The sequence below is a fragment of the Gobio gobio genome (assembly GCF_949357685.1).
Source record: "Gobio gobio genome assembly, chromosome: 3".
NCBI lineage: Eukaryota > Metazoa > Chordata > Actinopteri > Cypriniformes > Gobionidae > Gobio > Gobio gobio.
This window is the reverse complement of record NC_137099.1, coordinates 65,173,031-65,244,331: the sequence shown is the minus strand read 5'-3', so window position 1 is coordinate 65,244,331 and position 71,301 is coordinate 65,173,031. Positions and strand designations below refer to the sequence as shown.

At 40.3% G+C, this 71,301-nt stretch overlaps 5 protein-coding genes across 7 annotated transcripts; all 5 read right to left on the bottom strand.

Annotated features, from left to right (window-relative positions):
• Positions 1–2,018: 2,018 nt before the first annotated feature.
• Positions 2,019–11,608, bottom strand: LOC307124278 (uncharacterized protein). Its single transcript, XM_079813334.1, has 9 exons — positions 10,139–11,608; positions 9,717–10,046; positions 8,773–9,081; positions 6,982–7,176; positions 6,805–6,900; positions 6,610–6,665; positions 5,679–6,479; positions 3,510–4,060; positions 2,019–2,178 (listed from the first exon to the last, which is right to left on the bottom strand). The coding sequence occupies exons 1-7, from the start codon at positions 10,191–10,193 to the stop codon at positions 6,285–6,287; spliced, it is 1,236 nt and encodes a 411-aa protein (XP_079669460.1). The 5' UTR covers positions 10,194–11,608; the 3' UTR covers positions 2,019–2,178; positions 3,510–4,060; positions 5,679–6,284.
• A 347-nt stretch (positions 11,609–11,955) lies between these two features.
• On the bottom strand, positions 11,956–15,555 carry LOC307123371 (polymeric immunoglobulin receptor). The gene is made up of 7 exons (XM_079811896.1): positions 15,395–15,555; positions 14,243–14,542; positions 13,786–14,109; positions 13,654–13,671; positions 13,128–13,223; positions 12,991–13,034; positions 11,956–12,181 (listed from the first exon to the last, which is right to left on the bottom strand). The coding sequence occupies exons 1-7, from the start codon at positions 15,432–15,434 to the stop codon at positions 12,047–12,049; spliced, it is 957 nt and encodes a 318-aa protein (XP_079668022.1). The 5' UTR covers positions 15,435–15,555; the 3' UTR covers positions 11,956–12,046.
• A 10,559-nt stretch (positions 15,556–26,114) lies between these two features.
• On the bottom strand, positions 26,115–30,598 carry LOC307123027 (polymeric immunoglobulin receptor-like). 2 transcript variants are annotated; one of them, XR_013816120.1, is made up of 7 exons: positions 30,399–30,598; positions 29,925–30,224; positions 29,468–29,791; positions 29,336–29,359; positions 27,770–28,646; positions 26,938–26,987; positions 26,115–26,710 (listed from the first exon to the last, which is right to left on the bottom strand). XR_013816120.1 is itself a non-coding variant. In XM_079811398.1 (5 exons), exons 1-5 carry the CDS (start codon positions 30,436–30,438, stop codon positions 28,597–28,599), a joined length of 738 nt encoding a protein of 245 aa, XP_079667524.1. In that variant the 5' UTR covers positions 30,439–30,540; the 3' UTR covers positions 26,938–28,596. The 2 variants fall into 2 exon arrangements, 1 of the variants encoding a protein (XP_079667524.1); XM_079811398.1 differs by lacking the exon at positions 26,115–26,710 and having other exon boundaries at positions 26,938–28,646; positions 30,399–30,540.
• Positions 30,599–30,868: 270 nt separating this feature from the next.
• On the bottom strand, positions 30,869–43,002 carry LOC307124329 (polymeric immunoglobulin receptor). The gene is made up of 10 exons (XM_079813424.1): positions 42,581–43,002; positions 42,160–42,474; positions 41,771–42,082; positions 41,347–41,661; positions 40,967–41,269; positions 37,611–37,928; positions 37,258–37,533; positions 36,619–36,720; positions 35,935–35,978; positions 30,869–35,447 (listed from the first exon to the last, which is right to left on the bottom strand). The coding sequence occupies exons 1-10, from the start codon at positions 42,915–42,917 to the stop codon at positions 35,151–35,153; spliced, it is 2,619 nt and encodes an 872-aa protein (XP_079669550.1). The 5' UTR covers positions 42,918–43,002; the 3' UTR covers positions 30,869–35,150.
• Positions 43,003–43,932: 930 nt separating this feature from the next.
• LOC307123232 (uncharacterized protein) lies at positions 43,933–57,252 on the bottom strand. 2 transcript variants are annotated; one of them, XM_079811690.1, is made up of 5 exons: positions 56,739–56,920; positions 56,334–56,648; positions 53,414–53,534; positions 45,691–45,821; positions 43,933–44,304 (listed from the first exon to the last, which is right to left on the bottom strand). In XM_079811690.1, coding segments are annotated over exons 1-5 (669 nt in total). In that variant the 5' UTR covers positions 56,839–56,920; the 3' UTR covers positions 43,933–44,302. The 2 variants fall into 2 exon arrangements, with proteins under 2 accessions (XP_079667816.1, XP_079667815.1); XM_079811689.1 differs by lacking the exons at positions 43,933–44,304; positions 45,691–45,821 and adding an exon at positions 57,123–57,252 and having other exon boundaries at positions 52,086–53,534; positions 56,739–57,035.
• Between the last annotated feature and the right edge of the window lie 14,049 nt (positions 57,253–71,301).

The following is a 71,301-nucleotide window of genomic DNA, read 5'->3' as shown; positions in this document are numbered from 1 at the left end:
TCTATTTATTTTTGGTTTTAGTTACAGTCAGAAAAGGAGAGCGAAATGTCAATTGTTTAACTTTGTACTTGGTCAAGCAAAAATGGCTATCTACATTAGTAGAAGGAATAAGATCGAAGAATCTGTGGACTTTGACGCAAACACTGTTTTTGTTAGAATGGTGAAAGCTAGATTGAAAGTTGATTTTGTTTTTTACAGTACTACAAATAATGTAGAGGGGTTCATAAACATTTGGTGTCTTAAAAATGTTTTATGTTCTGTTGTGGAGAATGTCTTGTGTTTTGGGAGCGCTCTGACTTGAATCATGCTTTGTTTTTGTTTTTTCACTTTGGGAATTGATTTCCTTGTGTTGTAGAGAACTCTGTTTTGAAAAATAAAGATTAATCTCTCTCTCTCTCTCTCTCTCTCTCTCTCTCTCTCTCTCTCTCTCTCTCTCTCTCTCTCTCTCTCTCTCTCTCTCTCTCTCTCTCTCTCTCTCTCTCTCTGACTCTCTCTCACACAGATTCTCTCACACAGATTCTCTCTCTCTCTCTCTCTCTCTCTCTCTCTCTCTCTCTCTCTCTTCTCCTTTTTATGAAATGCAGATGGAGCTCCCTCTATTGGCATCTTCATTGAATACATTTAATCTTACATTAACAATTATTAATTTAGCAGACAAATAAATTCAGTCTCGACCTTTGAAAAGATTTAGGACTTTTAAGTACACATAAGTACTGTTTAAAACAGTAATTTTCCTTCACAGACAAATTAAATTAGTAGAACACACTCTGTGCAAAAGAGATGTGTGTGAACAAGCAATAACGGGTCACAGTGTGCAGAAGCCGCCAACTTTCTGCAGAGTCAAGAGCTCCAGACCTCCAAACTTCTGTGTCCTTCAGATGAGCTCAAGAACAGTGTGTAGAGCTTCATGGAATGGGTTTCCATGGCCGAGCCGCTCATCCAAGCCTTACATCACCAAGAGCAATGCAAAGTGTGGGATGCAGTGGGGTAAAGCGCGCCACCACTGGACTCTAGAGCAGTGGAGACGTGTTCTCTGAGTGACCAATCACGCTTCTCTGTCTGACAATCCCATGGACGAGTCTGGGTTTGGCGGTTGCCAGAAGAACAGGACTTGCCTGACTGCATTGTGCCAAGTGTAAAGTTTGGTGGAGGAGGGATTATGGGGTGGGGTTTGGCTTGGCCCCTTAGTTCCAGTGAAAGGAACTTTTAATGCCTCACCAAGACATTTTGGACAATTTCATGCTCCTATATTTGTGGGAACAGTTTGGGGATGGCCCCTTCCTGTCCCAGCATGCACCAGTGCACAAAGTGCCGCTGCATAAAGACATGGATGAGCGAGTTTGGTGTGGAGGAACTGGACTGGCCTGCACAGAATCCTGACCTCAACCCGATTGAACACCTTTGGGATGAATTAGAGCGGAGACTGAGAGCCAGGCCTTCTCGTCCAACATCAGTGCCTGACCTCACAAATGCACTTCTAGAAGAATCTCCACAAACACACTCCTAAACCTTGAGGAAAGCTGAAGGTGTTATAGCTGCAAAGGGTGGGCCGACTCTATATTAAAACCTATGGATTAAGAATGGGTAGGCATTAAAGCTCATGTGCATGTAAAGTCAGGCATCCCAAAACTTTTGGTAATATAGTGCATGTTGACCAACAGGAACATGCAATGTTTGGATGAACATGTTTTGGACCTGAGACTTATACAGAAGATATGCAGGTATGTAATTTTTTAAAAATATTTAGACCACTTCTATTATTGATTGCTATCCGGATGTGAATAGAGTTTCAACCAGAATAACAAAAATAATGTATGAAAAAAATAGCCTATCCTACCTTTAAACAAAAATGTATTGGTTGATTATCCACAGCTGGACGGTCAGGTCTTCAGGTAGAGGAATGAATTATTGATTAAATGATTCATGAAATGTGATTACTTCATGTCACAACAAAGGAAATTAAAAATCTGTATCTCTCACAGTTTAAGGAGTCCAAAGACAAAGATGAGCCAAAAGGTCCAACCCAAAGGTATTTAATAAAAGAGTAAACTCAGACAATCAGTGTAACAGCGTGTCCACACACAAACAATGAACAGAGGAAAGACAGGAACTTAAGGATACAATGGTAATGAATTAAAAGACTAACAGGTGTGATGATCAAATTAAATGCCATGGTAACTAGGGGTGTAACGATTCGTTTTAACAACGATACGATTCGTATCACGATTTGAGGTTGTCGATACGATTCAAGGACGATATTGGTTAATTTAGAACGATACGATCCGAAACGATTCAGTGACTTGAAATCGATTCAGTAACTTTTTAGCCAAAAATTGAAAAATTTACTGAAATAAATATCTGGATACTGGTCAGTGCAGGTGAAATTTCCAAGATTCCTGTTGTTTCTTGTAAGGGAATCCGGTATATCAATTAATTATGGATATAAACAAACAAGTAAACAACAATTAATGGCAAATGCATTCAAATTTTATTTGAATAAAGTGCAACCAACAGTTAGGTTGAATTAACAGGAAGTTAACCTTTTCTGCTCTCATTTTCAATTTTCAATCCATATTCAATAAAAGCACAGTAAGTGCAACCAACATTTCAACAGTAGGTTAACCTGCTACTTCTGCTTTTGTTTTCCAACATAAAAATATTACAATATTAATATCAAAAATAAAGTGCAACTAACTTCTCTTCAGGTTTAATTAATAGTAGGTTTACCTGCTACTTTTGCTGTTGTGTTTCAACATTAAAATAATACAAATACAATATTAATATGAAAAATAAAGTGCAACCAACATTTCTTCAGGTTGAATAAACTGGCTGAACCTGCTACTACTCTCAGTTTAATAAACAAACAATATTTAACAAAAGATAAAATGTAACCAACTACTCTTCAATGAATACAGATTTCTTTTTCAAAAATATCAACATGATCTGACCGCAGAACACTTCTCTGTGCATTCACTATGTCGCCAGCAGTACTAAAAACTCGCTCTGCTGGCACACTGGTGTCAGGAATGCACAGGTAACAAGCAAGGGTTGAAAGTACAGGTAGCTCTTTCTCCTGGTGGCTTGATAATTTCTCGCTCGTTGGCTTCTCCTCTGCCATGCGCCATGCTATGTTTTGTTTTCTCAAGCCCCGTTCACACCGCCAGCGACACGCAGCGACAAAGTGACACGATCCCATTCATTTCAATGAGCGCTGCTGCTGGTGCGAGGCGATGATGTCACAGATTGGCAGACTGAATCGAGTAACGTTTAACGCCTTTATCATTAAAAGTGCTAAGAAAAAACATCCATATAAAGTCTGACGTGCTTAAATCCAATGCGTTATTTCCTATGATCGATACAATCGATTGATTACCTTTTAAAACGATGTTAGATCGATATATGTCGTCTGGAAGGCCAACTTGCCGAGCACAGATCGATGTAGTTAGATCATAGGAAAATAAATCGATACATCGATGTAGTAGATGAATCGTTACACCCCTAATGGTAACTGATTAGAGCAGGATAAGTGAACAAAGACAATGGGAAATAATGAAAAGCAAACTAAAAGTCCATGAAAGTTAAACTATACAAACAAATGATTCAATATTTGTGACAGTATCAGTAATGTTTTAATTTAAATAACATGACAAGACACTTATATTCACCATGTCGGGTGCAGCTGTATGATAACTAAAAGACATAGCAATAGGCTAATGTGTCTGCCTTCTTCATTTGATTTTTAAGAAACAGGTTTCTTGTCATGTATGCCTATGGAAGTCGTCCGAGCCAATCAGAATAAGTATAGGGTGGAGCATCAGGTGAAACCCCGCCCCATTCTGCAGGCTGCAGCAGGTCCTTCTCGCTACTTTAGATCTGATGGATGAGTGGTTAGAGCTGATCGAACACAGGATATGACTTTGGGTGCGTCTCAATCAGCTCCGTGGTTCAGTATCAGGGCATTGATCAGGGAGTCGGCCATTTTAAAGGCTGTCTCAATCACAGAACACTTCCAATGCACTGAAACGTTCGCTCCCTAAAATTCCCACAATTCACCGCAAAACTGCACAGTAAAATCCCCAGAGTTAAATGAACACTGCTCAGAGAACATTTGGTCCCACTCTACAGAGTGTTAAAGTAACACTGAATCAGTGTTAAAGTTAATGAGATAATTAAGAGATTAATTAAGTGATAATTGACCATTAGTGGTGAACACCTGATGATAATGAGTAGAATCACTGAAGGAAAGAGAAAAAGAAAAACACAAGAACTACGACTGACTATTAAAAAGACATTCAATCTCTGAAGATCTCAGCAGAGGAGGATTAAACAACTCCACAAACAGCATTACCAGCTTCACACATTACTAACCAGACTGACTTTATTTCTATCAGATGACTACAGAAGCTCTTATTGAGGTTTAGATGTTGATGTTTTATTGAAAATTAAAGTTGTTTGAAGTTACCATTATTGTGATTAGTGTTTGCTTTAATTGGGCTCTTGACCCTTGAGTTGCTAACATAAGTTTTTCTCTGGCTGCTGTTTGTTATGGTGAAAATGGCAAGAAAATCTTGACGCTTGTTGTTTATGATACAGTTGTTATCATCATATAGTGCCTTATTTGCTGATCCCCTGAAAGTCATTGATTATAGGAGCATTGTGATTCTAGGGCAGAAGATCCAGCAATGTTATCATCAGAGAAACTAAACAATTATCAAAAATTTTTTACGTAAGATTTGTACTGCGGTTTAATAACACATCACACAATAAGCACTTCTAACTCCTGCGAGTTTTACTCACACACAGAGATCAAGAATCTGCCTATGAATCTCAACAATGGTGACATGCTTCATGCCACAATGCATTCTGGGTGCATCACGCAAAACTCATCTATGGCTCCCAGAATGCATTGTGGCATGAAGCATGTCACCATTGTTGAGATTCATAGGCAGATTCTTGATGTCTGTGTGTGAGTTACTCTCGCAGGAGTTAGAAACGATTAGTGTACAATCGGTTGCAAAACTTATTCAGCTTTTCTGATTAAAACAGTGTTGGATCTTTTCTAAAATCACAATAAAAAAAGTGAATAGTATATTGCTCATACTCAGTCATAAAATCAATGAATTAAATTATTATACAATGATCATATTCTCATCATCGAGCAGCCGACAGCATCTGATTGTGTTTACTCTTGCTATAGCAAACTCAGTTACAGCAGCCAGAGAAACACTAATGTTAAAAAGTCATCAAACTGCCCAACTAAAGAAAACACTGATCACCATGATGGTCACATTAAAAACTAACAATTTTCACAACAAAATCAAACAAAACATTTGTTAATTCTCAATAAGAGACGTCTGACAGAAATAAAGTCAGTCTGGTTAGTAATGTGTGAAGCTGGTAATGCTGTTTGTGGAGTTGTTTAATCCTCCTCTGCTGAGATCTTCAGAGATTTAATGTCTTTTTTATAGTCAGTCGTAGTTCTTGTGTTTTTCTTTTTCTCTTTCCTTCAGTGATTCTACTCATTATCATCAGGTTTTCATCACTAATGGCCAATCATCACTTAATTAATCTCTCAATTATCTCATTAACTTTAACACTGATTCAGTGTTACTTTAACACTCTGTAGAGTGGGACCAAATGTTCTCTGAGCAGTGTTAATTTAACTCTGGGGATTTTACTGTGTGAAGGTGCATCGATGCTCACTATGTTCATTTAACGGAAGTTCTGAACCATTACTGTATTTCAGCATAAACACACATCGCTAGACAGGTAATGAACACAATCTAGCTAACATTTATCATTTATTTACGGCTGAAATGTTGCACGTATATGTAACAAGCGAAGTATTTATCATAATGCTCTTTAAGTAACATTACAAGTGATGTCAGGAAGATATCAGCTCTGCTGTTGTTCATACCAGTGATGATGTTGTACAGTGAGGACGTTGTCCCGTCACCGGAAATGGAGTCATCAGTGTCCCAATGTGAAGTGAGCCAGTGTGCTTTACCAGTGCCTGAATTCATGTACACGATATACTGATTCATGAGCTCGGGAGCTAGAACTGATTGAGACGCACCCTTAGGTTTCTTGTTCATACACACAGTATTAGGGGCTGTTCCCTCAGAACCCGTTTCTCCATTCCACGGTGCTGTATTTTCCATTGTTTTTCAATGTAAACACGCTCTAGACGTCTTTAATCGATGTGCTCATGTCTCGCCATGGCACGGTATTCCAAAAATGCAGCGCTCATGTTAAAAGATGAAAAATGTGTCTCTAGACTCTGGTCATGGACTAACAATTGCCCATAGTTCCTGCCCTAATAAAGTCCTGTCTGGATGATCTGTAGTTTGATATATGACCGTTGAATAGGTGAGAGTATCAGAGGCGTCGTGTTCACCAAACACTGGAAGCCCCAAACTGTAGCCAGCAGGATTATTTGTACCAATGATCTCTTCATAATGACAGACAGTATGAGTGGCCTGAAATAAGAGAAGAAAGAGTCACCCGAGCAATGACATGGTCAACAGTGGTAAAGATGATTAGAATCCACAAATCAGTGGTTACAGAGAGATTGAGATCAAACTCAGACAGACACATAATGAAACTCACTTCTTCAGTAAGCAGGTTTTCAGCCGAGACATGAACGACACCTTTCATCTGCACTCCTGGGTCATGACACCAGACAAAAAAAAGAATTAAAGGCTTTCATTTGACAAGATGTGAAAGTCCAGTTATGTAAATGAGGGTTACAAATATTCTATAGCATGTAAAATGATGTTTTGACAGAGAGAAAGACAGTTTTACCTTCTCTCGTTTGTCTCAATCTGAAAGAAATGAACGTTGAGAATCCAAACACCATCAGCATCACCATAGCCGACGGCATGACGACTGTTGTAAAAGCTTGAAAAACAGACAAAAAAACATCAGAAAACAATCACAAATCTGGAAAATCAGATATTAGTAAGTAAACAGAAAATGTACCTAGTTGTAATTTTGGTGATGGTGAAGAAACATCAGAGGATGAGGATGATGAAGCCCTTAAAGATGAAGGTGGAAGTGGTAGTGATGAGGTTGAAGATGTGACGGGTCTGATGGATGCACCATCTTCAGACGCTGGTTTAGTCGAGTGTTTTGAAGCTGTTGTGGTTAGTTTAGGTGACGTTCTCTTTGGTGTGACTGAAGCACAGATAATCATTGGGTTTAATGCGTGATGTCACATCTACATTATCTATAGATGAGGCATTAAAGCTGTAGTCCATAAGTTTTGCTTCTTTGTCGCCATCTCTGTTTGAAACCTGCAATTGCAGTTATTTGTTGAATTATCATCTTTACGTGGCTCCTCAGCGCAGATGAATCTGATATTTTGAGGAGTGTGTGTGTGGCTGTCATTCATTCACCGCACCGGTGTGATACTGTACTTCAATCACAGATTCTACGTCTTGGAAATATGACCAAAATAAGAATTGTCTGCTACTTTTGTTCTGGCCAACTGAGAAAAAAGCATTACAATAAATTGCGCTACCAACGGTGATTAAATCTAACAATAGCTTAGCTCATATCACATCAAACCGTGCAAATGATTATTATTGTTATACTGTGTTCTCCAATTGTTAATGTTAACATCATCAGCATAACGTGACTACATGAGAACAGGCTATAAATGATCCACCACCTGCAGCATCCTCACATTCGATACTATCACTAGCCGGACTCCTTCTTTATGTATACAGACGTGACGTAATGACACTAATGGTGCTTTTCCAATACACAGTACCAGCTCGCCTCGACTCAACTCGCCTTTGTTTTGTTTTCCACTGTGTAAAAGCTGTACCTGTACCTGCTTCCAGGTACTTTTTTTCGTATCACCTCCGGCGAGGTTCTGAGCGAGCTGAGGCGGTACTAAAATGTGACGTTAAACACGGCAGACTGCTGATTGGTCAGAGAGAATCGTCACTATTCACTGCGTCATCATTGCACGCACCAGACGAAGTATCCTGAATATTTTTTTATGGTCTATGGAATAACCCCGCCATTTTTAAATAGTTTGGCCAGAGATTGCGTGATATACCCATTACTATTATGGCAACTCTGAAGAATACGGCGTGGTCAAACGAGGAGGTTTGCCTTGATGGGGCAATGAGGAACGAAAAAGTTTCCTGTGGCGTCGCTATGACGACAAGGTACTATTGTGGAGGTACTATCTGCAATGGAAAACGGAGCGAAAAGGGAGCCGAGACGAGTCGAGCTGGTACTGGAAAAGTGCCATAAGAGATGCTCGAATTTCCCATGGTAAGCAACCAGTACCACTCAAATTATAACAATATTATATATTTATTATATATTATATATTACAAGCTTACTGTTGTGAATCGGGCTGAGGTAAGGAGATCGTTTTGAACAGAATGGACTTGCTCAAAAATGGATTTTGGATCATTTTTTTAACAAAAAAATGTGTGGACTGCAGCTTTATCATAATCTAAATGACAGTCTGTAGCTTATTCAGATATTGCAGAATAAAAGCAATTTAAGATTGTTTGCTTGTATATATTGAGCATGCATTTCAGAAGAAGTGGCACAAAGTCATGTGACCACTTTCCGGTGACAAAGCTGTTTAACGCTTCACTGAAGTCAGAGGTGTGGTGGAAACATAGCGCTGTATGTGTGACCAGCGACATCTGTTAAATACAGTCTTCTAGTTTAAACAAAGGACAAATCATTATCTAGCTAACTCAGATTATGTTCTTAAAAATAATATCAAATGGGTGATCTTACCATCATTAATGTTCAGATCTGTCACTGAAATCCACTTCTTTTGTCCTCTCTCTACAGCTCCACACCAGTATCTCCCAGAATCCTCTAGTGTCAGATCAGTGATGGTCACAGTAAAGACTCCTGCAGATTTATCATCCCTCAGAGAGAATCGACCGTTAATGTTTGACTCTGATGAAACTTTGATACCCGATGTCTCACAGAGCGACGGGTCGCTTCCTTTGCAGATGAATTTGACATCGTTCTTCATATCTCTTTCATAACGGCAGGTGATGTCCAGCTGCTGTCCAGTCTCAGCAGACACGACAGACTCTAAATCAGAGCATAAACGAGAGATTTAGTGTCTCAGAGTCTTTATTGCACAGCAGTACTGACGTCCATCCTTGAGGGAGAGTGTGTGTTTTATCAGATCCTCGTGTCAATAATGTCAGCGATTGCTGCTTTACATTCATTCACAGTTTATCACTGACAATGGAAAGAACATCTTTCACTACAGAAAGACCGGAGTTGACAACACCTACATTTTGAGGTGCAAGTTATGATTTTTTTTTTTTTTTAAGTAAAAATACGTTTTAACTACACAACTCAAACATTTAAAAAAGGCTGATGAAGGTCTAAGAATTTGAGTTGCTCAGTTATATTTTCTGTTTTTCTAATTAAGCATTTCTTGTCAAATGAAAGAGTGTGTCATGTGATGCGTCAGGAAGTGATGCGGGTCAGTGTGTGTGTTGGTGTGGTGTGAACACACTCATCATCTGCAGAGGATACTGTGGTTTCTGTTATCTCGCCTCTACATCTTTACAACACACAATACTGAACTCTCACAGAGAAACTTCTGTAATGTTACTTCTCCAGAATATTAGTCATATATTAATTATGCTTATGTTTTTTACAGAATATCTATGTGCACCGTCCACTTCACTCATATACAGTATAATCTGACTCACCAGGTTTAACTTCCAGAAGAATCTCTGTAAAGTCATCAACATATCCCAGTCCTGTCTTCACAGCACACCAGTATTTGCCTTCATCCTCTGTTCTCAGATCAGTGATGGTGACGGTGAAGATGTGCTTCGATCTGTCATCGGTAAGAGAGAATCTCTCGTCTTTAGCTGCAGATCTAGAATCAACAGGAATGTCTTTCTCTTTCAGTAGCCTACATTCTCCTCTGCAGAGATATTTAATATTTGTTTCATATCCAGACTCATAAGGACACCGTATTTCAACTTTTCCTCCTTCATGTGCGGTGAAAGTCTTCTTCATCTCACATGGCACCACTGAAAACATAAAGAGAGAGAAATGCAGCTCAGAGCAAACATGGACCTGATTGAGAACAGGTGGTCAGAATAAACACAGAATAAACTCTTACCTGACATGAGCAGCAGGTTCAGTATGAGGAGTTTATGATCACAGATCTGCATCATTCTGCTTTATCTGTGTGTCGCTGGTCTAAATGAAGAGTTGCTCTCTCTCTCTCTCTCTCTCTCTCTCTCTCTCTCTCTCTCTCTCTCTCTCTCTCTCTCTCTGTGTGTATGTAATTTCCTCCTCCTCTCTAAGAAATAGTGTTTTGCAGTAAGAGCGCCCTCTATTGACATATTGAAAAAGTTCAGTTTAACACATACATTTAATGTCAATAATGTGAGGATGGGCATTTTCAATAAAATATCACATTGTACTACCAAAAATGTTTATTCATTCAGTTGTTCTGGCAAATAGGACTCTAGTTCCAAATATTGCCTTTTTGTCCCCTGTTTTGAGTTTTGGTTTTACTGCTACGACAAAAGCTGAAATCCAACACCCTGCAATAAAAGAATAAAACTCACTAATCTGGTGAAAAGATATCACAGAAAGAGTATAGGACATCGCCCTGCCCAAACTTCTCCTCTTGCAAAAGAGTACAAAACTGTACCTTTTAAGGTACAAGTGGCTGTCACAAGTTCAGTCCTAGAGAGCTGATGTCCTGCAGAGTTTAGCTCCAACCCTACTAAGCCACCACAGTATAAAACTCATGGCTCCCAGCATGCATTGCAGCATTAAGTATGTCACCATTGTTGTTCATATGCTGATTCTTGATATCTGTGTGCGGCTAATCTTCCCCCCCTAGAATGTATTTAAATTAAATAAATTAAGTGAACTTCACAGAAACGCTGAAAAGGCATACACACATTATACCTTCGCCCACGCCATTGGATTCCATCATTGGGCTGACTTTAGTTTCACGTGGGGATCGTCAAAAACAATCAGGGAACAAAAGCAACTTTATGACTTTAGGTTTCAAAATTAGTCATTACTTCTAAATTATCTTCTTGTTGTGCTCTTTAAAGGCAATTAAAACCCCAAATTTGCACAAATTGGTCTTAAATCAAAGCTAAAGTGAATGATATTCATATATAGACTTTTATAGTTTATATGAGCTGTTTGCCATAAACAGAGTGTCTATTCACACTAAGTGCAAATAGCGTGCCTTGTTGGCAAGTGCTATTCGCACTAGCTCCGCCTAACAATGCCTGGTTGGGCCAAACAAGATTTAAAACAGCGCTGAGATTTCAACATCTTTAGTAGTGCAATCAGTAAATTGTATCTCTTAAGCGTCTTGATTTTGACACGATTGACTGGGTTCGAATCCGCCTTGTGCAGAGTTTGTTCTTATCTCTTTTTTCATCACAAATCACACCAGAAATGCATTTACTTTCAATAAAAATTAAGAAAATGTTATAAATGTGCAAATAATGTTCCTAAAGAAATGTTTAATAATAATAAAAGCCTTTACTGGTTAGGGTTAGGGGTAGGTGTAGGGAGGGCTTTTATTGTCCCATTAAAGGCCGAATCCATTTAATAATTTTAATAAATATAATCTTTACACTCTGTGTTATTACTGCATCCTGTTATTGTACAACAATACTGAGGTGCAAATAGTATGTATCTGTCAAAATAAAGTATAAATTACATGTAGTTACTATTTACACATATTGCAAAGAACTGCTACTTTTATATGGTGAATATTGAATATAACAACTTATATCGAATATATCAACTTAGTATGCTATTTAACTTAGTAAATAGCATCTACAGCTATTTGCACTTAGTGTAAATATCATCTATTGTTAAGAAAATAGCTAGTGCAAATAGCCGCTGCCTAAAATAAAACAAAAAGAATGGTCAAAAAAAGTCACAATGGTCACAAATAATCAGCAAAAACTTTATTTATGCAACATATTGAACTGCATACATGTGTCAAATCAACGAGGAGAGAACGGACAGGTCACATTGTGTGTTTTCAGGATTCAGCCAGTGTGTAGAAATCACTGTCAGAGGGGCTTGTGGGTAAATGTGCTGTGGCGTAAACTGTGTTTAAACTAATGGAGTCCTGCGCAGAGTCTTGAATCACATCATAATAAGCAGACATGACTACCTGGAAGGGAAATATTTATTATATTTAATATTAGAATGTATAATTATAATCGACTTAATCCCTTAGCTAGCTAGCGGAACACTTGCCGCTCTTTTTTATTGCCTATTTTTCATATCACATATTTTAGTAATCATAAATTAGGTATTTTTCGAAAGCTTACAAACTCAAAATTCCTCCTGTGCAAACCGTTTTGAAATTGGACGTTGTGTTACCATGGAAACAGCACTCTAAATTCTTCTAGCAGGCTCCTCCCCCCAGTGGACGGTGTCAGGTTTCATATTACAAAAAAATATTTTAACTACTTTATAATCAAAACCTTTTCTAATCTTGACAAAACACATATCATCAGAAAGGTCTGAGTCTCAATGTTCAATATGTTGTGATATAAGTTATATTTGGACAGAAATGTATTAATTTGTTACCGGAGAACGCATAAAACAATTCACTGGAATGTGTGTATCACCCGGTGGCTGTTTTCGGTACAACGCCTAAACAAACTCTCATGGGAACTTCAATGTTTGTGATATGAACTCAAATTTTTTTGGTTTACAGTAAATTTAAACTTCCATAACTTTTTCAGAATTACATTTTTTGAACTGCTGAGTGTCGTCTTTAAAACAAAACCAAAGCTTTCTTGGATTACACCCATTTAAGTTTGGATTTTCACGTCTATTCTCAGAAAGATGGGTGACAGGGAAGGGGTTTTGCATTTGTACACAAACATGTTTCTACATTGCTTTGACACTAGTGTTGCAGTATCAGGCAAACAGAGAAAGACTGTAGATGAAGACTGAAACCTGCGGTTTTACCTCATCATCGTCTCTTGTGTTCCTCTGATCCGCTGAGCCTGAACCTGTGGATGGACAGAATGATGAATCCATTACAGTGCACATTTCAGCATCACGTTTGGTTTCAGTTCATAAAACCAGAACATTTGTGTTTGTACCTTCAGTCTTTTTACATCTGCGCTTGATCAATAACAAACTCAGTCCTACAGCTAACAACAGAATCAAACACGCCGTGATGATGATGATGTAGAGATCTGGAAAACACACACACACACACACACACACACACACACACACACGCAAACACAACAGTAAAACATGAGATTTGATGCTGCCTTCATATGCTATCAGAAAATGTCCTACTTCTGAAGTTGTGATTATGAGCTTGTGTGTTTCTGGAAAGAATAGGGATGTAATACATGCTATTTTCGCTGTGTATATGCACTACTTTAACATCAACACAAGGCAATGAAGCTGTTTTGGGAGAAACGACTAAAGAATAGCAGTCACAGCAGCAATCGTTCTCCTCTCCGCCATGTTTAAAGTCTATTTCGCGCACAACTCAGGAACTTGGGTATCAACATTTTCTCTGAGTTTCCCAGGGGTTGTTCATGTCATTTCATGTTTACGATAATTCAGATAAAATGCTGAATTATTCAGTGATATTTATGTTAAAGAACTCACCAAACGGGACTGAAGCATCTGTTCTTGATGTTCCATTGCCGTCCACATACAGACGAGAGATCAGGCATCAAAATGACATCGTTTAATTGACATTAAAACACATTTAATGTGTAATTTGTAACTGTTCCTCACCTGAAACATGAAGTCGGATCTCTGTGAAAAGGGGAGTGTAGATCTGTTTAACGGGGGCTATTCCACAGAAATACACCCCGGCATCATGTCTACTCACATCAGTAATAGTCACAGTGAAGAAATGTTCCTGTTCGTTTACATTCAGAGAAAATCTCCCTTTGGTGTTCGAACTTCCAAATGCACCAATAATAACCTCTAATGATCCATTCTGCACTTTGAACAGTTGCTTGGGTTGATCTTTGTATCCCTCTGGATATTTGCAGCGGATGACAGCTGTAGTTAATACATGAGCAGTCAGTTCCTCTGATCTACCGCAACACGGCTCTGAAAACAAGAGGATCTCAATTTAAAAAGTGTAACAAATGCTGTAAAATTACATCTCAGGAATAAACATAAGGGGATAAAAACAAAAGGCCTGACAGAGCAAACGAGTAATGTGGTAAATATTCATTCTCACCTTGTTTCACTTTGAAATTCACCTCCTGAATCCCTTCACACTTATATTTTCCGCTGTCATTTACGGTCAGGTTTCTAATGAGCACATTAATAAAGCCCAGAGATTTATCCTCAGTCATAGAGAATCTCTCTTCTGGGATCCATAGAGCATTCTTTACTTCTGTCATGGTTGTACATTTACTGCCAGACAATTTGCAAAAGCTTTTTGCACTTTCTCTAGTTTGCACATTTTTAGGATCATATATACAGCTGATGATGACACTTCCTCCAATCACGACATCAGCAGCATCACCCATGTGACCTGTCATTCAAAATTCAGTTCCTCTTTTAAGAGCCTTACATTCAAAACAATCTCAGAAAGAAATGCACAAATAAAAACAGATCAAACACATAATGGCACAAAACAATAGGGTTGCCAACTTTTAAGATCAGGTTGGAGTGAGATGGGGGGGGGGGGGGGGGGGGGGGGGTGATGGTATACGACAGTATATCGATTTTGATTTCAGGACATCTAAGGAAATAAGGATATGCACGTTATTAACATTTTAAAATTTCACATTTAAAGAAATCTAGTGTTTGATCATATCTAAATATTTATTAAAATGCAAAACTGCAATACTTTTTTGAGCAACTACATTAGATACATGTATATTGATTAAAGAGCCATAAAGGCACCAGTGGGTAATGGCATTACAAATGGAAATTATTATTATTCGAGCCACAAAAGGACTCTAATTTGCCTCTTTGAATAAGAATTCTCTAATTTAACCTTAATTACTATACTAATTGTAATATAAATAAGAAAAATATTAGAAGAAAAATATTTAAAGTGGTCATTAATGGACCATAATTATTGCACAAATAGTATTTAGTACCAAAATATCTCAAAATATTCAATAAATATTATTGAACTAAAATACAGAACATTTATTCAATTGAAAAATAGTTAAGGTGTGGTCACATTTGACCATCAATGAGTGTGACCAATTAGTGAGGAATACCGGAGGGCTAAATTATACAATGAAAGCGTGAGGATCACGCCCAATGCGTGAGAGTTGGCAACCCTGCAAAACAATGCTTGTGATTCAGTATCAGTTGAGTAAATAGATCGTCACATACAGGCTGTGATATTGTAATTAAAACAACCACTGACCTTTAATCAGGAAGAGAGTGAAGAAGAGGAAGGTCTTCATAATCACGATTGATAAAACTGTGAACTTGCCCCCGTGAATCCTCTTGTATTGTGTTCAGCAGTCAGAGACACTGTCAGTTCTAAGGTTGCGTCTTTTTTTTGTGTTTTTATCTTGAGCTCCTATAGAGTTTTTAATAGCTCCACCTCTTCCTTTTCCTCCTTGCTAAACTCTTCTGACTCAATGTGATGAAATAGTCCTGCTGTCACTGACGCACAGAAAGTTAAACCAAAGACAGTGGCCATGACCAACTTTCTGTTCTTTTGTCTTATGTGCAGGTTTGAAGCTTCTGCCACACACATTAGCACACATTTACAGATATATTAGGACTGCAACTAAAGATTATTTTGATAACCAATTGGATGACAGATTATTTCTTTCATTAATCAGATAGCCCAATTTTCTTTTCTTTTATTGGCAAAAAACACTATTCCACATCCTGCCCAATGCTATCCTTCAAACAAACGTGTCAACTGAATGTTATGAAAACGTACATAGTGAATATAGCTATATCTGTTCAATATGCAATCCGGCGCTCATTCAGTAAAGTCTGCAGTTTAACGCAGACTGCCAGGATGAGCCTTCGTGAAAAATGGAAATACTCGCATGAATTTGTAACACTTACAGATACGGATATAATTGTAAAATGAACGTTTTGCGCTGAGGAAACATTTCACACATTAAACAACACATGCATCTGACAAAGGCCATCTGTCAGGCCAAGCCATGTTAAACATTACGCTAATGCTTTAGCTTGAAGCTTTAAATAAAGATTTAAAGATGTTTTGGGCAGCTTGGATCATGCAGTTTCATTCACTAATTTTAGATGCATTTTGTTAATAGAAATGTGTTATTCAGTGCTATAAATTGGTCCATGATTTTCATGACAGATTATTATCAATTAGTTGTTGCAGCTCTAAACATTTTTTTTTCTTTTTTAGTGTGGACCATTGGGTCTACACTCACCTAAAGGATTATTAGGAACACCTGTTCAATTTCTCATTAATGCAATTATCTAATCAACCAATCACATGGCAGTTGCTTCAATGCATTTAGGGGTGTGGTCCTGGTCAAGACAATCTCCTGAACTCCAAACTGAATGTAAGAATGGGAAAGAAAGGTGATTTAAGCAATTTTGAGCGTGGCATGGTTGTTGGTGCCAGACGGGCCGCTCTGAGTATTTCACAATCTGCTCAATTACTGGGATTTTCACGCACAACCATTTCTAGGGTTTACAAAGAATGGTGTGAAAAGGGAAAATCATCCAGTATGCGACAGTCCTGTGGGCGAAAATGCCTTGTTGATGCTAGAGGTCAGAGGAGAATGAGCCGACTGATTCAAGCTGATAGAAGAGCAACTTTGACTGAAATAACCACTCGTTACAACCGAGGTATGCAGCAAAGCATTTGTGAAGCCACAACACGCACAACCTTGAGGCGGATGGGCTTCAACAGCAGAAGACCCCACCGGGTACCACTCATCTCCACTACAAATAGGAAAAAGAGGCTACAATTTGCATGAGCTCACCAAAATTGGACAGTTGAAGACTGGAAAAATGTTGCCTGGTCTGATGAGTCTCGATTTCTGTTGAGACATTCAGATGGTAGAGTCAGAAATTGGGCGTAAACATAATGAGAACATGGACCCATTATGCCTTGTTACCACTGTGTAGGCTGCTGGTGGTGGTGTAATGGTGTGGGGGATGTTTTCTTGGCACACTTTAGGCCCCTTAGTGCCATTTGGGCATTGTTTAAATGCCACGGCCTACCTGAGCATTGTTTTTGACCATGTCAATCCCTTTATGACTACCATGTACCCATACTCTGATGGCTACTTCCAGCAGGATAATGCACCATGTCACAAAGCCAACATTTCTAAAGAATGCTTTCAGCACCTTGTTGAATCAATGCCATGTAGAATTAAGGCAGTTCTGAAGGCGAAAGGGGGTCAAACACAGTATTAGTATGGTGTTCCTAATAATCCTTTAGGTGAGTGTAGTCGGACGCTGTGTTTTTTTTTTGGCCAATTCATGTAGAATCGTCATCGGTGGGAGAGAGAACTCTGATTGGCTGTTCAGTTTAGCAAATGAATCAGTGCACAAGAATAAGAGCAAAGGTGATGAAAGCAAACAAATTAGTAATGGTGGCACAGACAGAAGGCTGTTCTAATTTTATGTCATCTTACCTGAGCATTTGAATGCCCAAATATTTTCATAAGAACATAAGCAAGTTTGCTTTGTGTATGGTTTGCATACCTGCAGTCTTAGTTTCGCTTTCTCACTGCGAGAGCACGAGTCTTGCCTCGCTGCGCTCACGGGCCGCTTTCTCTAAAGAAAGCATCTCCAACCCCTCGTTCTCCACTGTTCTCTCCCTGTCAGGAGCATAAGAGGAAGAAACAATGGAGTCGCATGGACGAGCGAATGGGACTAAGTGAGCTCATGCCAGTCCATATTCCATTTGATTGGCTCTTGGTGGACTAACACAAACAAAGTGTCCAACGCCATCGATAAAGATGCTAGGACAACAGCCAGACACCTCTTAGAGGGCAAGAAGAAGACAACACACCACGTCAGCTGTGATGTGAGTACCAAGCACTACATTACTTAGCATTCCTTGAATGGATGAAAGTAAAATCACTACAACAGACTGGCACGTCGCCTCCTCCTGTGGGCACAGGAGAGTCTCCGCTCAGTAAGAGCTTTACTTGTGCTGGGCTCTTTGAACACGGGAGCGGATATGCTGTCCCGGAACAGATCCCCCCCAGGGGAATGGGGACTCCACCACCAGACAGTCTGCATGATTTGGAACATTTTTGGCCAGGCGGTAGTAGATCTCTTTGCATCAAAAGAGAACACCCATTATAATATAAGAGAAAACCCATATTATTTTAGAAGGAAAAGTACACATTGGCGAACAGGTGGCCCCCTCTGCCCCTTGATGGCTTCCCTCCGGTAATACTGCTCCTCAGCCGAATCAGGCAGGACAGATGCTCAGTTCTGCTTTTAGCAACACTCTGGCAGAACCACGGCCGTGGTTCCCGGGAACGGTCTAGCTGCTGTCTGCAGCACCCTGGCCAATCCCACTGAGAATCCCTTTCCCAAGTGGAGGGGTCAATCTGGCATCCTCAAGCCAAGTTGTGAAGCCTCCACCCATGGCCTCTCGACGGGAGCCTTTAAGCCTCTTCCGGATGGTCATGAACACAATCTCTGAGGCCACATGAAAGACAGGATGAATACGGCACAAATTAGGGGGTGTCAGAGCCTGACAGAGACAGGACTAAGGACCTTAATAACCCGAAAGGGTCAGATAAATTTAGGGGCTAATTTGCGTGAGATGGACTGGAGAGGAAGGTTAAGGGTGGAAAGCCACACTCTTTGACCACAGATGTAACGAGGGCTCTTAATACGACGCCTATTCGCGGCTCGGCGAACGCGAGAATGGGACTTTAGAAGGGCAGATCTCACCCCTCTCCAGGGGCATTTACAGCGTTGGATAAAGGATTCGGCTGACGTAACGTTGGACTCGGAGTCCTGAGCAGAAAAGAGGGGAGGCTGGTTACCTAAGCAGCAGTGAAACAGGGAAAGACCGGTGGCGGACGACGGAGCCGAATTGTGGGCGTATTCAGCCCAAGGAAGCTGCTCGGCCCAAGAAGTAGGATTACGGAAGGCAAGACTGCGAAGGATGCGGCCGATATTCTGGTTAGCCCGCTCTGCCTGGCCATTAGTCTGGGGATGAAAACCAGAGGAAAGGATAGCGGACGCACCAATGAGTCGACAAAACTCCTTCCAAAATTGCGACATGAACTGGGGACCCCGGTCGGAGACAATGTCAGAAGGGAGACCGTGAATACGAAAAAGGATGGGACAAACAAAAGTCCCTGAGGACACCCGCGCGGCGCGACACAGTGAGAAAGAGCGCTTTTGACAAGACGCTCGATTCCCCAGACCGCGGCTCCAACCACACAGCTCTGAGGAAGGACCACCTCTTGGGTTGGCACCACCTCTGGGGAAACGAACTGACGTGAGAGAGCGCCGGGTTTGATGTTCTTGGCACCCGGTCGGAACGAGATGGTAAAATCAAACCGAGCTAAAAAAAAGTGCCCAACAGGCCTGACGACATTAAGCCTCTTAACCGAATGGATATACTCTAGATTACGGTGATCCGTCCAGACTATGAATGGAACCGAGGCTTCCTCCAACCAATGATGCCACTCACCCAAAGCCAGGCGGACCGCCAGCAGCTTGCTGGTTTTTTTGGATGAAAGATAAATCACTTGTTCATATCAGTAAGCAAGAGTTGTTGTGTGCTTTTTGTTATCATTCTTTGTCAGTTGAGTGGTTAATATATTTTCCATTAAATAAAGTAGGCTATAAAAGGGTTTCAGCACTTTACCCCATTGAAAGGTTGCAGTTACAGTACAAAGCATGAATGATCATACCCCCCTTTTTTATTAATAATAATAAGAAAAATTATTTAAAAAAATAAGAATCATATTTACAGCTATTTAATAACTTTTCACATTTCTGAAGTTCTCAGAACTAGTAAATAACGGACCCCGATGCAGCCACAGATATCATAACTATCTATAATAGGCCTACTGTAATTAAGACAGTAGAAAAAAATATATATATATATATATATATTAATATATTCAACAAATCCTATTAAAAACAGAAAGACGCTGTAGTTTCAGCCTTATGGCTACTCAAAGGCCGCGGAAACATGGCCAGTGGGTTCGTTACGCACGTCAGTTCCCGGCATTCCTGGTTTGCTTCTTATTTATTAAATAAACAGGCAATTAGTTGATGAAACCGATCGAAATCACGAAATTCACTTTAAAGTGAATGAAAAAAATTCATAAAGTTTTTTTTTTTTTTTACCACTTCGTTATTTTGGCTTGGAATTTCGTTTGTTGGAAATATGAACTGAATTTAGAAATGCTTTTGAAAAAATAAAAACTTTGCATTTAATAAACAAAATAATTTTTAAAATATAGACAGCGTTTGGAGTGGAGCGCATGTAAAGTGGAGTGCATGCAAATGAATCTGTTCCCTGAATACAGAGCCTTTGTTGTTATTGTGTTATATATTTTTTACACAAATAAAAGTAGACCGTTTATAGTTTATAATTGTCTTGAACTTATCTGTATGGCTAAAAATGACGGAGTATATTGTCAATTGTTTCCTGTCATAGAGGAAAAATGCACGGGCGCTTTCGTCGGACAGAGGGTTAAAGCACACGTAGCCTATTTAGTTTCATAGTTAGGCTATATGTGAAAATATTAGCCTATTATATTATTATTTTTTAAATTTCATATGTTGATTATTGAAAGTGAGCAGCATGAGTAAGACGCGCAATATGTCTGGAGACATGGAGTGGGGTCAAACATGATTTTGACATGAATTTGAATTTGAATTTCGTGATTTCGATCAGTTTCATCAACTAATTGCCTGTTTATTTAATAAATAGGAAGCAAACCAGGAACGCCGGGAATGAATTGACGTGTGTAACGAACCCACTGGCCATGTTTCCGCATATTTTTTTAATATATGTCTTAATTACAGTAGGCCTATTATAGATAGTTATGATATTTGTGGCTGCACCGGGGTCCATTATTTACTAGTTCTGAGAACTTCAGAAATGTGAAAAGTTATTAAATAGCTGTAAATATGATTATTTTTTTAGATCATTTTTCTTATCATTATTAATAAAAAAGGGGGTATGATCATTCATGCTTTGTACTGTAACTGCAACCTTTCAATGGGGTAAAGTGCTGAAACCCTTTTATAGCCTACTTTATTTAATGGAAAATATATTAACCACTCAACTGACAAAGAATGATAACAAAAAGCACACAACAACTCTTGCTTACTTGCTTACTTAAGTGATTTATTTTTCATCCAAAGCCACATGAAGCAATTTTGAATTTAGAATCATAGTTACAACTATTTAATGGACACTTTTCACATTTCTGAAGTGATATAATTGTGACTGGGTAAACAACATAGATTTAGTGGAAGTATAGTGGTAATGTAGCGGTGAACTACAGCAATATGTATTCTCATTTTCCCCAGTAGCTACAGCTCCATAAAAATAATAAATAAAGTTAATATAGTATCTAAGGACATATTATATTAATAATGCAATCAGTCAGTAAATAAAGTTTAACTCTCTTGCATCTGGTCCGTCAATGAAGCATGTCTTTTGCATGTTTTACAAAAGGCGTCCATTCACAACTGACTTCCGGAAAAACGGGATTGACCAATGACATTTCCGGTTACAATGAAATAAGTAAAGTCCCGCCCCACGACTGACAAAAATAAAAAGTTTTTGCGCGAGCAAAATAAAAGCTCAAGCGTGAGTGTGGGGAATGATGACGCGCGTGCTGCGAGTTCTGTCCAAGTTCGCAAGGGCTTGATTTGCGCGCAAAGGAGATGTCATGCGCACGCTTGGGTTTAAAAGGAGCTCGTGGGCTGGTGTTACCTCGCATGTAGATCTGTTATTCTCTCGCTGGAGTGATTTCCTGCACGAGCAAGCATCAGTTGTGCGCTCGGTTATTAATGTCATTTAAATGCCGTCATAAAAACGGGTCTTGATAGACGTGAGCACAGTTAGTGGGGCCGCAAACCTGACTGAAGTTATGTATAAAGTGCTGATAAAAGTTTGCGAATCCTAGATAACGTTGGAGCGCGACGCGGGTCTCTGTAATGGGCCACTCTGTGACAGCACGGACCTTGGAAGAATCCATGCTGATCCCCTCCGCCGAAATGACCGAGCCCAAGAACGTAACCGACTGAGCATGGAAAGTGCACTTCTCAGCCTTTACAAACAAACGATTCTCCAACAGGCGTTGTAGAACGCGCCGAACGTGCTGGATATGCACCTGGAGAGAGGGAGAGAAAATCAAAATGTCATCGAGGTACACGAAAACGAAAATGTTTTCCATGTCTCGTAAAACGTCATTGACCAAAGCCTGAAAAACAGCAGGTGCGTTGACCAATCCGAAAGGAAGCACGCGATATTCAAAGTGCCCTAAGGGCGTGTTAAACGCCGTCTTCCACTCATCCCCCTCCCTGATACGAATTAAATGATAGGCGTTGCGAAGATCCAACTTTGTGAAGACCTTAGCTCCTTGCAAGATTTCAAAAGCCGACGACATAAGTGGAAGGGGATAGCGATTCTTCACAGTTATTTCGTTCAACCCTCTATAATCTATGCAAGGACCCATCCTTCTTCTTCACAAAGAAGAACTCCGCACCAGCAGGAGAGGAGGACGGAACTATGGTACCCGCGTTCAATGACTCGGAAAGGTAATTCTCAAGCGCCTTGCGCTCCGACAGGGAATAAAGCCTCCCGTGAGGGGGAGTGATCTCGGGAAGGAGATCGATACAGCAGTCATAAGGTCAATGAGGAGGGAGAGAAGATGCCCAAGAAACGACGGAAAACCGCCCGCAAATCGTGATACTCCTCTGGCACCCCCGACAAATCACCCGGCTCCTCCTGAAACACAGCAACAGAAGACACAGGGGGAACAGCAGGCACTAAAAATTTAACATGACACGACAAATTCCAAGAGAGGATAGTTCCTCTGCACCAGTCTATCTGAGGGCTGTGGTCAACGAGCCAGGGATGGCCCAAAACCACGGGGGTAAAGGGAGAATGAAAAATAAAAAAATAAATAGTCTCTCAATGATTGCCAGAGACGGTGAAACTCACCAGAATGGTAGCACGGCAAACATTGGCAAGAACGCTACCATCTAGGGCAAAAACAGGAGTAGCCTCCTTAAGGTCTGTGAGAGGGATGCCCTGGTCAAGAGCCCAGGCCTCGTCAATGAAACTTCCCTCCGCTCCTGAGTCGATCAAGACTTGACATGAGACAGCGAACCAGTCCAGCGGAGGTTGACAGGGAAAGTAGTGCGTGAACGCATAGGAGGGGCTTGAACCGAAGCGCTCACCAGTATCCCTCTCTCTACTGGTGAGCTCTGGCTTTTACTTGACATGATGAGACGAAGTGATCCGCCGCTCCGCAGTACAAGCACAGGCGACTCGTGATACACCGCTAACGCTCAGCGGAGGCGATGCAAATACCCCCCAGCTGCATGGGCTCAGAGTGGGAACAAGTTGGAAAGAGAGGTTGTGGGTGACAGAGCGGAGAGGAGGGATCTCTCCAGGTTATGAGCACGGCGGCGCGAGTCAAAACGCCTCTCCACGCGGATAGCCAGGTTGATCAAAGTGTCAAGGCGGGTCGGAGTCTCCCGGGAAAGTACCTCGACCTTGATGTCCGCACCTAACCCCTCCAGAAAACGAGCGACTAGTGCAGGTTCGTTCCAGTCACAAGAGGTAGCCAGCGTGCGAAACTCAATTGAGAAATACGTGACTGACCTCTTCCCCTGGTGGAGGGTAGAAAGAAGGCGCGAGGCTTCAGCACCATAGGCAGAGCGGTCAAACACTCGAAGCATCTCCTCCTTGAAGAGAGTGTACTGACCCAGACACGCAGCCTCAGAATTCCACTCAGCCGTTCCCCACTCCCGTGCACGTCCCGTCAGGAGCGAGACCACGAAAGCGATCTGGGAGCGATCCTTGGCATAAGTCAGGGGCTGTAGCGAGAACACAACTTTACATTGAGTCAGGAAAGGACGGCACTCGGTGGGCTCACCAGCATAGCAGGGCGGATTATTAACTCTGGGTTTGTGTGCGTCGAGAGGTCTTGAAGAAGCCGCTTCAGCACGGGAACGATTCAGCTGGATGGAAAGATCAGTCACCTGGACGGCCAATGTCTCAACGGCGTGACGGGCGGCATTCAACTCCACCTCGTACTTGACCAGCATGACACCCTGCATCTTGAGGGCAGTCAGAAAAGGGTTCTCCTTCGCTGGGTCCATTATGGCCAGATTATTCTGTTATGGATGAGAGAGAGGACCCAAAGGCGAAAGCAGGTAAATAAGTCTTTTAATTTGAAAATAAGGAAACGGCCGCTGAAGCCGATGAAAAAAGAAGAAAGTCTTTCATCAAATAACAAACTCAAGATGCTGTAGACCCGGATAGGCAGACTGGTCCGTAGATGCAAAGCGGCGGTGATGAGCAGGCGGCTGTTGTGAGGAGTACTCAAAAGTTCCGATGGTAGTAATCAGCGGCAGGCGATCTGGGCAGAGCACAAACTAAGCAAAAACAAATGAACAGGTCTCGTAGATTTAAAGGTCTAGTAGACCAGACGGGACAAGACAGGGGAAGGTGAAAAAAGGCTCTGACACATCTGTAAACAGAGTTAATAATCTGGCAGAGAACAAAGGATCAACAAGGACTAGAAGTAGAGAAACCAATCAGGAGAAAAAGGGGAACAGGTGTGGAAAGAATGAGCGTGATGGCAACAGGTAATGAGGGGCAGGTGAATCCAAGTGAGTGTATGCGTGTGTGTGCCTGGAGGAAGGGCGTGAGTCTAAGAATGACCAGCAGAGGGAGAAAGCGAGAAGAGCCAGGATCATGACAGAGGGAGCATCCCTCCCTCCAAATTCTCTTTGAGAAGACCATAGTAAAACAGGCTAGGAAAAAATTATAGTGGACCCTTCACCATGTCCTGCACTCAGAGTACGAACTGCTCCCATCAGGCAGACGCTAGGGTTCCAATCAAATACAGGAAATGATACCTCAATAGGTATAAAAACTCTTTCATCCATTTATCAGTGAATCTCCAAAATTCAGGTGGGTGTAAAATGAGGGGCTGTGTTGTAGGTACTGCATGCACTTATGCCTGCACTTGTTTCTGTGTTTGTTAATGCACTATAATTGTATGTATTTTTATGTGGCAGCCTGTATGTCCAAGGCAAATTTGCCTAGGGACAAAAGTGTAATCTTCAATCTTTATAGCCCCCGTTTCTTGTGAGATCGCTTCCATTCTCTCTTTTTCTACAGGAGTTTTTGGATGGTGGACGCACTCCGTGCTCAAATTTTACACAGCAGCTATTGTGGTGTACCACACCCCTATAGCTGGCCAGTCAATTGGGAAACATGACCTGATGGTCAGATTTCTCATGGAGGCCAAGAGGTTAAATCTGCCCCAACACAGTCCGTCTCTGGGACCTGTCCATTGTCCCGAGGGCACTCAGGAGCCCTCCGTTTCAGCCGCTCACGACAGCCAACCTGCTCTCCTGCTGGCTCCAGCATCGGTCAAGCAAATTTTACTTTAAAGTATGCTGAACACACTGTATTTCTTGGCTGCTTAATGAAAGTTGTTTGATGACTCCTCTGTGTTTATCAGTCCTGGTGGGAACACTCGTTTTACACGTATTTGGTGCTCCCTATTATTGTGGGTGTATTATTGACATGTAAAAGTTTAGACCACAAATATAAGGCAACTTAATTTTTTCAGATGTATTTCCAAGAAAAAACTATTGTCTTATATTTGTGTAGACCCTCTGGTTCGCACCTCTAAGCGGGACGTGAACTCAGGCCCGTCTGCATGGGAGACGGGCGCTCTAACAAGGATGCTAAAGATCACAGTCTCTAGCGTCAGTCACTAGAGCGCCTCTTGAGATCAGGGGAGTGAGGTTTACACCCACAGCTCTTACTGGCCTATGTCCGTTTCACTCACCCCCCTAAACCTCACTCCCATCCGGGTCACGGCACCAAGTGTAACTGGTCTGTTGTCTGTGTTGTGTTTTGTGTAGTTATACACGGGACAGCAGGCAGCAGTTTCACTGATCTTTTATTCCTCCCTGATATAAACACAAATAATCAGCCTCTTAGAGAGTGAATTGCCCTTGTTTTCACTCTTCAATGCATTAAGAATGCTAAAAAGGGAAGCGGAGGAGACAGAACAGGAAATTATGTTGACACAACAAATAAAGGGGAAAGCACTCACTTCGATCACACAGCCACATCAGGTACATGAGAATGAACTATTTTGTGTGAATTCTCACAAGTAATACATGTATTTAACAGTATACTTTGTATACATGTTACATTCAGAACAATACGGTATAACACTGCTACAGTACTGAAAATAACAATAAAAAAGACTAAATAATCAAGCTAGATCAACCTGGTATTTCTAAACTGTGAGTAGAAAAGACAAAACGAGCTTGAAAATGATACAATGTAAATTATGAGAAGGACGAAGAGGATTTCTTTTGGTTCTTAATATGCTTGTGAATGTATATTATATTATATTATTTAAAAGGAACTCATTTGTGTTGTGGTGTTGGTTGTGGAAACACAGCTGTAAACCACAGTTGTTTCTGTGTCCTTGTCCTCTAGATTACAGTGACGTCCAGTGTCTTTGATCTATAAACACAGGAAACAAGAGTTAGTTAGTTAATTAGTTAGTTAACAGACCCCGATTTCAATGAGGGGAGACATCTATTTTTGAGAATCTAGCTGCTGGAGATTCAAATATCAAAGTATTGAAAATACTGTTTCAACATCATCAGTGTCAAGCAAGAAATAAAACTCAGGTTGTGTTTCAGGGAATCTGTTTATGCAAGAAACAGAAAAATACAAAACAGACTCACCCGTTCATAAATCACTGGATTAAACACTATAATGGTGGACGACAGCAGACCTGAGCAACAGATCAACAGTACAGTCTTACTCAGATTATTGCTTTACTCATTATAATTTAATTCAGATTCTCAAACGTGTCATCCCAAACCCAATGTAAGGGATAGTTCACGCAAAAATGAGAATTAGGCCATGGCTTACTCCCCCTCAAGTTTTCTTTCAGATGAACACAATCAGAGTTATATGAAAAAATCCTGGCTTTTTCGAGCTTTATAATGGCAGTGAATGGCAGCCCAAAATTTTAAGCCCATAAAAGTGCATGTATTGATTAAAAAACTATTCCTCATGGCTCCGGGGTGTTAATAAAGGCCTTCCGAATTGAACCGTTGGGGATTTGAAAGAAAAAGTTTAACTGGCGGGACGATGTCATCAGACGTAGCGTAAGCGTTTTGAACTTCGAGAGGCGTTACACTTTCTTCATAAATTGAATACCGAAGGCAGTCCCCAAGAAGCTAGATATTTTACTTCATAACGTGAAAAATATGGATATTTTTCTTACAAAACTCGCTCAATTTGCTTCAGAAGGCCTTTATTAACCCCCCCAGTGGAGTACTTTTTTAATGGATGGCCATTACAAAGCTTGGAAGAGCCAGGATATTTTTAATATATCTCTGATTGTATTCGTCTGAAAGAAGAATGTCATACACACCGAGGATGACTTGAGGGAGAGTAAATCATGGGCTAATTTTCATTTTTGGGTGAACTATTCCTTTAATCTTCAGTGTATTGTTGTATGCTCAAAATGCTGAAACATTAGAGAAAAGGAATGTGAAAAAATATTACCATCAGTCTTGTTTTTCTTCCTCAAAGCCACTATAACCAGTGGAACTGCTATCAGGAGTAAAACCAAAGCCTCCACAGTGACCATGATCACAAATGAAACACAAGAGCGAAACACTGTCTGACATACAGTAAAAATAAAGAAAATATAAAAAAACAACATCCAGAATAGAAACTGAATAATAAGAGGCATATGAAGATTACTGAAATTCATGTTACTATGAAAACTGCTTGGCAGAATTCTTACTTCCTGTTCAAATTGACAGTAGCTGTTTTTTTTTGTTTTTTTTTCCATTTCTATTTTTATGCACATTTTGGGATATTACGTATAAAAAAAACACTGGATGGAAATGGCAAGATGAACATACATACATTTTAGCATAAAAAACATGCACTCAATTGAGAGGGTTACATTTCTCATCCCACAAGAAGACATGCACATAAACTCTGATGGAATCACTTTTACCAAATATTGCTAACATTCATATGTGTGTATATGCACTACTTTAACATCAAGACGAGGCAATGAAGTTGTTGTGGGAGAAACTAATCAAGAATAGCAGTCTCATGCAGCAGCAATCGTTCTCCTCTCCGCCATGTTTAAAGTTTATCTCACGCACAACTCAAACACTTGGGTATCAAAATTATCTCAGAGTTTCCCAGTGGTAAATACGACTTGGTAGGGCATTCATATCCAATTTCTGACTAGGAAACTCATGTTTACGATAATTCAGATTAAGCACATCGATAATAGCACATTAAGGCAGCATGAGATACAAGAGTAGCGCTGGTTCCGGCTCGAGATGGGCGGTGTGGTCCGATATACAGTGTTATGGAGGACGGCGAATGTTAGGAAAACATCCTCGACCAGAGGAGACACCTACAAAAAATCACAAAAAAATGGTAAAGAAATAAAATGAATATGTATTTTAGTCATTATTCATTCCATCATGATGATGACCAGCCGCCACTAATCAGACTTAAGCCGTACAAAGAGCCATTTACAGTATATGATATGTGACCCTGGAGCACAAAATCAGTCATGAATCTCACGGGTATATTTGTGGCAATAGCCAACAATACATTGTTTGGGTCAAAATGATCTTTTCTTTTATGCCAAAAATCTTTAGGATATTAGATCATGTTCCATGAAGATATTTTGTAAATTTCCTACCGTAAATATATATGAAATGTATTATTAGTAGTAATATGCATAGCTAAGGACTTCATTTGGACAACTTTAAAGGAGATTTTCTCAATATTTATATATTTTTGCACCCTCAGATTCCAGATTTTCAAATAGTTGCATCTCGGCCAAATATTATCATATCCTAACAAACCATACATCAACGGAATGTATAATGTATAAATCAAGATGATGTATAAATCTCTATTTCAAAAAAATGTACCCTTATGACTGGTTTTGTGGTCCAGGTTCACATATGCAATGCATTTCCATCCAGGATGTTGCGTCTGGTCAACCAGCATTATCACTTCAATTTTGATGTTCTACATTGTCATTAATCCAAATGCAGAATTATTCAGTGATATTTATGTTAAAGAACTCACCAGACTGGACTGAAGCATCTTTTCCTGATGTTCCATTGCCGCCCATATACAGAAGAGAGATCAGGCATCACAATGACATTGTTTAATTGACATTAAAACACATTTAATGTCTAATTTGTAACTGTTCCTCACCTGAAACATGAAGTCGGATCTCTGTGAAAAGGGGAGTGTAGATCTGGTTAATGGGGGCTATTCCACAGAAATACACCCCGGCATCATGTCTACTCACATCAGTAATAGTCACAGTGAAGAAATGTTCCTGTTCGTTTACATTCAGAGAAAATCTCCCTTCGGTGATCGAACTTCCAAATACACCAATAATAACCTCTAATGATCCATTCTGCACTTTGAACAGTTGCTTGGGTTGATCTTTGTATCCCTCTGGATATTTGCAGTGGATGACAGCAGTAGTTAATACATGAGCAGTCAGTTCCTCTGATCTACCGCAACACAGCTCTGAAAACAAGAGGATCTCAATTTAAAAAGTGTAACAAATGCTGTAAAATTACATCTCAGGAATAAACATAAGGGGATAAACACAAAAGGCCTGACAGAGCAAGCGAGTAATGTGGTAAATATTCATTCTCACCTTGTTTCACATTCAAATTCACCTCCTGAATCCCTTTACACTTATATTTTCCGCTGTCGTTTATGGTCAGGTTTCTAATGAGCACATTAATAAAGCCCAGAGATTTATCCTCAGTCATAGAGAATCTCTCTTCTGGGATCCATAAATCATCCTTTACTTCTGTCATGGTTGTACATTCACTGCCAGACACTTTGCAGAAGCTTTTTGCACTTTCTCTAGTTTGCACATTTTTAGGATGATATATACATTTGATGATGACACTTCCTCCAGTCACGACATCAGCAGCATCACCCATGGGACCTGTCATTCAAAATTCAGTTCCTCTTTTAAGAGCCTTACATTCAAAACAATCTCAGAAAGAAATGCACAAATTAAAACAGATCAAACACATAATAGCACACACAACAATGCTTGTGATTCAGCATCAGTTGAGCAAATACAGGTTGTGATATTGTAATTAAAACAACGTCTGACCTTTAATCAGGAAGAGAGTGAAGAAGAGGAAGGTCTTCATAATCACGATTGATAAAACTGTGAACTTGACCCCGTGGATCCGCTTGTATTGTGTTCAGCAGTCAGAGACACTGTCAGTTCTTCTGTTGAGTCTGATTTTATCTTGAGCTCCTAAAGAGTTTGTTTTATAAAACAAACAGCTCCACCTCTTCCTTTTCCTCCTTGCTAAATTCTTCTGACTCAATGTGATGAAATATTCCTGCTGTCACTGACGCACAGAAAGTTAAACCCATGGCCAACTTTCTGTTCTTTTGTCTTATGTGCAGGTTTGAAGCTTCTGCCACACACATTAGCACACATTTACAGATATAGTCTAAAAAACACTTGCATCCAAATGTGGCTTGATATCAGTATTTGAAGCTTTTTTTCTTAATTCAGGATGTACTCACTGACTATTACCCAATAAATAATTGTCAAACCAGAAAACTGGAGATTGTTCAAAATGTTCAAAATGGCACGTTTAATGTTTAAACAGAAGAGAACAAGTGCAGTATATAAACCAAATAAGTCAAACGATGACCAGTTAAAGGTGATTCTGCGGGTTAGTGTCCCTGTGATCACTTTGAATATAAAACACCTGATAAACTGAGAGCTTTATAAAACAAACACACATGCAGACGATGAACTTTATAACACAGACATGATATGAACACGGAGCATGATTCATTCAGCATGCATTAATATCCCAGTCTCATAACTGATATGGCATCTAAGGCCCTTCTGCTCCAGATGAGGCATGTCTAAACATGCACAGTGCAGTTAGAAAATATAAATAAACAGTTGCAGTAAGTAAAATTCACAATGAAAACATATCTGTAAGTGGTTCCTTTTTCTCCGTTTCTAAATGATTTTGTATGTGAAAACCACCTAACAACCCTGCTGTGGTGTAAACAAGTGTCCTGTCGGGTTGTTTTCTAGCAGGTGTTATGCTTTTGTTTTTATTTCATTTGTCTACAGTTTCTATTATCTGTCATTTATAATGAAGTCATTTTGTCACACCGATAAATGTCAGACAGCAAACACAGAGTGCATATCAAGTGTGTTACATGCAAACAAATGCTACCCCAGATAGCAAACCACCATCAAAATAATGTTAAATCAATGTTAATGTGTCAGTGTTAACCGCATTGAATCAACATCACTTTTAAACCCGCAATTAATGTTGAAAAAATGTAATCCAAAAATCAATGGTAATGGAATTGAATCAATGTTTCAATGTGATGTTGCTTCAACAACTACAACTGACTTAAAGCCACACAGCCTGAACTCAACTGGAGATAAGTCAATAAATCTCTCAAGATCTCAGCAGAAGCCCTTATTGAGAATTAACAGAGGTTTAGATGTTGATGTTTTATTGAAAATATGTGGTCGTCATTATGGTGATCAGTGTTTCCTTTAGTTTGACACTTGGCTTTTTATGTGACTTTGTGGTTATGCCACAAAGCATGCTGGGAGCCATGAGTTTTATACTATTAAGTATCTCGATCGGTCGATAATCGCTTTGGGATGATTGATCGGCGGTCTCCAAAAAGGCCGATCTCATGAACCGATCGCATGCTGACGACACATAAAACCCGCACCTGCCGTGAGAGCTAGGGCATGATATGCAGCGACACCGTCTCATTCTCTTTCCAGCGCGGGTAAAATAATTATAATGCTGAAGGTGAGGTACAATTCATATTTCTATATTAAATAACTTACGCAGTCATTTGAAAACGTTCTGTGGGACGTAAGTTCACAAACTGCGCGCGCTCTCTCTCTCCCTTTCAAAATGCTCAAATGGCTTCACATCAGCGCATCGCTTCTGCACTAAAATCGAGCTGCTCAGTTGACACAGGATTTGCCACTTTGCACAATCGAGGCAGTGTCGCATCGTCACTAAAGTTTATCATTTGCATTTATTTTTAAGTCTTGCCAGTGTTCAAACCGCACTCGCACGCACGGTCTGGACACACACACACACACACACACAATCTCACAAAAAGCTTGCGAGTACAAATTGCGCTGAAATGGTCAGATACACACAAATGATTGTACTAAATTACCGTCTTGACGAGTATGCACGTAAACCCCGTCGTGACTCGCGAGTGAACATTTTATGCAACTGCATGTAACTGTAACCATGTTCACTCTTAAAGGGACAGCTGTCGAATAAACTGCTGCTGTCTCTGAGTTTCTCTTTGTCTAGTGTTGTTTGATGAACCTTTATGACACTCACTGCTCTTGAATGACTAACTTTGTCAATCTTAAGTGTAAGGATTAATCTAATTTAATTTATTCAGGGAAGACCAATATTAATTTACATTTGATTTCTTATTAAATGTCTTTTGTATTTCTTACCTCAATACTAATGTTAGACCTACCTGAAAAATTGTTTTTAAAAACAAAAATGCACTGCATGATCAAATATTTAGGTGACATAATTATATACATTTATTATATACATTTATTTGGGAAATATGGCCTACAGTAGCCTTAAGTTATCTCATTTTCTAAAATAAACACTTGGTGGTTCTTCAAGATCTTGACTCAGTTAATTTAGAGTTAGTTTCATTTCTACAAATGGTGCAAACTCTGCAAGATTATAGATAAAAGATTGCCATTCCTCTGCCATTCTGTGATCGGCAGTGATCGGCAATCGGCAGATCATGATCTTGGTGATCGGTAATCGGTGATCGGCCCCAAAAATGCTGATCGGAGCATCTCTACTATTAAGTGGCAGCCTCCCCTAGTTTCTCTTGAAGCCGATACGGAAGTGACTTAAACTGCAGTTCATGGACTGGCCACTAGAGACAGACTCTACAGCAGAAGAATACATGTTCACAGTCTGGGACAAACTGTGGTTTTGGTCTATACGGCTAATTTTGCCCTTCATGACGACTGTGAGGGGGATACATTTTTTTATAACTAATTTTTTTACATTATATAAAGCCTTAAAGTTCTGCACAATTAAGGGCGTGGCCCCTTTGACATCTGGGTGTTCCCGTAGTAATCAAAATTCAGATTGTCTGATTTGTTTCAAGAGTAGTTGGTGAATATCATCTATTAATGACAAATGTCCACTTTTGTGAATTGAGTGAATTATTCTACTTTATGACGCTGAAAACCTGACCATCTTTGTTTCCATTTTTTTGCAACAAATGATGTGTTTTGGTAAACACTATTACAAAGACCACAAGCGCACATAAAATGCCAAGAGTCAAACTACCCAACTAAAGCAAACATTGATCACCATAATGGTAACCACACATTTGCAATAAATCATCAACATCTAAACCTCTGTTAATTCTCAATAAGAGCTTCTGTAGACGTCTGACAGAAATAAAGTCAGTCTGGTTAGTAATGTGTGAAGCTGATAATGCTGTTTGTGGAGTTGTTTAATCCTCCTCTGCTGAGATCTTCAGAGATTTAATGTCTTCTTTTATCTTCAGTTGATTTCAGGCTGTGTGGCTTTGAGTCAGTTGTAATTGTTGTGTTTCATTTTCTGAACCAAAATCACATTGTAACATTGATTCAGTGCCATTACAATTGATGTTTGGATTCAATTTCAAAAATTTGTAAACATTAATTGCGGGTGCAAACATGTTGATTCAATGCAGATTTGATTTAACATTATTTCAATGGTTGCTTGCAATCTGGGACTAGAGTTATTCCTCACAATTAACTTCACATTTATGAGCTGTTTTTGAGTAACCGCAAGCGTAGCTCATTAATTTTACTGTGAACATGTTCCACTAACCACAAATTAGCATAAAGTCACAGAATACTTCTTGTTTTGATTGTAATTTGTACCTGTGCTGTCTTTCTTTACAATAAAAGGCTCTTGATTTGAAATATTGTATCTAATGAAATGGCATTCATACAGTTTGACTTAAGCACACTGTACACCAGAGATGTTCACAAGTCTTTCATCTGGATTCTGGGTCAAGTCTGGAGTCTTTTGTCAAGAGTCGGAGTCGAGTCTCAAGTCATTTTATGTCTTACAAAAAAAAAAATTCATATTCAAATATCCTTTTTTTTTTTGGACAAAATATATGACCTTTCTATCATCGGTTTTGTTTGTAATAAATGTCCTAAGATGTAAGGGATACATCCAGCCTGTTACGTTATAATTCATTATAAATGTAAAATGAAAAGACAATTGTCCTGGCAACAAGACGAGTAGTCATTTTCAATACAGTCGCAGAATGGACACAAGATGGCGTCAGTCACGTTTGCTATACGGCGTTGTTATTGGCGACAGACATTATCAGAAAATGTCAAACCTCCGAACGTTTCTATAGTTGTTGCTTGTCAATAGAAAACTGTACGCATGCTGATTGTGATATGCGCTTTAAGAAATAAACGGATTAACATCTTTCTATCTCTCTCTCGTAGACACACATTAGAGAAAAGCTGCGAAAAGATTGATAAAAGTAAAACGTAGGTTTAAAGGTTAGATTTTATTAATGTTTTTACCTTTCACTCTTTGCATTACTCTGCATGCAATATCAGTTACTTTATAACATCTAACTTCTCAAGTCGAGTCAAGTCTGAAGTCATTTCAGGTCGAGTCCCTAGTCAAGTCTGAAGTCTCATAAAATGCGACTTGAGTGCGACTCGAGTCCGAGTCACTAACTCGAGTGCCCATCTCTGCTGTACACATTAACATTTCCCTGTAATCATGACCAGATTCCATAAAGAGCAATGCAATACAGTAATAATCTCTCAGGACTAGTTGAGTGACGTGCGGTGACTGACCGTGGTGTAATCAGAGTAAATCTCCTCGTTATTGAAAGTGACTTTAGCATCACTGAGAGACTCTTTGTGCTTCTGGAAACGGACAGACGCATACAGAAGCTCATCAGAGGGGTTTGTGGGTAACTTTACTGTTGAATACAACATGTCATGTGGATCAGAAGAGTCTGCAGGAAGCTTAGCATTGGAATATAACACATTGTCCTCAGTTCCCGAGACGGAGCGCTGTCTGACGTCTCTGATATTCTCATAGTCGCATGCAGCCTGAGGGGCCTGAAAACAGACAAGAGATTTACACTAGATTCAGTTCAGGAAATAACAGGCAGATTCACAGAGAGAGGATTTTACAAATTCACAAATATAATAAAATAAATATTCACCCTATCTATTTTTTAAAGGCATGCTATTGTTATTAATTTTCTTTCTTGAAGTGCATTCAGTTCCGCCTCCATTTTTGAGTGCCACGCCCACATCTCAGCATCCAAGTCTCCACTCGCCATCCTTTTTTGATAATTAATTTCACTCGGATGTACATCACGATACGGAAGAATAGATCTGTCACTACTCTTGTTTTCATTGCAACTTTCGTCTTTTGTTTACATTGCAAGTTATCACAATTTATCATTAATTTCCAGCCCTGAACTGTGGGGTCGCTGCTGGTCCGTCACATGTTCTGTATTTCCTATAGTTCTAGTTCTGCTAAATATGCAAAACACAGTCAACAAACTGTTGAATAAACAAGAAACTAAATGCCCCTCACCTCTCTGCCTCTCATCTCTGTCCCATCTGTGGAAGGGTGCTGATCTGTAGAATAACATGAGTAAAGTCAAGTTAAGTCATTTCTAAAGCACTTTAAACAATGCAGACTTTTTCAAGGCAGTTTCACAGTACAAGACAGGGAAATAACAGTGTTAATGTTGCAAAGTTCTTCAAGTAATGAAAAAAACTATTATATATGTAGCAGCTCTAAACAGATGTAACATAGTGATCCACTGAAGGCAAGCTTTCCGAACCCAAGTGCAGTTTATTTATAAATCAAAACAAACGATGACTTGACTTGAACCGACTTGAACCGAACCGACTTGACCCGAACCGACTTGACTTGAACCGAACCGACTTGACTTGAACAAAGAACTCACCAATAGTGGGTTACAGGAAACAATACTCGACAAGGGAACAAGGCAAACGTAAGCAAAATATGAGTCGTCTTTGTCAATTTGGACATGGGTGTCTCAAAACATGCAGTATTGGAGTGTCTTCAAGAATAAGGCCAGGAAAAAAAGTCATCTAAAAAGTTACAGATACATTTTCCATGAAATCAGATGACAACTGGCTTAGACTGCGAATGTTATCTGAATTTAGAATCGTACAGTGAAACAGTAGCACGTCACACAAGACCAGCAGACCATTAAATCATGTGTGTTTGCGTGTGTTTGATCCTCACCTCGTGTCTTGATGTATCTTAATTTGTATAATAACAGGACTGACACTGCCATCAGCAGTAGAGACACACAAACGCAAGAGATGATGATTCTGTCAGAAAAATCTAGAGAACAATCAGACGGTAATGAGTTTAATCTCTAAACCAAATTTTCATAAACAGTATAATATATTGTTTAGCTTTAGTTTTGATGTAATGTAATATCATTTGCATCTGTGAATTTCCTCAAATCTATTTGTGGCTGTTCAGTTCTCTCACTTCTGCTTTCATAACATGATAGGAAATCACAAACCACCAACCTTTTGCTCAACCCTTTAATCTCTAAATGTATTCTCAAAATATGTATCATTACTGATGCTAATCACCTTAAAATAGACCCAGTCTAGTTCAGGTTGCACCACATTTGCAGTTTTAATGTTCACCAGAATTTGTGGCATAATGCTGATTATCACAAAAAATTATTTTGATTATTTTCACGACAAGACTATAAAAGGGGGGCGATTTTTGGAGGGTTTAAATACAATATAGATATTGCTTTTAAATTTGTCGTTTATGGCGTTTAGTTTAAAATAGTTTAAAAAACTAAAATCAATTATAATTAGAAGCATAAAAATTGACATTGAAAATTAAGGAAATACTTACTCTTCTTGACTCCGAGATTGACTTTAGTGAGGATGTGAGATCCACACCAGTATATCCCAGAATCCTCTTCTCTCAGATCAGTGATGTTTACAGTAAAGACTCCAGTAGATGCTTCACCACTGAAAGACAATCGATCATCTCTGATCGTCTCCAGTGAAACTCCATCCTTCACACACATGGAGGGTTCATGTGCTTTGCAGAAGCATTTCTGATGTCCATCCTGATGTTTGCACTGGATTGACATGTCGTCTCCTTCATACTTAGTCAAGTTCAGCTCTGGAAATGATGAGAAATATAAGAACATCAATTCACAGCCATAGTTTGGCATATTCAGATGAATAAACCTTCCTCACCCTCGTTCATGATGATGATCAGATGAGTGTAAAGATAATTCACGTCTCTCTCTAATGTCACTGCACACCAGTATTTCCCAGCATCCTCTGCTGTCAGTCCAGTGATGGTCCCAGTGAAGACACTTACAGCGAAGTCATTATTCAGAGTCAATCTGCCAGTCTTGGTCTCTTTCTCTTCTCTCACAGTCTCCTTGAGAGTATTTCTATCTCTAGTGGAGCACTTCCCCTTACAGAGAGACTTTGACTTTGATTTATAGATTGAATCATAAGGGCAGATGATCTCAGCAGATTCTCCTTCACGTCTCACTACTGGAGACACTGCAAACACACAAACAAAGACATTTAACACATGATTCTGAATCGACGGAATTACAATAGAAAACAGTTCATATAAGCTGAAAATGCCTGGAGGCCGAGGTGATGAACAGTACGGTAAGAACAACAGTCCAAGGTGACGCCAAAAGGAGCGAGGAGCCAAGGTGGAGCCGAGTGGTCCACAGGCCTAGGTGGCGTAATAGGCTGGGTGGCCCAAGGCGTAGCCAGGGCATCCACGCACCAAGATTGAGCTGGAAATATTAGGCCAGAGGCAGATTGGAGCCTCAGAGGGGAGTCAACAAACGATGAGCAGAGGGACAGAAGATAGCCAGGGAAGGGGTAGAGTAACTGGATGCTTTAGGCAGAGGAGCTGGGAGATGGAGGCTGGGCTCCATCAATGACGATGGGGCCTTGGAGCTTAGCGGGACTAGTGTATATGGGAGACTTTTGGGAATAAGTTCCAGTTCCTTAAATAAGTGTATGGCAAGGCTCAACCCACCCTCAGTGGTGGGAGTATGAGGGGGGCTCCACTTCATGCCATCGTACTCCACAAGAACACCCACAGGAACGGACGCAACTGGTCAGACTCCCTGCAGGGCTCCTTTGTGGAACTTTGAGGCTGAGACTTGCAGTTCCCATGAGGGTGCCGACGGAGGCTCCCTTCGGAACCCTATGGAAGAAGTTCCTGAGAAGTTTCTCTCACTAAAAACTATCTTTCTGTGTGCAATTCGTTTCTCAAAGAATTAGAGTCTCTTGGTTTCACCCTCGTGCTTGGAATTTGCGCATAGCATAGTTAAGGTCTTCCTTCACCCTAGGTTAGGCTATATTCTCAAGGTTCATACTAATATTGTAAGACCAATTATACTGCAGGCCTTCTGTCTTCCTTTTTCCGGACATCAGACCAGAAGATACTGAATCTGCACTGCCCTGTAATGGCCTTAGATGCTTATGTCCACAGAGCTCTGTGGAGAAAGTCTGAACAACTGTTCATTTGCTTTGGATCACCTAGGAAAGGGTACCCTGCATCTAAGCAGAGGATGAGCAAGAAGGTGGTTGAGGCCATCTCACTTGCTTATGAGTCGGCCGGTCAGCCTTCACCCTTGGCTGTATGAGCCACTCTTTTAAATAAATACTCAGGTGCAGACTCCATTGTCTCTAGAGACAGAAGGATGCCATGAAAAAAAAAAAAAAAAAAAAAAAAAAAAAAACTAGGAGTATTGCTCCTTCCAAAGCATTACTGTCAGGAGTTTCCCTCCAGGATGTTTGTGATGCGGCAGGCCGGTCCTCGCCACACACATCCGTGAATTTCTATGAACTTGACCTTGGCTCCACTCCAGGGGCACCAGGATTTCACACAGATGGGCACTTTCTCATATGGAGATGTGGGTATTGCGTTCCCACGGCGATGAGGCAGCGGGAGTTCCCTTGAAAGGGAACATCTAGGTATGTATGTAACCTTAGTTCCCTGAAGAGGCAACGAGACGCTGCGTCGCCCTGCCATACTCCCTGCATTTCCGTGATCAACTTGCTTCAGGCTTTATCAGAAGCTCTGTTTTCTACCAGATGGTTACATCATGGCGTGCCACTGTTAGTTAGGGGTGTGCATTGGCACTGCCCTCACAATTCGATTCGATTACGATTCACCAGGTAACGATTCGATTCAATTCGATTCTACGATGCATTGCGATGCATCAAAATTCTACTGCACACAACAAGGCAAATTTTTAATCAGTCATGAGGCAATACAAGCAGTCAGATATTGAACAACAGATTGTATTGGCTGCTATGTGTGTATTATCATTCTCCTATATCTTTGACATAAATGTCATTAAATAAAATAAAATTGAATGGTACAGGGTTTTGGATATGGCATTTTCAAACCTGAAAAAGAAAACATAAATCACTGCTTTCAGTGCTTTGAATGAGAAATGTTTCTCTTCTCTCTGCTTTAGAACCATTTGAAATGATATAGAGCAATAATAACCAACTAAGCCAACTTTTTCCAGCAGTGAACATAAGTGTTTTTTTTTACACTCAGTAAAAAGCTCTAAGACAGGGCACTTCATGAACTCCAGTGCAAATATTAATCCGTAATTACAGTCACACTATTGTAACAACAACCACCACCCAGGCACCCAGCAATAAAAATATTCAGTGCAACACACACAGTAACGTTGACACTAGCGACTCGTCAATTCTCGTGCTTGATTTTAGTCTGGCAGGCGCGTTAGCAGGGCGTAAGCAGCGCATATTTTTTCCGGCGCCCATGTTAACAGATTAGAGCATTCACATCGCACGCAGAGGCGGCACGGCAGCTCAGCGCATCGCAGGAGCAGGAGCAGGAGCAGCAGTGCCGCGATCGTTTCGGCGCCGAGTCTATTTTTGCCGCGCTGCTCACGCTGATTTAAAGCCACAGTGGATTGTTCTTGATCAAAACTGACCAGATTAACATGGAAAATAACAAATTTCACCATGAAATCATGTAGTGAAGTGCCCCGTGTGTTTCACAATCACAGCATATGCTGCCCATCATAAATCAAAGCACGAGACAGACGGGGCTCGGAGGAGAAGACCGGAAAATGTGACATAATGTTCAATATTTGTCTGTATTTGCGATATCTGCGCGAGACAAATGCTGCCAGTGTGAATCCACAATGGGGGCGTGGGCTCCCGCTCTCCATACCCACCGCGCTCCTGCCCTGCTAACGCGTGCGGTGTGAAGCCGGCGTCAGAATCCGAAATGTGCCCAGATGTCCGCTTTCCAAGCTTTGGGTGCGTTTTTAATCACCCGTCTATCGCTGTCATCTCCCTCCGCCTCAGCCATCTTGATTGTTGTTGTTATGACCCTGGAAGTAATTGAAACTTCACAACTTTATTGTCCAACTCAAGGCCAGAAAATAAACGGTGACATAATCGATTATGGCACTTTGCCGCATCGATGCTGAATCGTGCATGCCCCGCATTGCGATGCATTGCTGAATCGATTATTGTTGACACCACTACTGTTAGTCAATACAATGAAATGCTCTGAATTCACTCACTGATGAGGTTGAGCTGAATTTTGGTGGTCTGGGAGATGAAAGTCAAATATGTGTCTCTGGTTTCTGCTCCACACCAGTAAACTCCAGCATCTCTCACACTCACATTACTGATGCTCACTGTAAAAACTCTCTCTTCATTTCTCTCAGATGAACCACTCATTTGTGTCACTGTAGATGTGCTGATGGTTTGGCAGATGTGATTATCATCCTCTTTGCAGAAATAAACTTTATGTTCCTCTGGGATCCGACAGGTGATGTTGACTTCATCACCAAGATGAGCAGATTCAGTCAAAAATGTTGCATCTGTAAACCAAGAGAAATTACGTAAAAATCAGAACTGATATTTCATACATGTGAGCTAAAGTATTGTGGTTCCTCACCGTGTGTGACGTTCAGCTGAAGTTCAGTGAAGCTCTCAGTATAGTGAGACACATTCACTCCACACCTGTATGTTCCTGCATCTGCAGCTTTCAGCTCTCTAAAAAACACCATCAAGACTCCTGCTCTGGTGTCGTCATATAAAGAAACATCTCCATTCTCCATCCATTCATCCCAAACTCCTGGATTCTTCCTCTCTGAACATCCATCTGACTCTTTACAGATGTATTTTGGCCTGGTTTTGTATTGAGGATGTTCACACTTGATCATCATACGACCTCCTGAGTGGCCAGTCACTCTAGACACGCCCACTTTAGCTGTCAATCAGATATTTTATTCACCTCATTAACTCAACATCTATATCACTGTAATTCTACAGAATAGTTTGATGGCTACATTATTTCTAATAAATCTGAATTCACTCACTGGTGAGGTTGAGCTGAATTTTGGTGGTCAGGGAGATGAAAGTCAAATATGTGTCTCTGGTTTCTGCTCCACACCAGTAAACTCCAGCATCTCTCACGCTCACATTACTGATGCTCACTGTAAAAACTCTCTCTTCATTTCTCTCAGATGAACCACTCATTTGTGTCACTGTAGATGTGCTGATGGTTTGGCAGATGTGATTATCATCCTCTTTGCAGAAATGAACTTTATGTTCCTCTGGGATCTGACAGGTGATGTTGACTTCTTCACCAACATGAGCAGATTCAGTCACACTCTTTGGATATGTTGCACCTGTAAACCAAGATGAAAATTACATTAAAATCAGTTCAGATTCAAACATGTGAGATAAAGTATTTTGGGTTCCTCACCGTGTGTGATGTGCAGCTGAAGTTCAGTGAAGCTCTCAGTATAGTGAGACACAATCACTCCACACCTGTATGTTCCTGCATCTGCAGCTTTCAGCTCTCTAAAAAACACCATCAAGACTCCTGCTCTGGTGTCGTCATATAAAGAAACATCTCCATTCTCCATCCATTCATCCTGAACTCCTGGATTCTTCCTCTCTGAACATCCATATGACTCTTTACAGATGTATTTTGGCCTGGTTTTGTATTGAGGATGTTCACACTTGATCATTATACGACCTCCTGAGTGGCCAGTCACTCTAGACACGCCCACTTTAGCTGTCAATCACAGAGCATCAATACAGCATCATACCTAATTAATTCTTCATGAACAAAGACCTCAAAAAACGTTTATACCGGACTTGATTGAGTTTGATCTACTCACTCATGATGTGTAGATGAACAGTTTTAATAATGGAGTAACTGTACCAGTGTCCGTAGATCCGAACTCCACATAAATAAACTCCTCCATCATCTGGTGTCACAGCTGTAATTCTCACAGTGAAGAGATTTTTATGCCAGTCATCAGAAACACTGAATCTTTCTTTCTGATCCTGTGATTTAGTAGTGGAGATCACTTCATCAATGATGTCATTTCTTGTTTTGAATATTGTTTTTCCATCATTCCTAAGAGTCCATGAATATTCACAGCTGAAAGCCGCAGTTTCTCCACTATTTACTATCACTGTCTTTGACGCTCCGCAACACGAATCTGTCAACATTCAAAGTTTTTATTTGTAAACTGGGAGAACTACATGAAAATACGAAACAAGAAAACAATAAGAAATTGATTATTTGTTCTACTCACTCATTATATGCAAATAATCAGTATTAATAATGGAGTAACTGTATGATTGTTCTTTGATCCAAACTCCACATAAATAAACTCCTCCATCATCTGGTGTCACAGCTGTAATTTTCACAGTCTTTTACTACACTGAGACTTTAATCTTAAAATGACTCACCTTCATCTTTGTTCACATTCAGAGTCATATCGATGGACCAGCGGCGTTCAACTCTAATCTGGTATTTTCCAGCATCATATTCACTTAATTCTCTGATGTAGATCATGAGGTTTCCCTTATTGTTTCTAAACAGTGTGAATCTTCCTTCATTAATCCATTTATCATGTTTCTTATAATGCCCTATTGTTGTCAACTGAGAGAACTTGTATATATGCATGTATTTAGCAGAGTCACTGTACCAAGTCTTCCGTGAATCAACTAGAAGACTTGCTCCAGAATATCCAGTGACACTAAAGCATCTCACTGCACCTGTCAATCAGATTGATACTGTGATCAGAAACCTCATGAACAGAAAACAGCATCATTACTGCAGTGATGAAAGAGAAAAGCTCTGACCTGAGATCAGGTAGAAAGTGAAGAAGATGAGGAGGATCTTCATTGTGAGTTGAGTTCAGTCTTCTTTCTGCTGAATCTCTCTGTCTCTACATCTGTCTGCTTTAGTTCCTTCCTCTTTCTTCAGCTCTTTATCAGTAATGAGCAGCTTTACTGGCCCCTCCCACCATCAGCACTGAATGAATATTACATTAATCACACTGAAAGAGCGCCACCTAGAGGATTTGATGGAGCATCTGGACTGGACAATTAGGTAAAAAACAAACAAATAAAGACAGAACAGGGAGTAAGTGGAGATGCACACATCTCACACACACTGCTCTTAGGCTCCATTAGGGATAAAGATTTAATTTTTGCATATAAACATCATTAACCCTCACATGTATCGTCATCATGGATCATCTCCACTAGTGTGAACAGAAGACAACCCCTTGGAAGATGAAAAACTGGCTAAATGCGTTCTTGTATGAATGCAGTACATCGCAGTTGTCCTGTAACTGGACAGTGGACAGTTGTTGAGTCCAGAAAGCAGTAATGTAACTGAATGAACATTAGCGAAAGACCTTTTATGTGAATCTCAGACCTGAGATAAAATGGCTGTAGATCATTGTTACATCCCTATGTGACATTAAGTTGTGGTTTGGGTGTTTTTTATCGTCTCTCCCTTGTTTTTCTCTCACTTTCACTTGTGTAGGTGACGTGCTGAGTGTTTGCCTCGGCTGTCAATCATTTGGGACGAGTGGATTGGTTTCTGTGAGAGAACAAATAAGGATGTAAATATACTGTACATGATAATATGACATGACAGAAGATACACAGATAAGAACTGGATACACTGATAAGTTACAATGGTATGATGTAACAGTAAACCAGAGTTTATATGTTGGATTACACAAGGGTGTGCGCCGGATACATAAAACATAATTCATGATTGATTCATGATTAACATGATTCTTCAAATAGGTGATTACGCTATTGTATATTGACACAATAATAGCCTACTTCTGAGGTACAATCAACTGAATTACGTGACACACTCTGAAACTCATCTACAATGATAATAAATATTGTTACTTAGGGAGTTATTAACATACATCAATAGCACACAAGGAAAACAGACTTTTAAGGAATAAACAAAGCCAGGAAAACTCAGTATAACTCCGTTACTGGACGCTGCTGAAATGAAACTTTCTGCGAATTCACCAGACAAGAGCAAGTTTGACTCGCGCATGCGTGAGGCAGGGAATTTTGTACAAGGGAGTTGTTCTCCAATTGTTCCACTGTCGGACATCCGGTGGTGCTGTACAAGAGAAACACCAGTGTCGTAGAGGCAGCTAGCCTTTGTGTGAACTTGAGCTTGTTCTTTTTCTTTCTTGAGTTTAGCTTTGTTGGTGTGCTTTCATTGCCATGTTAAAGCTGCTTATCTGGATGTCCTTCCTCATTTGTGAGGTTCTGAAAAAAAACTAATACTCTACTAACAATCTAATGAGAATTAGTAGACATGCAGGTGCAATGTTATTTATAGTCAACAGAATGTGTTAAAGGGACCATCAAAATAAAGTGAAACCAATAAATACTCTGAACCCCAAGTGGATTTACACAAACTGAGAAAGTCTAAAAGCGTTTGGTTGTGCTCCGCTCTCCCCCTGGCTCTTCCAAGCTTTATAATGGCTTTGAATGTTGCTCTGTTTTTGAAGTGCATAAAAGTGCATCTTTCCATCATATAACTGCTCCACACGGCTCCAGGGGGTTAATAAAGGGCTTCTGAAGCAAATCGATGCGTTTGTGTAAAAAAAATAACCATATTTAAAACTTTATAAAGTAAATTATCTAGCTTCTGGCGAATCGCCTTCCGTATTCAACTTACGCAAAAAGTGTAGCGCCTCTCACAGTTCAACATAGTGCTAAAGTAAAGACAACTTAAACCCGTGGACTATAGGCTACAAACAACCCACAGCAACAGTGTGAAGGTAGGACCATAACCAGGCAAATATGTAGCCTATGGTTAGATATTGAATCGTTAGCAACTATTAGTTAACAGTTTATTTTTTATGTGACAATATATTTTCACATTAATATATTTACTCTGTATTTAAGTCCAAGTCTTTATTCAAGTACTTATTTTTATTAAACTCACATAATCTCAGATGCATTGTACTTCTTATGACATGCCAGCCGTCGACTGATTCAGCCCCGCAAACCTGCGGACAGTGGAGATATGCACTCATCCCAGATGATGTCCCGCTGGCAGAGGCCTTACCAGGGTCTCTATTGTATAAAATAAAAAGAAAGAAAGAACAGGGAGAGAATGGACAGACTGATTCATCTTCTTGAGAGAATGGTTGAGAAATAAAACGTATGCAAGTTAAAATTAGGGAATGAAACTTTATTTTGCCAGGTTGCTCAGGGTAGGGAACTGGGAACCAGGGCCGCTGCTGGCCAAATGGGTGCCCTAAGCAGAATTGTATTGTGGTGCCCCCCAAATATTATGTATAAAATGTATATTTATAAAAAAAAAACTACTTTTGGGGTCAAAATAGAACTTTAATAAAATAAATTGTAATTACAGTAATTTACAATTATAGCTCTACAGCAAGGAAATACAACTAAAATTATACATATTAATAATTAATTTTTTTTAAAAGAATAAACAATTATTTTGATAATCGAGTAGTTGGCCTTTTTTTTCTTCGATTAATCTGATAAAAAGCCCAAAATAAAATTTATTTTATTGACAAAACACACTATTTCACATCCTGCCCTTCAAACAAACATGTCAGATGAGTGCTAAAAAACATACAAAAAAAACCCAAAAAACATTCAGGATTATTTAATGAATAGAAAAAGAACAGCATTTATCTGAAATATAAAGCTTTTGTAACATTATAACTGTCCATACTGTCACTTGATCAATTTAATGCATCCTTACTGAATAAATGTATTCATTTCTTTATTTCAGATAAAAAGTTTTCTTTTGAACTTTCTATTCATCAAAGAATCCTAAAACAAATGTTTTACACAACTGCTTTCAACATTAATAATCCAACAGCAAATATTTCAGCTAAATTCATGTTTTTTTTCCCGCTGCATATGAATTGTCTCCCTCTTTACTGCATTCTCTTTGTTTGACGCGAATGCGCTAGCCCACGCTGGTTCAGTGAAATTTGAAGCGTGCAGACTGTCAGGACGCAATTCTCGCGTGAATTGGTAACATTTACAGATGAGGATATAACCTGTAAAATGAACGTTTAGCATTGATGACGCAAACGCATCTGTCAAAGCGCATGACACGGTATGTTAAAGGCTAATGCATTTGCTTGAAGCCTTGAAGTCAGCCACAAACAGTGAGCCGGGCACGTATGCCCAGGGCTTAATTTGAGCCGGAACACGCCGGAACATGTTCCGGCACCTCCGATGTTGGATCCGGAACCTTTTTTATTGAATCCGGCACCTCAAATGTCACTATTCAAATTAATCGTCTAAAAAAAAAAAAAAAATACTATTTGTGTAGTGTTCAATGTTATTGGTTGTGTTCGTATTTATTCCCTATGAAAGTTCCATACATTTTTTTGTTTTTTTATGGAAGGGGAGGGGAGAGGGACGACGAAAGGTGAAGCACTTAAAGTGACACATGCTATTCGCGCTTGTTGTCGAGCCTTGAGATCGCTGTTAGAAAAATGCACTGGACACGAGGTGTAGAGAAAGAAGCAGAATCGAGGCCGGGGGCACTATCGATGCTGTATGGGCCGTTCTGGATAAATAGGATAACGACCTGATGTGTTTGTGTTGATTATTGGTGCATCATTAAAATAGCCTACTATATAGTTTTATATGAAATGTATCTACTATATGAAATTTCATTGTGTTTATTTAAGTCCCACAATAGCCTGTTGCTGTTTATCTGGATGGAGTGTTTTTCTTCTTTTTTTTCTTGGTTAATTTAATATTCCGAAAAATAACTGCTTGTGAAAACAATTCATGCAGTGTATTTTTTTACATTTCGCACCCGTGCAGTGCATGTTCTGAAATAAAAATAAAAATTGCCTTGAATAGGCTATAGGCGGCCTTGTTTGTTTTGCGGTCTATTGACGCAATGCTCTTCTGATGCGAGCCGCGAGAAATCCCTGGTCTGTTGTAGAAAGGATACCATCCAATGCAACAAATATATTTAATGGCTAATGTATGCATAGGCCTATGCTGAGTTTAATTTATTTATGATTAGATGCGCTGCAGTTCACGCGCAATGCAACTGAACGCGGCGCACCGGTGCCTCCATTTCACGGTTATTATATTGTCTGTTATATTTGCTTTTTATTTATTAAATACAAGCAATTAGTTAATGCAACATTTACTAAAATGAATATACAATTTATACAAAACGAAATTCGTTTCAAAGAAAGGCTTTTTCTACAAAGCAAAATTTAATGAAAGTGGGAAAAAAATAATGTCACCCGAATACATATATATATATTTAAAATATAGGCCTATATTTTATTTATATATGATGCTCGTTATCGGTAGTGATATTGTTTATTATTGCAAATGTTTTTAATTTGTTTAATAAATCTAATAATTCTGACTGGGCATATCACTATAGTCATAACTTTTATTTCTATCTCAAATGATTTTTAATAACTTGGCTGAGAAAAAAAATGATAGGGGGTACGTTATTGAAAAAAGATTGAGAAGCACTGCTATAGGCAGTGTAAAAAATGTTTTGTTCCGTTACCTCCAACCTGCGTTTTGAGTCGCCGGATCCACCCCCCCTCTGCGCTCCGGGACCTCCCACTTTACAAATTAAGCACTGCGTATGCCCACCAATGTGAGATGGTGGTCCAGTGGGTTAAACCATGGAACTGATACGCAGAAGGTTGCTGGTTCGATCCCAGCGGTCACCACCAGTGTGTCCTTGAGCAAGGCACTTTACTCCATGTTGCTCCAGGGGGATTGTCCCTGTAATAAGGGCACTGTAAATTGCTTTGGATAAAAGCGTCTGCCAAATGCATAAATGTAAATGTATGCGGGAATGGCGCGTCACGTATGCTTAGCCTACTGTCTAGTGCTTTCATTGTAAAATATATTATGTTTATATCTATTTTTATATTAATATAGAATAAAAGGTTTATTTTATTTATTTATTTAAAAAAAATGTTTTTGAGCAACCGAGATGGTGCCCCCCATCCCCCAGGAAAGGTTGGTGCCCTACGCAAACTGTGTACTCTGCATTTAGGGAGCGGTGGCACTGCTGGGAACTGTGTGAATGCCACCACTACAGAATGCTTTGTTTACTTCGCGCTGTTCTGTCTGGACAGGCCGGGCTATTTTCAGACCGCCCGCAAATTTAATCCCACGCCGCAAGATATCTGACCGAGTGCGGCGGGAATGCAGACCAATTTATACAAATCCAGGGCTGCGTTCAGCCCCGAGAAAATGTGGCAAAATGTTTTTTTAAACGGAAACGGTGGTGTGTTGGACACCCTGTTCTGACGACGCAGGAGTTGCAATTATGGCAGCTGAGAAGGCCATTCTTTTTGTTCTTTCTAAAGAATTTTCGCAGCCTGATGAAATCGATATAAATACATGTTTAATACTGCAAAACACACGCAATGTTACAATCACTGCCCTTGCTGTCCAGAATAAAAGAGTGAAGGGATTTGTGGAAACTGTGGTTCCTAATTATTGTGGTCCAACATTTCAGGATGAAAAAACAAACATGTCTTCTAATATCTTCAATTATACTGCGCTGCAGCGGACACATCTGTAAACGACTTTACTTGGACCCATTGTGCGAACTGTCTCTTTAAAGGTGCCCTAGAATGAGTTGAAACAATATTTTAAATTGTTTTCTGATATCTACATAGAGGGTATGTGAGTTATTTATGGGTAAAAATTGTCCAGATACGGTTTTACAGGTCCATTTACAACCCCAGAAATTGTCTCTAGAATGAAATGGTCTGTTTTTGCCTTATTTGGAAGGGTCGTGAATATTAATGTGGAGTTCTGCTCTGATTGGTCGTTTCACTGCGGCTGATTTCAGTAGCTTCAGTGACAGATCACAAACAGATCTACACTGTCCGTCATGAAAATGGAGAGATTATGCTTATATGTTTGATCTGGTTTCTGACGAAGATGCTGGTTTCCTGTTGAATATTGTCCCAGGTTAGAAAAACTGTCCGTGGTGAAATGGGCCGAGCAAACAAACAACTTTGAATGAAATTGTCGCGGTTATAGATAAACATCAACCATGCCTGTTGACTGATTTGTTCTGTGGGAAGGGTATGAAAAGTCCTCATATCCCCTGCACAGCCTGGAACATAACATTTATTTCCCTGATCTGCCATTTTTCTATCCTCGTGTGACGTGTGTTTCTTCACAATACCTGCAGAACTCCCGATGATTCGGCTGTGCTGTTCCGCCTGGCCTAGGACATGTGCTGGCAAATGCAAATGTTGGGGGCGTACATATTAATGATCCCAATGGTTGCGTCACACTCTGTGCTATGTTGAGATTCGCCTGTTTTTCCGTGGTGTTTTTCACAAACGAGACTTACATATGAAGGAGGAAGCTATGGTGTTTGAGACTCACTCCATGTGCTGAACTCTTGTTATTCAACTATGCCAAGGTTAATAAAATTTTTCATTCTAGGGCACCTTTAATACCATGTGGTTTATACATGTTGCTGCTCTCAAACCCTGTTGCACACCGTTTCCAGGAAACATGACGTTCAACCAGGAAACCATAGCAAAACTCTGCGCACTGGTTTGAGCTTAAACGTGCCTCTGTTGTTACCGGTGTGCAATGAATTCTGGGATAGGGTAGGCTGCGAAGGGTCCATATGTTGTATCCTTCCTTTGCCTGATAAACGAAGGGCGCATTTTGAAGTCGCTTTCGAATTGCGGCAGCCTTCATCGCACCGCTGTGACACAATCGGCCTTTGAATGCGGCCTTCAGAGGGTGCATCCTGAATTAGGACAGCCTTCGTTACGCTGCTGTGATGCAATTGCACTTCAAATGCGGCCTTCACATTGGGACACAGCTATTGTCTTGGACGATGAAGATTTTTCGAGCCAAATTCCGAGCTCGAAGCCCTCTCCCCCCGGACAGCATGCCAAATACGCATTTGAATTTACTCTCTATAAATTATATGTAAGTGTGAACTCATGAATTTCCTTTTGTATTAGTTAGGTTTAGTTGTAAACAGGTAAAAAAAAATATTTATTTATTTATTCTTTTTTTTTAATTGGCACGGTCCTTTTCCCTTTGTCCTCCCAGTTCCCAGTGCGTTTTTGGAAATTGTTTTTCTTTCTTTCCTGCTTGTAAATAATTATGTTCTTTATTATATTTTCCTTGTATCACAGCCTGTAAAAATAAACATATGTTCACTGGTACTCGCCTCATAGTCTCCTACTTCTCTTATACATTTTTAGTGTTTAATGGTGACAATTGTCGCGACTGGCTTGATGTTCCCCTTCTTTTCTACCTAGATGTTTAATAGCCTAAAGAAGGGTCGTAATAATCATAAACAGGAAACAACTGCAAAACAGGATTTATTTGTCTTTATTAATAAAAATGGTTATTATTCCAGTTAAAGTACATAAACAAGTACACAGCAAATTCCCCAGTGTTAAATCAACACTGCTTTGAGCACATATGGACCCACTCTACAGAGTGTCATGCTGCGTTCACACCAAATGTGAATAGAGCATCAGGAGCGAGTGATTTCAATGTTAAGTCAATGGAAAGGCACGTTGACGCGCGTCTGGAGGTCCTGCGGCGCGATAGACGCATTTCGCGATGGACGCGATTCCGCCACATTCACGCGTGCAGTTCGCGCGGATGATGCAAATTGGATGCGAGTTGAGCGTCTTGTGCAATACGCGCGTTACACGGGAGTGGGGCTTTTTGTGCATTCACGCGTTTGAAGCGAATTCGCGTCTGACGCCCGAGTTGAACAATTTGAACTTTGCCGTCAATTCACGCAGCGTTAACCAATCAGGAGCCTGCTTGCTGCTGTCACGTGGTAAAGTGACATGATGTGAAACCCTGCATAATTTAAAAATACTACTATTGTGTCACAAAATGACGTTTTAAGACTTTTTCAGGTGAGAATGTAGTTGTTTAAAGCTCAAATCTGTGGTTTATTTATAAAGAGAGCGCCTACTTTAAAAAAAAAATAATCTCGTGTTTTTGGAGTTATGAGATCCAGGCGATCACCGGGCGCTCAGCGCTCATTAACCCCGACGAGAGCAGCCTTTCCTCAGCTAGTCCTTCTGACGTTTGCCGCTGGCTCTGATGTCCTGTGGTGGTTCGTCCTGTGTTGATTTAACGGGCATTGATCTTTGGTGTCATGAATCTATAATTTGTTGTCTGCCAAATCGTTTTGACTGAGGGCAAAGAGAAGTTTCATAATTTTTTAAAGGATATTTAAATATATATGCAGTGAAGATAATGTAGGAGTTGCCTGGACCACATTTGTGTGGCTATTAATGCTTAATATATATTTTTAATGAAAATGAAAAGAGGCAGAGTGGTGTTTTATGACATATTTCTCCTGGAGCGCCTTGAACGCGCGTCTATTTTGCTTCAAATGCTTGATTTATATGCGTGTCCAATTTGCTGTGGATTCAAAATGTTCAAGCGTCCAACTAGACGCGGTAGACACGATTTTGACTCTCTATTGGCGTTTGGTGTGAACACAGCATTAAAGTAACACTGAATCAGAGTTAAAGTTAATGAGATAATTAAGAGATTAATTAAGTGATGCTTGACCATTAGTGATGAACACCTGACGATAATGAGCAGAATCACAGAAGGACAGAGAAAAACAAGAACTACAACTGACTTCAGCCACAGCCTTAGATGAAATCAACTGAAGATAAAAGAAGACATTAAATCTCTGAAGATCTCAGCAGAGGAGGATTAAACAACTCCACAAACAGCATTACAAGTTTCACACATTACTAACCAGATTGACTTTATTTCTGACAGACATCTACAGAAGCTCTTTTCTCAATAATTAACAGAGGTTTAGATGTTGATGTTTTAGTGAAAATGTTTGGTCATCATTATGGAGAACATTGTTTATTTTAGTTGGGCAGTTTGATTCTTGGGTTTCTATGTGAGTTTGTGGTTTTTGTTACAGTGTTTACCAAAACACATCATTTATTGCAAAGAAAGCCAGACACAAAGGGGATCAGGTGATTTAGTTTTCAGCATCATAAGGTTTAACACTGAGGATTTTTCTGTGCTTAAAGCAGACTTCCTCACAATACACTTATGACTGAAATCCTGGTATGTAGAAATCTAAAGCTGGTTATAGAGCACCAGGATATCAGAGAGATGAGAACAAGCAACAGTCATTTAACAGTTCTGAACAGAGTACAAGTGATTCTCAAGTAACAGGTTTCTCATCATAATGATTAGTTACTAAAAAGATGTTATTGTCAAAATGTGTCAAAAGCTGCTATGCCTCTGCATTTGGAGTGGAAACGTTACAGTATTTTATATACATGTCATTCAGGGGTTTTATTTCCTGCCTTCATCACGACCTCAGACAAACTATTTAAAACATGTGAAAGAAGCAACACGAGCCGCAGCAGAAACTTTACAGTGTCTCATGATTCAACACACTGAATGACGTCTCTATATTAATATCGATAATAACAAATTATGATCTGTGATCCCTGATATAAGTGAGTTAGTTGAGTCTTGTGTGGTAAATAACCGTGGTGTAATCAGAGTGGTCCTTACTGAAGGAGCCTGTAGCGTCATTGAATGACTCTTCATGCTTCTGGAAACTGACAGACGTGTACAGGAGCTCCTCAGAGGGGATTGTGGGTAACTGTGAAGACCAGACTGACCTGTGTGTGTGGGCGTCACCTCGTCTCTTGTGTCTTAATTTACACACAGTCAGAGTGAATCCACCGATCAGCAGCAGAATCACACACACAGCAATAATGATGATCATGGAGAAATCGGAAACTAAAACACACAAACAGTGTTAATTAAAGAGAAACAAAGACATACACATGAAGGAAATAATATCTACACAAATATTCAAACTGACGACATTCAGGTCCAATTTACTTTGTTGATGTTTTCATGGGTTTCCTGAATAAAGACCATTAATTCTTCACAGCCAAACGAGACTCTGTAACGTTTCGTCAGGCAGGAAGATGATGAGAGGCTAAACAGATCTAATATGCAGCACTTTTAACTTTATTAAACAAAAATAGAACGAGCAGACAATCCAAAAGAGGCTAAACAAACAAACTGTAACAGTGTGCACTATACCCAAACAACAGCAGACAAAGATCTGATCACGTACACATATATACACGGGATAATGAAAGCTAAACCACGAGCAGGTGAAAGGGATCAATGCAACAATGAGTAACTATGACAACAGAATGAAAACTAGACTGAAACCAAAGCTGAACGTGACAAACTCCGAACAATCAGCTCATTTCAGTGGTTTTAATCTGGAATAAACATATCAAACACACTAAACACCTCCTGAGCCAGTCTCTTGTCCAGTCCTGCTTCTGGAGGGCCAAAATCGTGTTTAGCTCCGACACACTCTGCAAACATCCATGGCGCATGATAGAAAACAGAACTCGGGTCAATATATTATGATTTCTTTAATTTGTTGCTATTATATGCTGACACTTGTGTCTATTATATGTGCGTCACATGAAGGCCGCTTTCTGCTGCTTACGAACAGACTCTTTTGAGGAGAATGCTGACTGCGAGCCATTAAAGAGAGAGTTAACCCAAAAATGAAAATTCTGTCATTAAAGGGGTACTTCACAGCTGGAAAGATGAATGCGTATTTAAATTGGGTCATTTATGTAGTAGACATGTGAAATTGTTTTAGAAGTTGGTGCCTTCTAGACTGAGAAAAGCCAGAAAATGTATTTTTGGCTCATATGGATGAAAGACAACAACTCCCAGAATGCAATTCGCTGCCCAACGAGGCCACTCCCAAGCCACACCTACCGGTTACATCTCTTGCCCACCGCGGCACCGCCCCACCGTCGTTTTGATTGTTATAGTAATAAAATAATTTTGTTCAGTTAGAGAACGGACACTGCAAATAAAAACTGAACATGTCTGCTCAATACAGCACGAGCCGAAAGAGAGTCTCAGCACAAACACAGCAGGAGTCAGATCTCATTCATCAGAGAGTGAGGAGCTGACAGACCAGATGATTGAGGAAGATTTGCTTTCAAAGCAAAATTGTAGTGAGTTTTTCATTGTACCATTTTGTTGTTGTGTTTTCATGAACCCACAATTCAAGCAACCCAAAATGAGCACGGCAGACCGGCATTCATTCACGGCCTCACAGTCATTCACGGTGCGGATCCAGTCTGGCACGTTTTCAGTTCATGCCTATGGAAGCTTCACTTTCATAGGAATTCATTGAAAACACTCGCGTTGCACCGCTCCATTATGAATGTCCAAGCGGTCGTCTGTGTCTTACATTCTGTGAGTGAGATCCCTCCCCTATGGGTGGGTTGAAAACATGCAGAACTAACTCCTACTACAGGCTGTAGTCTCTAGCCTCTCGCCAAAAAGCCACAAAATGACGAAATTTGCGTCATCTGAGGCTTTTTTTCCAGACATAAAATACATACATCTCTTGTCTCAGGGGGACATGAGGGAGGGACGCACGGTCATGCGAATATACTACCGGGTTTCTACTGATACAACGCTTAATGTTAAATCGCTGAAGTAACCCTTTTAATTATTCACCCTCATGTCGTTCCAAACCTGTCAGACCTTCGTTCATCTTCAGACACAAATGAAGATATTTCTGATGAAATCCCAGAGCTCTCGGATCCCTCCATAGACAGCAATATAATGAACACTTTCAAGGTCCAGAAAGGAAGTAATCGATAAAATAGTCCATGTGATTCCAGTGGTTCAGCCTTAATGTTATGAAGCGACGAGAATACTTTTTGTGCAAAAAAACAACAACCAATCAAACACAATCAAAATTGTTGAATAAAGTATTTTTTTGTTTTTGGCGCACAAAATGTATTCTAGTCGCTTTATAACATTAAGGCTGAACCACTGGAGTCACATGGACTATTTTATCGATTACTTTACTTCCTTTCTGGACCTTGAAAGTGTTCATTATAATGCTGTCTATGGAGGGATTCGAGAGCTCTGGGATTTCATCAGAAATATCTTCATTTGTGTCTGAAGATGAATTAAGGTCTGGCGGGTTTGGAATGACATGAGGGAGAGGAATTAATGACATTTTCGGTGGGCTATGCTTTTAATTTCCCAATCACACTACACGCTCACTCTTGCTCATATCAAAGGTAAATCAACACCATTGTCATCCCATACATGTGTTTTGTTTAACTAATGACATTGTCATCGGCTACAACACATGCGCAGGTTACTTTACTTCCTGAGTCTAAGATGCTTTCATATTCACGGCACAGTTCGAGTGCAACTTAACTCAGACCTCCTCCTACAGGTAGTCACGGGTCCTGTACCCGCATGACAGCTTTCACATTACCAATTTTTCATGCGAAACATGTCCTATTTTAAAAACTAAACTGCCAGTGAGAAAGACCCCTGAAAGTTTATAATAATCCTGGAGACCTTGATTAGCTTATTCAGGTGTGTTTGATTGGGATTGGAGCTAAATTCAGCAGGATATTGACCCTCTAGCAGTCAATCACAAATAACACCATCAAAATTTGTCTCAAACACAGACTGTAGATACTTTTGTACTAGATATGTTTGTTTGTTTGTTTCACTTACCTATAATGTGTAGATGAATAGTATTAATAATGGAGTAACTGTACGAGTGTCTGTCGATCCAAACTCCACATAAATAAACTCCTCCATCATCTGGTGTCACAGCTGTAATTCTCACAGTCATGAGTTTATGTTTGTCATCAGAAACACTGAATCTTTCTTTCTTCTTCCATGTGCTGTAAATCATCTCAATGGAGTCTCTTCCTTCTTTGAATATGATCTTGTGATTATTAATATGATTCTGTGAATATTCACAGCTGAAGGCGGCAGTTTCTCCAATATTCACCATCACTCTCTTTGACTCTTTACAACAGGAATCTGTAATTTATAATAGAAAAAAAATACTATTTTATAATTTTAAACCTTTTAAATAGTTTTACTACATGAAGACTCCTTAAAATGACTGACCTTCTTCCACATTCAGAGTCATATATATCCGCCAGTTGTGAAGGACTTCAATTGCGTATCTTCCAGCGTCATGTGTGTTCAGTTCTCTGATGTAGATCATGAGTTTTCCATTTTTATTGCAAAATAAAGTGAATCTTCCTTCATTAATCCATTTATCATGTTTTGAATCATTTATTATTGTTCTCCACTCTGGTATTTTGGCCATATATTTAGCAAAATCACTAAACCAAAGTTTCCCAGAATCAACCAGAACGCTTCCTCCAGAATATCCAGTCACATCAATGTCTTTCACTGCACCTGTCAATCAGATTGATACTGTGATCAGAAACCTCATGAACAGAAAACAGCATCATTACTGCAGTGATGAAAGAGAAAAGCTCTGACCTGAGATCAGGTAGAAAGTGAAGAAGATGAGGAGGATCTTCATTGTGAGTTGAGTTCAGTCTTCTTTCTGCTGAATCTCTCTGTCTCTACATCTGTCTGCTTTAGTTACTTCCTCTTTCTTCAGCTCTTTATCAGTAATGAGCAGCTTTACTGGCCCCTCCCACCATCAGCACTGACTGAATATTACATTAATCACACTGAAAGAGCGCCACCTAGAGGAGGTTACAGTGTGTGATACTGAGAGCTCACACAGGCTTCATCTTCTCTATAGGACAATATGACACTGATCTGCATTATATTAATATTCCTCTAGAGGGCGACAGGATAGATTACTCCCAAGAGCCTGTATAAAAAAATGCATCTGATACTTTGGATTCTTGACATTTTTATCAGTTCTAAGAAACATCAAAAGGTTTTTTTTAGGAGGAAACATATCAGATCTGATATACACTTTATGCATTAAAAACAATACTAATATCATAGTTTGATGTGGATTCAGCACCATGACAGGTGAACTTAAGTTTATCTTCTTCCTTCCCTTCATCTCTGATTTGAGTTTCCTTCCAAAGTTTCCTTCCTCCAGAATGATTCAATCTTTCTTAAGTAAATCTGTGCCATTTACATTTCATCATTTCAGGACACACAGACATTATGCTCTGTGTTAACTACCGTACAACATAAACTAATTTTATTGAAATGTGACCCCGTCTGTGAAACCCCGGCTAAAGTCGCATAATCTAATGATGAGATATAGAGCGTCAAAATAGTCATAGCCATACAAATGACCAAAACAGGCAATTTGTGTTTATTGCTGTAAATGATAGATTATACCAAGGGCTTTGAGATGCAGTACTCAATTTTTCATTTATAATATTATAAATACTGAAATAAATGATTTTATTGACGCTACGTTTTGTTATTTTGCACCAAAAAATACCGGACGTGGGCTTCTTAAATATTGATTTAATGTTTACTTTCGACGCAGAAACAACTACTGATTCTTATATAATTCGGTTCAGAAACATATTTTTTACAATTACAAAGTGCAAACAGACCATAATATCAATCCACACGACCAACGATCAGATCAGTGTTGGGAAAGGCAAGAAAACGGCGACTCAAGCCGGGTTCCGATTTCTGTGTGGATTTCTTTGTGCCATCACCAACATTCCAACTACAACTTCTGCCGATATATCCATCTTATTTTAAACACATTTAATGGCTGCGACGTGTCAAAATAGTTTGGTTTTTGGATGCTGAGGCGCTGGGTTTATGAATTCGCTCTCTGACAGGGCGGCCGCGGCACGCGAAGCGCAAGGGACAGAACAGCTGATAGTTTAATTAAAAAGGATTAATATAGGCCTGCTGTTTAGATTTACTTTACAAATGTTACACAGTGAGATTTTCTATGGATGTTTTATATATTAATGGATATATATAGGCCTATTCATTACATTTTCTACTGAGATTTCATTTTACTAATAAAGTTATAGTCTACAAATCATTAGAGTGAACTGACTTTGTAAATCAAGCTCTGGTACCCCCATTCGTTTCAATGTTTCACGCTTTTTGGACATGCACATCATAATAAATAGACTTGTTTTACAAAACTCTAAGAATTTTCCCATAAATGTGTCCTATATCACTGAAAATGGGAGAATCTTAGCTTGTATGTGGTATATGGCACATTATCAGAATAATAATGGTTAAAATGTTTTGCAATTTTAAAAATAAGCTTGATTTTAAAATTGGAATTTCTCAAAATCATGATTTTCTGAGGCCAAAATTCAAATAATTTTTGACATGGTCTTACTCAGTCAATATTAAAGATATCAAGGTTTTATTTTCACAGAATGTTCTTTACATTATGTAGGATGATTTTATGTATAAAACAGTGAATCACCAAAAAATTACTTTAGCTGGGTTTTCACAGACAGGGTCACAAATGTAATGTGTAGTCTCTGAAATTAGAATTTCAGTAGAACATGCACTTCTATCTGCCCCTAGGCGGAGCCAGAGGGTTCAATAAGGCAGCTGGATGTGTGTTTACAGTGGGTGCTACAGACCTATAATAAATGCAATGGTGAACAGGACATCACACACACTAGAGAGATTCACTAGAGTTTTTCACAGCATCTTTTCATAGACTATAAAAAGTGCAATGCCTTTATTGCCTCCTTAAACCACACTATCCCTCAAGCAATTTTACAAAATATTAATGTTCTTCTGTTTTATATTTTGAAAGGTTGAAGTTTGTTTAGTAAAGCTGTATTTGGGATACTGATCATACGTTTTCCCAATTTTACTATTAAGAACTGAAAACCACTCCATGGCATTGTGGGGGACTTTTGCACAATACAATATTCACATTTTCTTCTGAAAAATATACAGTTTAGTTTGATATCTCATCTTGTCTTAGAGGGTCAGTGTTTATACTACATACTTAAGTATGTTTATAATTTTAGATGTTTTTAGTTTGTAGAGATATTGCGAGATTCACAAGCCTCGCCGTGACCAGTCAAACCACTGCTGTCAAGATCAAATAAAAATCATCCAAACGCTTTGTGTTCTGTAATTAAAAATCTGCTGAAGTCATAAAACAGGTTTTAATTGATTACTCGCAGAAAATCTTCCTCTCTGATCTTCCTGATCACATGACGATTCACCGGCAAACTTCAGTGTTTCCACCGCAGGAATTTTCCCCAGGAACTAGGGACTTTGGGGTGGTGCTCTGTGTGTTTTGACCGCATGAACTTTCCCCAGGAGCTAGGGACTTTGGGGTGGTACTCTGTGTGTTTCCACTGCAGGAACTTTCCCCAGGAACTAGGGACTTTGGGGTGTTACTCTGTGTGTTTCCACTGCAGGAACTTTCCCCAGGAACTAGGGACTTTGGGGTGGTGCTCTGTGTGTTTTGACCGCATGAACTTTCCCCAGGAGCTAGGGACTTTGGGGTGGTACTCTGTGTGTTTCCACTGCAGGAACTTTCCCCAGGAACTAGGGACTTTGGGGTTGTGCTCTGTGTGTTTCCACTGCAGGAACTTTCCCCAGGAACTAGGGACTTTGGGGTGTTACTCTGTGTGTTTCCACTGCAGGAACTTTCCCCAGGAACTAGGGACTTTGGGGTGGTGCTCTGTGTGTTTCCACTGCAGGAACTTTCCCCAGGAACTAGGGACTTTGGGGTGGTACTCTGTGTTTTTCGACCGCAGGAACTTTCCCCAGGAACTAGGGACTTTGGGGTGGTACTCTGTGTGTTTCCACTGCAGGAACTTTCCCCAAGTACTAGGGACTTTGGGGTGGTACTCTGTGTGTTTCCACTGCAGGAACTTTCCCCAGGAACTAGGGACTTTGGGGTGGTAATCAGTGTGTTTCGACCGCAGGAACTTTCCCCAGGAACTAGGGACTTTGGGGTGGTACTCTGTGTGTTTCCACTGCAGGAACTTTCCCCAAGTACTAGGGACTTTGGGGTGGTACTCTGTGTGTTTCCACTGCAGGAACTTTCCCCAGGAACTAGGGACTTTGGGGTGGTAATCAGTGTGTTTCGACCGCAGGAACTTTCCCCAGGAACTAGGGACTTTGGGGTGGTACTCTGTGTTTTTCGACCGCAGGAACTTTCCCCAGGAACTAGGAACTTTGGGGTGGTACTCTGTGTTTTTCGACCGCAGGAACTTTCCCCAGGAACTAGGAACTTTGGGGTGGTACTCTGTGTTTTTCGACCGCAGGAACTTTCCCCAGGAACTAGGGACTTTGGGGTGGTGCTCTGTGTGTTTCCACTGCAGGAACTTTCCCCAGGAACTAGGGACTTTGGGGTGGTACTCTGTGTTTTTCGACCGCAGGAACTTTCCCCAGGAACTAGGGACTTTGGGGTGGTACTCTGTGTGTTTCCACTGCAGGAACTTTCCCCAAGTACTAGGGACTTTGGGGTGGTACTCTGTGTGTTTCCACTGCAGGAACTTTCCCCAGGAACTAGGGACTTTGGGGTGGTAATCAGTGTGTTTCGACCGCAGGAACTTTCCCCAGGAACTAGGGACTTTGGGGTGGTACTCTGTGTGTTTCCACTGCAGGAACCTTCCCCAGGAACTAGGAACTTTGGGGTGGTACTCTGTGTGTTTCCACTGCAGGAACCTTCCCCAGGAACTAGGAACTTTGGGGTGGTACTCTGTGTGTTTCGACCGCAGGAACCGGGTAAAGATTTCCCCCTCAAAACGGCCCTGCTCACGAGGTAGTATTTTTTTCAAAGTTCAGGAACTTTCAGGGGTGGGACTTGGGTGCTGAACATGCTGATTGGTTGAGCTCACGCAGCATTTTATTTCAACCTAAAAGTCTGTTGTGGTGCGTGCAGTAAGAGTCGTTTGCTATTTGAAACAACAATGGAGTTTAAAAAATGCCACCGATGGGCCAACGACGAGGTTCAGGCTTTTTTAAGTGTATTTGCGGAGGACCAAATCCAGTGGGCTCTGGAAAGTAGCACAGTCCTACGTCACCGGACTAATCTTTACAGTACTTTAGACCACGATGAAAATGCAGACATCAGCAGGTCTGGGGAAAAAAGAGTTCCTGTGAAAAAAGTTCCTGGAACAAATTGTTCTGGGTAATTTAGGTGGAAACGTGGCTTTTGTTTCTATACAAACGGATGTGCAGTGCTCAACGCCATATAAGGAGAAGAGGGAGGAGTCTAGACTGCGCTTAAACATCATTGGCTCTCGCGTGTATGTTGTCGTGTCATATAGAAGTTTCTATATATGCCACCGTGGACGAGATACAGTCAGAAGCACATGCAGATACTACTTCATCCTTCACCTACGTTAATGAAGAAGAATGTTAATCACAGAATAGAGATGAACACCGGTGTAAAACAATTAAGAGCAAATGTGATTGAGAAAATAGTTTTGACCATGTGCTTCTTCTATTGAGTATTTCAGACAACCTGGAATGGCTAACAATTTTTATTTTTCATATATAACAAATTCAGAGCACCTTTTTTGAGAGAAAATCTGTTAGTACTAAAAACCATTTCCTGGGGCCTCATTTATAAAACTTTGCGTAGGATTTGTGTCAGAAGGGGCGTACGGATGAAACATAGGACGTGCGTACGCACAGAAATATTCGGATTTATAAAACTGTGCGCACACACATCCTACACAGTTTTCCCTTAATAAATCACAATCAATTCTAAATGTAGCGCAGCTTTTGCGGCTTCATGTCACGCCCATAGTTGCCCATAAATAGTCCGTGAAACGCCCACAAGTTAATATTCATCGATTGCGAAATCATGGCAAATACAGAGAGGAAATCAAAAAAACGTAACTTCACTCAATGTGAAGTAGAAATTATCGTTGGCGAGGTGGAAAAGAGGAGAAAAATATTTTTTGGAGGGCACAGGGTGGGCATTACTAATGCCAAAAAGGCACTTGAGGTGCAAAAGGTTGCAGATGCCGTAAATGCTGTAGCCTCACAACCTCGGACCGTGGCCGAAACAAAAAAGAAATGGTCGGACATCAAAGTCGAGGCAAAAAAGCGTCTAGCGCTCGATCGCCAGAGTGTGTCTGCCACGGGTGGGGAAAGGGGACACCGGAGCTGACCCCTCTTGATGAGAGACTGGCGGCAATTATTGGGGAATCCCTATTAATCCCTATCCCTATTATCTACGTGGAAATGGGAAATAGTTCAGTGCAAATGTAATGTCTTGCAGCTTTCTGAATGGTTGAGACATACGTCATATGTTATTTTATCGAAAATAAAACAAACTAAAGGCATTTGCATGAATACCATGATTCCGTAGCTGATGAAGACATTTTTACTATGAAAACAACTTTCCCCAGTGGACAATTAATACATCTATCTATCTATTTATCTATATGTCTCCCTAATTATCTGTCTATCTAATTGCATCTATATCTGCTCCGCCAGACGGACACATTGACGAGAATATCAGTTTTGTACATTATTTCGTTCTGTTTACCATATTATTTATGAGGATGAATTGTATAACATGCCAATATTGTTGCAGAACATATTTCACTTTTTTTTTTGTTGCATTTCTGTTGTAATTTTCGTTTGATTTTGTTTGTTTTACACTGCAGATCGATCAAACGGGTGTTCGTGTAGGCTGTTAATTGTAAGACTTGCTTTGTGAAGTCTTCGTGTTATTTATGAGAGGCAGTATAGCCATTTCTTTTACACAACGTTCTACAGTTTCACACACTTTCACGTGTTTCTTCCATCTGCCGACGGTGTCGCCATTTCTCATTTCACCCGTTTTTGTGCGTACGCCTGGGTCAGAGCTTGCGTGAAGGACCGCACATTTTCCCGTCAAGTTTGCTTTTTATAAATACCAATTATTGCGTAGAGAGTGGCGTACGCCTTCTTTTGTGCGTACACAATGTTTATAAATGAGGCCCCTGCTCTTTATTACAGTGACTACAGTATTAAACAACCCTGCAAACATGAAGCGCTTAGACTTTTACAAGCAAGTATCTTTATCCTTGTAAAAATATAGTAAGAAAAATATAGCTTGTTTAAAGCAGCCCGTAAGTTTTGCTTCTTTGTCGCCATCTCTGTTTGAAACCTGCAATTGCAGTTATTTGTTGAATTATTATCTTTAAGTGGGTTGTGCAGCGGCGGCTCCTCAGCACAGATTAATCGAATGTTTTGAGGAGTGTGTGTGTGGCTGTCATTCATTCACCGCACCGGTGTGATACTGTACTTCAATCACAGATTCTACGTCTTGGAATTATGACCAAAATAAGAATTGTCTGCTACTTTTGTTCTGAATGACTGAGAAAAAAAGCAATACAATAAATCGCACTACCAACGGTGATTAAATCTAACAATAGCTTAGCTCATATCACATCAAACCGTGCAAATGATTATTATTGTTATACTTTGTTCTCCATTTGTTAATGTTAACAGCATCAGCATTGTGTGACTAGATGTATTTAGTGTTTATTAGCGTTACCTGTAGATTTGAACTTCTGTACAGTTTAAACTTTTGCTGTATGGGTGAATCTCCAGTCATCACTGATGATTGTCGTTTGGTCTTTTCTGGATTACAATCTTCCATCGAAATGATACATTTAATTATTCCAACTGCTTTGAGAAAACTCTATAAACGATCGATCACCTGCAGCATCCTGACATGCGAGCCGGACTCCTTTATGTAAACAGACGTGACGTAATGACGCAAAGACACGCTCAAATTAACCGTGGAAATCCACCAGAACCACTCAAATTACTGTTGTGAATCAGGCTGAGGTAAGGAGATCGCCTTGAACACTAGATGGTTATGGACTTGCTCAAAATTAGATTTTGGATAATTTTTAACCAAAAAAAGTTATGGACCGCAGCTTTAAGTGTTATTAACATAACATTCCTAACTTAAACAATACAAATGTATTACATATCAAAAATTTACAGACATACTGTGTCGTTGATTTGTGGACTCATTGTTTTTATTGTTTCTAAAATAGTATTGTCAAATCAAACATGGATAATTTGTTGATCATAAACATTTTTCAGTCTTTCCTCAATACATCACTTCTGCTCACAATGGATGTTCATCTTCTGTGTCTCTGTGTGGGTTTCCTGAATAAAGACCAGTTATTCTTCATAGTTAAACTAAACTGAGACTCTGAACCTTCAGCTCATTTCTGTGGTTTTGATCTAAAGAAAAAACACCCTTTTCATCATGACCACGGTGAGAACTGAACTGAGACCCTGAACCTTCACCAGTTTTCAGTGGCTTTGAGCTGGACGGAAAAAAAAAACCAGCCTGTTCATATCACACACACACACACACACACACACACACACACACACACACACACACACACACACACACACACACACACACACACACACACACACACACACACACACACACATGTAGTGTTTTCATCTTTTATGGGGACTTTCCATAGGCGTAATGGTTTTTATACCGTACATACCGTATATTATATCCCCCTACACTGCCCCTGCCCCTAAACCTAACCCTCACAGGAGACATTCTGCAATTTTACATTTTCAAAAAACATCGCTTAGTCTGATTTATAAGATGTTTTCCTCATGGGGACCTAAAAATGTCCCCACAAGGATGAGGATTTCGGATATTGCTATCTTTGTGGGGACATTTTGTCCCCATAACGTGATGATTACCAGTCCACACACACACACACACACACACACACACACACACACACACACACACACACACACACACACACACACACACACACACACACACACACACACACACACACACACACACACACACACACACACATGTTTGTTTTTGTGAAATGTGAGGACATTCCATAGGCGTCATGGTTTTTATACCGTACAAACCGTATTTTCTATCCCCTTACACTGCCCCTAAACCTACCCATCACACACACACACACACACACTGCCCCTGCCCCTAAACCTAACCCTCACAGGAGACTGTGCAGTTCACTTTCTGTGAAAAAAAACTTGTTCTGTATGATTTATAAGCATTTTGAAAAGTGAGGACATGGGGAACGTCCTCATATTTCACCCTCTTTTTGTAATACTATGTCATACCCATGTCATTATACACATTTGTGTCCTGATATTTCACAAAAACATGCCCACACACACACACACACACACACACACACACACACACACACACACAAAAAAACACCTCCAGTGTTCATGAGAAACTAATAATAATGAGTTTAGAACAATGACTCTTTAAAAGCTAATTATTACTGCTACTTCTTTAAATTACCTGATTGATTTCTATGTGAATATTTAGATCAGTACTAAAAGTGATACAAAATAAAATTAATAAAATAAATATCATTCAGATTTTAGGTTTGTTCTTTATAGAGTATAAACTTTTCTTACTGTCTTTCAGAATATAAATCAGATCAATATACTGTATTTATGGATGTTAATGTAACGCTGTTAATGCTATCATTGCCATGCCACATTTACAAATCAAAGAAAATGTAAAAAATAAAAAACTATTGTAAAACTTTAAATAACATCTTTGGACAGTGAACAAAAACAAGACAAACGTATTTTATATTTCACTCAGGAGTTTTATTTCCTGTCTTCGTCACAACCTCAGATAAACTGAGCTGACAAACTATTTAAAACATGTGAAAGAAGCAACACGAGCTGCAGCGGAAACTTTACAGCGTCTCATGATTCAACACACTGAACTGAACGACCCTGATCAAACCAAACACTATACTATGCATTATAGGTAGATTTTTTTCATGAACTGCGAGCGTAAAGAAATGTAAAAAATAAAAAAGTCTGTTTTTGTAAAATTGTCTGTGATCAGTGAGTTAGTTGAGTCTCATGCGGTGACTGACCGTGGCGTAATCAGAGTGAATCTGGTCCTGACTGAAGGAGACTGTAGCGTCACTGAGAGACTCTTCATGCTTCTGGAAACTGACAGGCGCGTACAGGAGCCCATCAGAGGGGATTGTGGGTAGTTCATCATGATTGTTAATCTGAGCTGATCCAGGATCTGTGAGAGAATCACGTCTGCTGTCTGCACATGATGACTGGACATGGATAAAATAGAGAGAATTTGAAAAAGAGAAATTAATGAGGACAATATATTTATGTACAACACACACACACACACACACACACACACACACACACACACACACACACACACACACACACACACACACACACACACACACACACACACACACACACACACAGTGACTCACCGTTGTATTTTTCTCCCTCTTTCTCTTGTCTGATGTCGAGGTTCTTCCTAATAACCCAAAACAAAATGAATGGATCAGTCAGAAAAAGACGAACAGCAGCATCTGAGACAGAAACTTATCGAGTCCATGAGATTTTACTGCCGCTGACCGTCAGAAGATTGAAGCAGCTCAAATAACTAACTACTCATTAGTTTCAACAGATAATAAATTATCAAACCTCGTCTCTTGTGTCTTAATTTACACACAGTCAGAGTGAATCCACCGATCAGCAGCAGAATCACACACACACCAATAATGATGATCATGGAGAAATCTGAAACTAAAACACAAACATAGCCTAGAGATGAATACAATAATACCAATATAATAAAATTTCAGCCAATTTATAACCAAAATAAATGACTGTTACTTTTAAAGAAGTAAAAACACATTATATAAATTAAATAGTTATAGAACGTTACGTTGATCTCTGTCATCTCTGTCATAAGGAACTACTGTAGCTGAATTACACTGCAGTAACATGCGTGTATTTTAGTCTCTCTTCTGCAGATCTGCTTCATCTCTGTTTCTGTCTCAATCGAGTCTCATGCGTCTCACTGTGGGTTTCCTGAATAAAGACTGTTAATTCTTCACAGTTAAACTAAACTGAGACTCTGAACCTTCAGCTCATTTCTGTGGTTTTGATCTGAAGTAAAAACAGCCTGTTCATCACGACCTCAGTGAGAAGAACACCAAAGAAAGCATCACTGTACACAGTGATAAAACTAAAAGAGATATAATAATATAAAATGAAATAACACTTGTAAAATGTTCTGGCGTCTCGGTTACGGATGTAATCCTCGTTCCCTGAAGGAGGGAATGGAGACGTACGTCAGAATGTGAACCGACGAATTGGGACATCGCATGAGAGCCCTATCACCTTCGAGTGTACGAAATTTGTATGCAGCACTTCGCCCCGCAGCGTGGGTATAAATAGGAAGTGCCAGCAAATGCACATTTGTTTTTCGCTGAAGAGAAGAGCAAGTGGTCCGCACTTAGCGGCCTGCACAGAAACTGTGGCGACGGGACGTACGTCTCAGTTCCCTCCTTCAGGGAATGATGTTCCCTTTCAGTCAGTCACGTTCGACATACGTCAGAATGTGAACTGACGAATTGGGATCCCTAATAAAACGCTACAGTTTATGACCCTTCCAGTGCCTGGCGTAAGCTTCATGACCTTCGCAACTTTCTAGCGACAGTGGAACTTATGTCAGTAAAGCCAACTGCTGTTCCGCATGACCCAAAACAGTCAGACTTGGATAACACTGTGAAGCGTGCCCAGGGGGAACACTGCGGAGAACACATCCTGCCCATAGGGAGGTATACGTGGTGAAACACATATGGTCTGGCCAGAGGGCAGAGCACATATGGGATGTCCCTGGGATGGCTCCGGAGGCCATAGGAGGGAGACAACATCTAACAGGGACAACAGAGCAGACTCTGTCCAGGGAAAGACACTTGCTCACCATACCGTGGAAGAATACACATATGGGGCTGCAACATATGGAACCCAACCAACACAAAAATATTCAGTGCTGGCCTAGCGACAGACACTCCACAATGTCTGAAGCCGCAAGGGATGGTGGAGGAGCTTAACAGGGTTCGACGGAGGGGAACTTACTGAAGCAAATAGCGCACTTATCCCCTCCGGAGAGGGGAATGGCCCAGCAAGCCGACAAGAAACGGGGCTCCAGGCGCCACAGGGGGCGAGCACGCAGGAAGCAACCGTTTCTACACGGAGGCTATAAAATCTAGCAAACGTGTTAGGAGCTCAAAGCGTGGCCTATGTACTGTGGGAAGCACCAGAGGTAAATCCCAAGAGGGTATAGAGAGAGGACGAGGCAGATTTAGTCTCCTTGCCCCCCTCAGGAACCTGACGATTAGATTGTGTTTCCCCAAGGACTTACCATCAACTGCATTGTGATGTGTGGCAATAGCGGCAACATACACTTTAAGGGTGGAGGGAGACAACCTTCGCTCCAACTCTTCTTACAGGAAGGAAAGCACCGATCTAACTGAGCATGTTCAGGGGTTCTCCTGTTGAGAAGAACCCCATTCGACGAATAGGTTCCACTTCAATGCATAGAGGTGCCTGTGATGGTGTCTACCACACCCTGTGAGGTGCCCCATCTCTGAGTCAGAACGTCCTTACTCAGAGGGATGGGCCAACGATGAGCATCAGTTCCGGGAACCAGGTCCGGTTGGGCCAATATGGCGCAACCAACAAGACCTACTCCTCGTCCTCCCTGACCTTGCACAATGTCTGTGTGAAAAGGCTCACTAGGGGAAATGCATACTTGCGTAGGCCCCAGGGTCAGCTGTGGGCCAGTGTGTCTGTGCCAAGAGTGCCCTCGGTGAGGGAGTAAGGAGGAGATGGCGGGCGAGTTGCAACATGCAACGTTTGCGTAGACCACCCTGATGGTATGCAACGGTCGCAGTGCTGTCCGTACGGACCAGTACGTGCTTGCCTCATAACAGCGCTTTGAGGCAGCCCAGCGCAAGATGAACTGCTAGCAACTCGAGGCAGTTGATGTGCCACTGCTGCTGAGCATACTCAGGCAGTTCAACACTGACTGGACGCGCTCCTCTGTGAGCTAGCCAGGCTCCCAGACTCCGAACCAGCTGACCCAATGGCACAACAGGTGGAACACAGGGACCCCACTCGGATGGCGGAGCGGCCCGAAGTGGGGTCTGTGTGCTCGGAGCAATCCTGGTTCCACAGGTGGTGTGTAAGACGGCGTGATTAGAATGGCCTGCACACACGCTGCCAGCTGGCGATATGAAAGGGGGCTGAGGGTGTCAAGGCACAGCGTCACACACCGCCAGCCATGCCCTCTTGGGACCCGAAGGAATGGAAAACTGCTCATTTGGTGAGAATTTGGGTACCGCTGGACTCCAAGGAGCCAGCAGCGAAAGAAAATAAAAGGAAACAGAAAGAAAATAAAAGGGAACAGAAGATTCTCCACCCGGCCCTCCTCCGGGGGAAGGAGCGGTGGCTTCACTGTCTCCCATCTCTGTATACTGCTAACATTTATATTTTATCCATTAGATGATTCGGAATAGACTGTATTTACTACAATGACATCCTCTGAATTCAATCACTGATGAGGTTGAGCTGAATTTTGGTGGTCAGGGAGATGAAAGTAAACATGCCAGCTAAAGTATGTCGGGTTCCTCACCGTGTGTGACGTGCAGCTGAAGTTCAGTGAAGCTCTCAGTATAGTGAGACACATTCACTCCACACCTGTATGTTCCTGCATCTGCAGCTTTCAGCTTTCTAAAAAACACCATCAAGACTCCTGCTCTGGTGTCGTCATATAAAGAAACATCTCCATTCTCCATCCATTCATCCTGAACTCCTGGATTCTTCCTCTCTGAACATCCATCTGACTCTTTACAGATGTATTTTGGCCTGGTTTTGTATTGAGGATGTTCACACTTGATCATCATACGACCTCCTGAGTGGCCAGTCACTCTAGACACGCCCACTTTAGCTGTCAATCAGATACTTTATTTACCTCATTAACTCAACATCCATCTCACTGTAATTCTACAAAATAGTTTGATGGCTACATTATTTCTAATACATCTACATTTACTCACTGATGAGGTTGAGCTGAATTTTGGTGGTCAGAGAGATGAAAGTCAAATATGTGTCTCTGGTTTCTGCTCCACACCAGTAAACTCCAGCATCTCTCATGCTCACATTACTGATGCTCACTGTAAAAACTCTCTCTTCATTTCTCTCAGATGAACCACTCATTTGTGTCACTGTAGATGTGCTGATGGTTTGGCAGATGTGATTATCATCCTCTTTGCAGAAATGAACTTTATGTTCCTCTGGGATCTGACAGGTGATGTTGACTTGTTCACCAACATGAGCAGATTCAGTCACATACTTTGGATATTTTGCATCTATAAAATGAAACAATAAAAAAATCAGATCAGACACTTAAAACATGCGAGCTAAAGTATGTTGGGTTCCTCACCGTGTGTGACGTGCAGCTGAAGTTCAGTGAAGCTCTCAGTATAGTAAGACACATTCACTCCACACCTGTATGTTCCTGCATCTGCAGTTTTCAGCTCTCTAAAAAACCCCATCAAGACTCCTGCTCTGGTGTCGTCATATAAAGAAACCTCTCCATTCTCCATCCGTTTATCCCAAACTCCTGGATTCTTCCTCTCTGAACATCCATCTGACTCTTTACAGATGTATTTTGGCCTGGTTTTGTATTGAGGATGTTCACACTTGATCATTATACGACCTCCTGAGTGGCCAGTCACTCTAGACACGCCCACTTTAGCTGTCAATCACAAATATTATTAAATCTCAGACAAATGTTACTTTTTTGCCAGATTTGATTGAGAGTTTGATCTACTCACTCATGATGTGCAGATGAACAGTATTAATAATGGAGTAACTGTAC

What these genes read in the sequence shown, in the direction of transcription:
- LOC307124278 (XM_079813334.1), bottom strand. Translation starts at nt 10,193, where the DNA reads ATGATGCAGATCTGTGATCATAAACTCCTCATACTGAACCTGCTGCTC. An exon ending in TCTTCTGGAAGTTAAACCTG is followed by an intron (nt 9,082 to 9,716) that starts GTGAGTCAGATT and finishes GCTCTGATTTAG; the next exon opens with AGTCTGTCGTGTCTGCTGAG. An exon ending in ATTGAGACAAACGAGAGAAG is followed by an intron (nt 6,666 to 6,804) that starts GTAAAACTGTCT and finishes GTCATGACCCAG; the next exon opens with GAGTGCAGATGAAAGGTGTC.
- LOC307123371 (XM_079811896.1), bottom strand. Translation starts at nt 15,434, where the DNA reads ATGAAGACCTTCCTCTTCTTCACTCTCTTCCTGATTAAAG. An exon ending in GAATTTCAAAGTGAAACAAG is followed by an intron (nt 14,110 to 14,242) that starts GTGAGAATGAAT and finishes TCTTGTTTTCAG; the next exon opens with AGCCGTGTTGCGGTAGATCA. An exon ending in ACACAAGAGACGATGATGAG is followed by an intron (nt 12,182 to 12,990) that starts GTAAAACCGCAG and finishes TTTCCCTTCCAG; the next exon opens with GTAGTCATGTCTGCTTATTA.
- LOC307123027 (XM_079811398.1), bottom strand. Translation starts at nt 30,438, where the DNA reads ATGAAGACCTTCCTCTTCTTCACTCTCTTCCTGATTAAAG. An exon ending in CACTCTCTTCCTGATTAAAG is followed by an intron (nt 30,225 to 30,398) that starts GTCAGACGTTGT and finishes TTTGAATGACAG; the next exon opens with GTCCCATGGGTGATGCTGCT. An exon ending in GATCCGACTTCATGTTTCAG is followed by an intron (nt 29,360 to 29,467) that starts GTGAGGAACAGT and finishes ATGGAACATCAG; the next exon opens with GAAAAGATGCTTCAGTCCAG.
- LOC307124329 (XM_079813424.1), bottom strand. Translation starts at nt 42,917, where the DNA reads ATGTTGACAGATTCGTGTTGCGGAGCGTCAAAGACAGTGATAGTAAAT. An exon ending in TGTTCATCTACACATCATGA is followed by an intron (nt 42,475 to 42,580) that starts GTGAGTAGATCA and finishes TGTGATTGACAG; the next exon opens with CTAAAGTGGGCGTGTCTAGA. An exon ending in AAGATACATCAAGACACGAG is followed by an intron (nt 35,979 to 36,618) that starts GTGAGGATCAAA and finishes GTTATTCTACAG; the next exon opens with ATCAGCACCCTTCCACAGAT.
- LOC307123232 (XM_079811689.1), bottom strand. Translation starts at nt 57,165, where the DNA reads ATGAAGATCCTCCTCATCTTCTTCACTTTCTACCTGATCTCAG. An exon ending in GACTCTGAATGTGGAAGAAG is followed by an intron (nt 56,649 to 56,738) that starts GTCAGTCATTTT and finishes TATAAATTACAG; the next exon opens with ATTCCTGTTGTAAAGAGTCA. An exon ending in TATTCATCTACACATTATAG is followed by an intron (nt 53,535 to 56,333) that starts GTAAGTGAAACA and finishes TGTGTGTTTTAG; the next exon opens with TTTCCGATTTCTCCATGATC.